The sequence below is a fragment of the Apus apus genome, chromosome 3, assembly GCF_020740795.1.
Source record: "Apus apus isolate bApuApu2 chromosome 3, bApuApu2.pri.cur, whole genome shotgun sequence".
Taxonomy (NCBI): Eukaryota; Metazoa; Chordata; class Aves; order Apodiformes; family Apodidae; genus Apus; species Apus apus.
The window spans coordinates 37354097-37426185 of NC_067284.1; the positions used below are offsets into that span (position 1 = coordinate 37354097).

General features: G+C 41.6%; 2 protein-coding genes across 8 annotated transcripts; both read left to right on the forward strand.

Moving 5' to 3' along the window:
- Nucleotides 1-527: 527 nt before the first annotated feature.
- SOGA3 (SOGA family member 3) lies at nt 528-32187 on the forward strand. Its single transcript, XM_051613830.1, has 6 exons — nt 528-2069; nt 2416-2640; nt 5929-6087; nt 28759-28830; nt 29483-30658; nt 31921-32187. The coding sequence occupies exons 1-6, from the start codon at nt 528-530 to the stop codon at nt 32029-32031; spliced, it is 3285 nt and encodes a 1094-aa protein (XP_051469790.1). The 3' UTR covers nt 32032-32187.
- On the forward strand, nt 32162-55000 carry KIAA0408 (KIAA0408 ortholog). Of its 7 annotated transcripts, XM_051613026.1 has the most exons (7): nt 32220-32259; nt 40000-40106; nt 44114-44355; nt 47032-47373; nt 47714-47793; nt 49050-50400; nt 52083-55000. In XM_051613026.1, exons 3-7 carry the CDS (start codon nt 44221-44223, stop codon nt 52254-52256), a joined length of 2082 nt encoding a protein of 693 aa, XP_051468986.1. In that variant the 5' UTR covers nt 32220-32259; nt 40000-40106; nt 44114-44220; the 3' UTR covers nt 52257-55000. The 7 variants fall into 7 exon arrangements, with proteins under 7 accessions (XP_051468989.1, XP_051468983.1, XP_051468986.1 ...); XM_051613029.1 differs by lacking the exon at nt 40000-40106 and having other exon boundaries at nt 32162-32259; nt 44157-44355; XM_051613023.1 differs by lacking the exon at nt 40000-40106 and having other exon boundaries at nt 32212-32259; nt 44212-44355.
- The last annotated feature ends 17089 nt before the right edge of the window (nt 55001-72089 follow it).

Below are 72089 nucleotides of genomic sequence, written 5' to 3' on the forward strand. Positions count from 1 at the left end.
TATGTTGACTTTGCCCAGTCGTGTTTCTTCCTTTATTCCCTGTTCTAGTAGAGACTGGTTAAACTGTGTTCTAGGAGAGAATCATCAGGCAGTGTTAGGAATGCTGTCATTTCTTTTGCCCACGTTTCCCCTTTAAGGACAGTTGAATAAAGGCTATGTGAAAACTGTTCCTGGCTCATAGCCATTATTTTTCAGTATATATTAAGGAACATTTTTGCAGCATGATAGGGCCTTTAACAGCCCTTTAAAATAAAGTGTTGTGACCATGAAAACTCTAGTTTTGTCACCATGGAGGAAAATTGCCATGTGAGCACCCTTCAGTGAATACCACATCACATCTCATGCTGGTTAAAGGTGTAATTCCTAGCTTCCCCTGTTCTGAAAATCTGCTGGAGTGGTCATGTCTCAGTGCTACATCAGCATAACCAGTAACAAACCTGAAGCCGTCTCAAGACCTGGCAATGCTCCTGGAATTTGCTTCTGGGCAAATTTTTGTTTAGGAGCTGATAGTAGGGCCCCTTTCCTATATGGACTTCAATTCCCGAGTTTTGGAGTCCTCAGCGTGTCTTGGAAGAGTCCCTGGCAAATCTGAAGGGAAATCTGTTGTTGCTTCCACGTGTGCAACCCTTTGTACAGCAGTCTTTCCCCACTCGGTTGTGACAGGCGCCTGGAAGAGGCCTTTGAGGAGGCAGACAGGTGCGGTAGCAATCCAGATTGGTGCTCGGCTTGGTAGCGAGGACGAGAGAGAGGGAAGGTTGTGTGTGCATGGAAACTTAACTGTGATGTGGGGGGGAGGGCTTGGCATCTGGGGGAAAAACGCCCCTAGACGCAACCGGGATGGGAGCCGATCCCAGCCTGAGCCGTGCGGCGTGGACTCCCTCCCGAAAGCCCCTCGCTCCGGATTGGCGCTGGGCTTTAACCTCGCCCGGCTTGTTACCGGCCGCCGCTCTGCCCGCAGGGGCCGCGGGGCCGGGCAGAGGAGCAACCGGGGCACCGCGGCGGCGGGGAGCAGGGCACGGGCACGCTGGCCGCCGGCCTTGCCTGAGAGCCCGTCTCCCCGCCGCCCCGGGGCCGTCCTCCCCGTCCCCCGACAGGCTTTTCCGCTCTTCTACCCCCCAGCTCCCAGGGCGGCGGCGGAGGCGGAGGACACCGCCGGTGATGGACGCCCCCCGGAGATAGCCGCCGCCATGAGCCAGCCGCCTGCAGGGGGCGCCGCCGCCGAGCCCCGCCTCCATCCCGAGGGCAGCAGCGGCCGGAAGCCGCAGCGCGCCTCCTCTCCGGCCAGGGCCCGCGACAACCCGCCGCGCCCGCCGCCCGCCGCCGCGCCCCGCGCCCCGCCCGCCGGCCCCGCCCCCAAGGCCGCCGGGGCGCGGCCGCCGCCGGGACAGGCCGCCCGAGGCGCGCGCGGCCGCGCCGCCGAGAGGGCGGGCGGGCGGGGCGCGGGGCCGGCGGGAGCTGTCCAGCCCGCGGGCGGTGCTGAAGGGCCGCCCGCCGCCGGGAAGGGCGCCGCCGAGGAGCCGCCGCGCGCCGCCGAGGAGGCGCCCCCTGCGGGGGGAGGCGGCGGAGCGGGGAGCGAGCGGGAGGGGCCGGGGGCGCCGCCGCCGCCCAAGCAGTGGCGGGGGAAAGCGGGGCGGTCTCCGCTGAAGGGCGCGGGGGAGGCGGCCCCGGCGCCTCCATCTTCCGCGGGAGCGGGGAAGGGCCGCGGGGCGGCGGGAGGCGGCGGCGGCGGCTACTGGAAGGAGGGATGCCTGCAAAGTGAGCTCATCCAGTTCCACCTCAGGAAGGGGCTGGCAGCGGCCGCCCAGATGCAAACCAAGGGCAGCAACCACAGCGGCAGCGCTTCCTCCGCCTCCTCCGCCTCCGCGGCCGCCGCCCCGGCCGAGCCTCCCCCGGGCGCCTCCGCCTCCTCTCCCGCTGCCATGGCGGCGGCCGGGGCGGAGGGGCTGCGGCAGGGCGAGGCGGACGGCGGCGGCAGGAGCGGCGCCCCCGAGGGCGCGCTGAGCCCGCAGCTGCAGGAGGAGATGCAAGAAGAGATGGAGAAGCTGCGGGAGGAGAACGAGAGCCTCAAGGTGAGGGGCCGGAGCCGGGACGACGGCGGCGGGAGTGGGAGGTGGGGGGGAACGGGGACAGGCGGTGGCTGGGCGGCCTGCCCACCCCCGCGCTGAGACGGGGCTTCCCCACTGCTCCCTTTCCCGACGCTGTCTCTGGAGACTGAGTTAGGATGGCCCTGGTGTGGGGGGCACGGGCAGTGGCAGTTCCCTGCTTCGTTGCAGTGTTTTTAACGAGCTGGGTTGTATTTAGCCTGGTATCCCTGTGGGAAAGAGCTCCGTGTTGGCCACCTTCTCCTGTACGTGCTGACATTTGTGCTTTTGACCCACCTGTTGCATCCCTGGCCCCTTCTGATCCTGATGCCAGAATGAGATAGATGAGCTGAGGACGGAGATGGACGAGATGAGGGACAGTTTCTTTGAGGAGGACGCTTGTCAGCTTCAAGAAATGCGCCACGAGCTGGAGCGAGCCAACAAGAACTGCCGGATCCTTCAGTACCGGCTGCGCAAGGCCGAGCGCAAGAGGCTCCGCTACGCCCAGACCGGGGAGATCGACGGCGAGCTCTTGCGCAGCATGGAGCAGGACCTCAAGGTACGGCGCGAGCTGGTTGCAGTAGGTGGGAGTGCCTCAGACGGAGACACGAGCATGCTCTCAGTCTTCATGACTCAGGCATTTCCATCTGTTCTGTCTTACACTGTGCACCCAGTGCAGCTCGTGAGATAGCAGTGGCCAAGTGTACCTCGGTAACAGAAGAACCTCTGGGCTGTTTTCAGCTTTAGTCCAATCATTTTTTTTGTGAAATTAGTGTGACTCAAATACAAATTAGGATCTAGAGGCTTTGGAGTTTTTATGATAAATGCAAAACATGCCTTACCACTGCAAAATAAAACCAACCTTTCCAAATAGTCTTGTTGATTTTGAGGGGATTACTGCACTTTCTGGTAAAGATTTCAGAGAACTGGGATACTGAATACTTCCAGAGTCACAACACAAAATTTGGAGTCCGTTGGTGTCAGATAAGTGTTGTTGTTATCTTCAGTGAAGGCAGGATTTTCCACATCCACCTGAAACCACAGACACAGCCCATTAAAGTTCAATGCACAATCAACTGTATTTCATCCATAACATCTGAATGAACCACAGGCCATTGTTGAGGAAAAGTTTCCATCCTAGTTTAAAGGTAGTTTTTGATAAAATATCCATCATCTCCCTTCAAGATTGATCCAATTATAGAAGAAAAACAACCTTTCTTGGGCTAGTAGGAGGTTGTTTAGTTTCTGCTTCCATCCACTATGTTTTGCTAAGACACTTACTCAATCAGGACTTCTAGACTTCTTTCACTTGACTGGTCTTCCACCATTTTGCTTGGAAGTGCAGACCTCTGTATAGCAAATGGGAGCTTATTGGGCACACTTCTGCCTGGTTACCTATGGCTCACTGGATTCTGCTGACGAGTCAAAAATGCTAATTTAATACGAGACCAGGAACAAGATATTTTTTTTTTTAAACTTCATTCTGATAAGTATAATGGATTTAGACTCTGTTATTCCTAGGCCTGGTTTACAAACTTGGATCATCTTTTCTGAAAATTTTCCAGCTTGTCATCATTCTTATTAAAATGTAGACTCTGGCTCAAGACATGTTCCAGTAATTTTCTCACCAATGCCATTTAAAATGCCAATATCCTTCTCTCTCTTTCTATTTGATATTCCTTTTCTGTGCATATTCAGGTCCCATGTTTTCTGTTGTGGCCATGACAGTCTTGTAAGTGCAGCTGTCTTTGTGGCTGTTGACAGAACAGTCAACAAGTTTTGCTTCCTGGTCGGAAGCAGAATGACCCCTTTGTTGGGGTTCATATGGATTTGGTGACTGAAGCAAGGGACATTTTGCACACTCAGAACAACGCTCAGGTGAATAGTTGAAACATGCACCTTTGCAGGCAGAATTTGAATGTGAGCCTTCATGTCCCAAGGGAATATTGTGATTCCAGCTTAGAGAGTTTCTTTGTTGGCTCAATGTTACTTTGTAATGAGTGATGCACACCCACGGCCTGGGAGGGAAGTGGTGAGGGCACCTCTGGTGAGGTGTTTGCCAGCAATATAGGAGCTTGCAGCTAAGGCCTTAGGCTGAGCTGAGCAAAAGACTCACTTCAATTAGGATTTCTCCCACGTCTTCCCAATACCATACAAGTGACTGCTTGGAAAGGAATAGTGTTTTTGCAAAGTGTTCTCACAGATGATGAATGTGTTCTGCTTTGGAGTAGGAATGAATGTCTAATGCCAAATTTCTGCCTGATTGAATTCTGGGTGCTAGTTAACCATAATTGTGACTCATGTGCACTTCTCTAGCAGTCCCAAGTTCTTTACTGAAGAAGTTCTATCCAAAATAATGTCCATTTTGCATGGGTAATATATTAGGGGACTTAATCCTTCAGAGATACAGTCATGCATATAGCTGTATTAAAATACATCTTACATAAGCGAGTCCTGTTTCCTATGTGATCTAGAATGCTCTGTAGAATTTCCCTGCATTAAGTGCTACTCTACAAAATTTTGTAGAGTGCAAAAAAATCACTGCTGGTAATGATTTTGCTTTTTGTTGTATTTAGTGATACATGCTGTGTCTATGGACCCAAGACAGAATCTGATAGGATGCTGTTAAAAATGTCCCCTCTCATTTTATATTTACTTTGATTGGACAGCCAGATGAGCAGTTTAATACCGAGTGCAGGAAAAGACATCAAGATATAGCCCTGTGGTGTGATTCTCAGCTCATCCTGCAGTCTCTTTGGAGTATGGTTATAATTGAAATTCCCCTCCACTCTCTCTTTTGGTTGGGCATTATGTGTCTTGAGCATGTGTGTGGTGGGGGAGGTTATTGAATGGTCTTGTTCTACACTGCAGTGTTGTATCTGTAATTCACACACACTGGGTTTCTTGTCAAGGGAGGCTGAGTCACTAGCTGCTGCTGTTTTCTGATAAATCAGACTCTTCTAGACTGCTTGCTTGCAATTGTTATTTTTTTTTCTTTAGAGTTTTAGTATGTCAGAGTTCTTTGACACACAAACATAAAGATCATTCTGGTGAAAGCCACAAAGGATAGCTCTTTGAGGTCCCCTAGATAATGCTAAGAAGGATCAATTATAATTTCCACTGTTCTGAAAAAAAAACCAAACAGGAAATTAGGCTTTTCAAACTGTGTGTCTAATTGACCATTACAACAGTCAGTGTATATTTAAATAACTATATTACAGTTTCTGTATCTTTCACAAAATACAATGTGAGTGGCTTCAATGCCAAAATTGTCATTATTTTACATAAAGAAGAAGAATTAGATCCTGACAGGTGCTTTTAAACTCTGTTCCTGTGAAAACACATTTAAAAAAAAAAAAAGAAAAAAGAAAAAAGAAAAAACCTGTTAATTTTAATTTCAAATACTGGACATCATTTGGGTGAACACAAGATCAGTAAAAATGTTGTTGGTTCATGTTTTATTTTTAAAATTAACCAATAGTAGTAAAATAGCAGATAGTTAGATTTAACTGTCTATTAAGGAGAGAGAAACTAGCGAGGTCAGTCAAAATAAATGTGTCCGTTTGTGGTCCTATACAAGGCACAGTCTGGGTAGGCCTGGAGTAGGTGGGCCCTTCTTTTAGATGTTTCTGCATGTCAAGTATGTTTTGGAAGGAGTCAGCTTGAATTTGGAATCATTAGGAATTCTGTCTGTTGGATGTAGTTCTCTATGTGTTTCCTTTCATGTCTCTTCCAACAAAAAGTTCAGAATTAACCTGTAAATGGTTGCTTAGGCACTAAGCACTGCAGCAGTAATTTTTTAATATTTTTTTTTTAATCTGTCTTTTGAAAATGTCATTTCATTTAGGTTGCAAAAGATGTATCAGTGAGACTTCACCATGAGTTAGAAAATGTGGAAGAAAAACGTACTGTAACAGAAGATGAAAATGAAAAATTAAGACAGCAGCTTATTGAAGTTGAAATTGCCAAACAAGCCCTACAGAATGAACTGGAAAAAATGAAAGAGGTCAGTGTTGCTATTTACTTCTACACAAAGTATTTGAAGTTCTCAAATTCTTACTGCTGATCTAACTGGTTTTCTTCCTATCACTTTTTTTGGTGGCACAGGATATGTCAGGCACAAAAGCAGAAAGTTACCAAGAGTGCTGAAATACAACTTGGTGATGGGGAAGCTGAGAACAAGCTAAAATACTTGGTGTTACCTAGGTGAAACAGAAACCAAACTTGCTTTTTTATACAAGGACAGAAACCTGGAACGGATGGTAACAGAGTTCAGAGGTTTTGAGACATTGTACTTAAGATACATGCAGAAAGAGTGTTGAAGGGAATCAGAGACCAACTTGGCAGATGATGTTCACCACAGGTTTTTACAAAGACCAGTGTTTTTCCCTTGCTAAATACTGTTATGGACTAGGAGGCACACTGATACTAGGGGTCTGGCCACCCCTCATCTTGTTCACTCATTCTCTTTTGGGAGTATTAGCGAGTGAGAGACTCTACCTGGTCTGTCAGTTTAAGTACAGTTTTACATTATCACAGAATCACAGAATGGTCAGGGTTGGAAGGGACCTCGAAAGTTCATTCAGTCCAACCCCCCTGCCAGAGCAGGATCATCTGTCACATAGGATCAAGTCCAGGTGGGTTTTGAATGTCTCCAGCAAAGGAGACTCCACAACCTCTCTGGGCAGCCTGTTCCAGTGCTCTGTCACCCCCACAGTGAAAAAGTTTTTCCTTGTGTTTATGTGGAACCTCTTATGCTCCAGCCTTCACCCATTGCCCCTTGTCCTATCATTGGACATCACTGAGAAGAGCCTGTCTCCATCCTCCTGACTTTCACCCTTTACATACTTATAACCATCAATGAGTTTCTCCCTCAGTCTCCTCCAAGCTCAGGAGACCCAGCTCCCTCAGCCTTTCCTCATAAGGGAGATGTTCCACTCCCTTAATCATCTTTGTGGCTCTGTGCTGGACTCTTTCAAGCAGTTCCCTGTCCTTCCTGAACTGAGGGGCCCAGAACTGGACACAATACTCCAGGTGTGGCCTCACCAAGGCAGAATAGAGGGGGAGGAGAACCTCTCTTGACCTACTAACCACATCCTTTCTAATACACCCCAGGATGCCATTTGCCTTCTTGGCTACAAGGGCACATTGCTGGCTCATGGTCATCCTCCTGTCCACCAGGACCCCCAGGTCCCTTTCTCCTACACTGCTCTCCAGCAGGTCAGCCCCTAACCTGTACTGGTCCATGGGGTTGTTCTTCCCCAAATGCAAAACTCTACACTTGCCCTTGTTGAATTTCATCAAGTTTCTCCCCGCCCAACTCTCCAGCCTGTCTAGCTGAATGGCAGCACAGCCTTCTGGTGTGTCAGCCACTCCTCCCAGTTTAGTGTCATCAGCAAACTTGCTGACAGTGCATTCTGTTCCCTCATCCAGGTCGCTGATGAAAATATTGAACAGCACCGGTCCCAGTACTGACCCCTGAGAGACTCCACTAGGTACAGACCTCCAACTAGACTCTCTCCCATTGACCACAACTCTCTGACTTCTTTCCTTCAGCCAGTTCACAGTCCACCTCGCTACCCAATCATCCAGACCACGTTTCCTCCTTTTAGCTGCGAGGATGCTGGAGTATCAAATGTTTTACTGAAATCAAGATAAACCACATCCACTGCACTACCATGATCTATCCACCTGGTTATGTCCTCATAAAAGGCTATCAGGTTGGTTAAACATGAGTTTCCCATGGTATAACCGTGTTGACTTTTCCTAATGACCCTCTCGTCTTTGTTATGCCTAGAGACAGTGCTGAGGATAAGTTGTTCCATCATCTTTCCAGGGATGGAGGTGAGGCTGACCAGTCTATAGTTACCTGGGTCCTCCTTCTTGTCCTTTTTGAATACTGGTGTGACATTTGCTTTCCTCCAGACCTCAGGCCCCTCTCCTGTTCCCCACAACTTACCAAAGATGTTGGAGAATGGCCTAGCAATGACCTCCCCCAGCTCCCTCAGTGCCCATGGGTGCATCCCTTCAGGACCCATGGATTTATGTATGTCCAGATTGCTTAACTGATCCCTAAATATATCTAATTCATCTTCAGCATTGCTCCATTTGCTATTATATAGATGCAAGGTACTATGCCATTAAGTAAGCAGAAAATTGTGTTACAACAGTAATAGCCTGACAGACAGAGATAACAAAGCATCCAGTAAAAAGAGAAATTGTTGTCTAAGAATTACTTCTCAGAAAAGATTTTAGAAACAGCTTTCCAGTTCAGTGTTTAAAATTGAGTGAATGCCACTGATGTTCACTTTTAGTAATATTCCTTTAGCAGGAATGCCAATGTCTACTTTGATCTTGGATGAAGCAGAAGAGATGTATTTCAGTTGTTAAGAAAGGCAGGAAGTCTTCAGTTGTATGATGTTACAGTATTTTTAGGAGTTGCAAGTACTTATTATAAGTGATGTAGTATTAAAAATATTCATAAGTTTTCTTTACAGGAGCTGAATTTTGAACCTGTTAGTAGAGGGTAAACAGGTGGGTTTTTTCCACCTTGTACTGCTTTTCCAGATAATTTGATAATTGAAAAGGGCATGAAATCTGAGCTTTACTCAGCTTCCCTCTCCTTTGCTTGAGACTTTCTTATGTTTTCACTTTGCTTTCTGCCATCAAGAACAGGTCATTTTCTGGGACCATCTTCTTTATGAGAGCATGATCATTCTGTAATTATTCTTACAACTTGTTGTTAAGCTTGGCTTTATTCCACACTTTCCATTATTCTTGTCCGTTTAGACTCCACTTTCTTGTAGATTCCCATTTCTTGATCTTGTCCTCCTGCCCTGTGATAGGTTATACCACAGTAAGCTTCTTTTGCCTTCCTTCTTCTTACAGATCTTCAGTTTGAAATTAAGTGTAGTGGCAATTTAATAGCTTTCACTCTTTGGTAACTATGTACCTGCAGGAAATTAACCCAATAAATGGGCTTCTTCACCTCTTGTCATCACTAGTCACTTTTGTCCTTATTCTGATTCTTCCTCTCTTGCCCGCTTGAACTATGGTTCACTTTATTGAGCTTAGAATTAAGAGGAGAGTTAATTTCTAAAGACAACAAAGCATTTTTATTTTATAGCATAATAATAGTGCTCAGAGTTTGTAATGACTGATTTCTGTAATTTTATGTCATGAAATGTACTGCAAAAACACAAACCTTTCCATTCTTCTTAAAATCTATTTATGTGTAACTGCTGTGGGGAATTTGTTCTCCTTTTAAAATGAACAGTGAGAGGTAGCAGAGAATTATTACAAGACTTAATAGAAAATGTTGGAGGCAGAAACATAGTTTTTTTGTTAGTGAGTCCCTAGAGCAGGACCAAAGCCAAAGTTTTCTTTGTGTAGATTATATATTGCTTTTAAAAATATGGGACTTGACTAAAGCATGTATAAAAGATAAGTGCTAGCTGAAGTGTTTGTGTAGAGACAAATCTAGAGCTCTTCAGTGAACATTTGGGTGAATATAGACTTGTGAATATTAATATTGATATTGTTTCCATTAATATAGGGAAATAGAGGCTGTTTACTTTCTGTGTTTGGAGCTTATGAAAAACATAATTATGATATATTCCATGACTAATGCAAGTTGCTATAATCATGCATTTTCTATCAGTTTCTCTTACTTGCAGTCTCCCAGTCTGCAGCCATTTCGTTTAGTGTTATTCCTGCAGACATCCACACAGAAACAGTGTGAGGAGTTTTCATCTGCATTGTCGATTCTCAGAATTTATTTGTAGCAACTGCTGCTGATTTCCCCTTAATTATTTATTATATTAATTGTAATACTTTTGGGGAAGCTGAGAACAAGCTAGAGAAATTGTTTCCTGGAAGAAAGACAAACCAACTGTAATTAGATATAATTTTTTCAGATGTAAATATTTGTTAATGACATGCATTGGAGCCTGGCCTTTATAAATTCTGGCTTGCAATGCATATCTGTAATTGCAGGAGGCATCGTGTTTTTCAGAGATAGATGTCTTTATGGATAGAAATGGATTGCTCTCCTGGTGGTCCGAACTGGGCAGATGCAAGACAAGTTGTTTAGCCACATTAGGGTGGTGGTGTAATTTTCTTCTTCTGAGCATAAGTTATTAGCACAACTACAGAGCTTGTGATAAGCATGGCCACACTGCATGTGGACCAGTTAGTTCAGACTGCAGGCAGCGGAGCTTATTCCTCTCTGCATGGGTGTGTGTTCTGCTGGAGAGGTGCCTGGCTTGTCAATCAGTCCATTTTGTATGCTGCATGGAAATGGAAGAAGGCAGCAAGGTCTGGGGAACTGGGCACTGGAGCCCAGGAGGAAGAATCTGAATTCTGTTCCTGACTTTGATACTAAGCTGCTGTGGGACCACAGGAAAGTAATTATGCTTTTCTGCTTACTCTTGCAACCTTTGCCTGCCCTGTTTATGTAACCTGTGGACACAGATTAACTCCCCATACATCTCTGAGTGCTCAGACTGCACAGAAATCAGGAGGGTAGCTGGAAATATCACAACAAAAGCTGCGTAAAAAAAAAAAACAACAGCAATGAAAAAAAACCCCAATGAACAAACTTCCTTCCCCCCAAAGAAACAACTGGAGAGCTGTGAAAACAACTGGTAAGGGATGGTCCTGTTGCTGTCCCCTTGGTCACCAATCACCCATGCCACCTTTCTCTAACAGCCCTTTATCTAAGTCCTTTCTCCTGCCAGTTAACCACAACCACTTATTTCCAGACTTTCTCATGTAACTGTCAGATTCTCCAGGTTCTTTCTCCTGATCTTGATCATATGTCAGTGGTTTGTTTGTTTGTTATTACTGGCTGTCGCTTGTAATAGATCCTTTGCTTGGCTATTTTTCTCTCTTCTTTTTCCTAAGTCCCAGTTTTATCTTTCTCCCTCCCACTCTCTCCTCCCTTCCATCCTTCCAAATCTTTAACAGTGTCCAGTTGCCCCTCTGGATTTTGAGTCTGTTCCAGTTAATTTTCTTCTTATTCTACTCCAAGTATATTATCCATGTTTCTTAGTTACAGCTTCTTCCTTCTGGAAAATTAGTTCTCTTCCCCTGATTCTTCCACCTCCTCATACATATCTGTCAGCTCTCTTGGTTTGTTCCTTTCCTTGTTTCCAAGCCTTAGCTCTTCACTTTTGCATCTGGAATGAGAGCAGTGGGAGATCACTCACTCTACCAGGAAACAGCCACTAAGTCACTGTGACCACTAGGAGAAAAGGTGTCTGGTTCTAATGTCTCACTTCAGCTTTATCTAGACTCACATGGAGCAACAGTTGCAGGACTTCTTAGGCTTACCTTCTGGCCTGAAGGTGGGATGTAATCTGTCATCTGGAGAAAATGTGCAGATTGATAGCTGGGGTGGGAGAGGATGTGTTAGTTTGTAAATTCATGACTTTATATAAACTCCAAGAAATAATTACCTGGCTATGTATAGGAATGGCAATTTCTGAAAGGCCAGTCATAATATGGGTGAATTAGAAAAGTATGAGGTGTATATCTTATACAGACACAAAAATGTTCCAGAGCACAGGCATACTGCTGATTCTCAAAATAACAGTTGCTAAAATAATTTAATATGAGCAAACCACGATCTTCTCTTGTTGGAAAGAGCTGAATAATCTCACTGAATTTGTCCAAAATAATAATTATGTTGATAACTTATCCTGAGACAGTTGAATGGCATAGAAAATCTGCAACACCTAAATTGTGGTGAGGTTGTAATGAACTGGAAACAGGTCTCATAATAGGTGGTGGTTTGCAGCATTTCCAGTAGGCAAGGCAGCCCTATACAACAGCAGCAGTGCATTTTTCGATGCTTTTAGAATCAAAACTTTCTTATCCACTGTTCATCTTGATCACTTCTCTCAGGACCTTAAACTTCTCCATCTCACAGTCAGAGCTGCCAGTGCTACCACTGGCCATCGAGCCCCTGACCAATGCAAGAGGTTCATCAGAGTGATTCCCACAGCTGACTTGTTTATCATCTATCACAAAAGTTGTCATGCATCCATTGCAGAAATTGTGTAACTTCTAATTGTCTGAAAAATGCTTCATCTATTTATTCCCTTTTATTCATCAGATGATGTGCAGAAGATATCCCAAATAATGCCACCTATGTTTCTCTGTCCTCTCATTCTTACTCATAGCTCACAGCTGGCCCATCATCCATTACAAGGCAGCATTACATGCAATTGAACTGCTCATTTGTGTAGATCACAACCCTTCTTCCTCACCTTGAGAGTTTGCATTGATTCATGGCTGTAGTCCAGGCATATGAGCTGTCCCATTGTGTCTCTCTGATCCCAGTGAAGTCACAGCTCTGTAAATGTCCATGCATTTCTAACTGCTGTTTGTTTCCCATGCTGCATGCATGCAAGTTACTGGAGATGGATGCTTGGTTGTGCTGCTTTGAAAGGGAAAGTCTGAGCCTCCTGCATCATACTGGCTTCCAAGCACTTCCTAGTTGCACCTCACATTTTCATTTCTCTTCAGAGTTCAAGCCTCATTTTAAATAGTTGGTAATGGAGGGAGTGGGGACAAGGCAGAGATCAGTAAAATGCTAATACGTCTGCTGATGTAGCTGATCATCTTCACAGCATCAAGGTAGTAAGTGGTACACCTCGATGAGTTACAGTAATATACTGTCTCCTGGCACCAGATGGCAGCAGGGAAGGATTTAGTAAGTCTCTTCCAAGCCTGATTCTGTCCCGGGTCTTTTGGAGGACTCAAATACCAAGTTGATCAGCAACATTTCTACTAAAAGTACTTCTAAGCAGAGGTTTTCCTGATCTGTAGTCTCAGGTTGTTGTCTCACGAAAATTTGATTTGCTTTGGTGAAAAGAACAGGATAATGAGGAGGATTTTCTAAAAAGTGATGAGACACAAGTCTCTGCCTGATTTTATACAGGAAAAAGCAAAAAAGTCCTCTGTCTCCCAGCACAGCTCAGTGATTCTCTAAGCACCACATTCCAGAAGAAGCAGAACCCCCAGTTACTTCTGTCAGACTTATGTGCAATTCTATTACCTTTGGTATCCTGCCCAAATATTTTGTTTCATTAAAACAGTACTCAGCAGGGGTGCTATTCATCATCTGTGAGGGTGTGACTCTGACATCTTTGCTTGGAGCACACTTCAGTTTCACAGTGATCAGAATAAGAAGAGTTTGCTTAAGCTTAGTTCTTTGATTGTGGGAAAAGAATAATAATGAAGAAGTAAATTCATTTGTGTTGCAAAATCTGTTGTAGTAATTCTCTGAAAATGTTATGCCATAAACAGGAAAAAAACTGATGTGAATTTGAGAAGTAGTTTACACTTAAACCTCATAAAATTACATTTTAATTTTGTATCAGCCATCAGCAATTCACATGAGCCATTTACTTCAAGACAGTTTATCAAAACTGAACATAAACAACCTAATGGTCAATAATAATGTAGCTCCAAAACATATACAACAAATAATGAGTGATTTCAAAAGAATAAAACTCCATAAATATCTTACTGTGAGTAAAGATGCCTCAAGGGGATTTTTTTTCAGAGACTCATAGATGCTGCTGTGCTGTTTTGTGGGTTCCTATTGACTTGTCTTAAAATTTGCAAGGATGTGTAAAAGGAGTGGGAGATTTGCTTGCTAATGGGGAAGTAATGAAAGAGCAGCAACTGTAGTGGAACAGAGTGTATCTGGAATATTTTTAGAACAGAAAATAATTTAGCTATCACAAAATACAGTTTGATCAGTGTTTTTTGAATCTGTATAAGTAATTCTTCTACTCTGGTTTGATGGGGGCATGAGGGATCCTTCCTTGTGGCAGAACATTACCTTGATTTCCTTCCTTTCTTTGATGGGTATCAACAGCCTTAGATTTGCCAGTTCTCTTGTCACATTTGTACTGGTACTACATACAGTCTTAAGGATAATCAGAGTCTCTTTGCATTAAGCTCTTGTTTAAAGAAAAAAAAAAAAAAAAAGTAATGACCATCTAAAAAAAAGCCCACAGAAAAGCACACACACAAAAAACCTAACCAGAAGGAAGGCACAGAATAAGCACCAAACTTTAAAACACACAGAAACTGTGTCAGAGAAAGGACATGAGTCCCTACATGCCTGAAGTCGGTACCTGAGGCCCTTTTTTTGCTTGAATCATTCTTCTCAAAGTTGAGAATTCTACAGAATTGCTTCTGTTAGTCAAAAGCTATATTTGTAAAGTAAAGCAAGCTAAGGAAAGGGCCCACACACTGATGAGCAATTGCTAGCACATCCCTTGGATGGTTTTTGTCTGGGTCAGCCACCACTGCTTCAGTGCTTGGGCATGATTTGGGGTATTGTCTGGGTCAGTGCTCATTCCTGATTGACAGTTTGGATATGGTCCTGCTGGTTTGGAAGGAAGCTGTAGGGAAGTTTAGCTGTATTGTCACTTTAGCTGAAAGGAGACTGAATTGTGGAGGGCCAGTTGGCATCAGGTCCTAAGAACAGTCCCTGACCGTTCTATTTACTAGTATAAAAACTAGTCAAAAGGTCTCTGACTTGGTGTGGTGCCAGATGAGAAGGCAAATGAGACAGAGAACAGCAAGTCCAGTCCGTTCCTGCCATGTGAATGCCTTCTGCTGAGAACTACTGGCAATGGGCAATCACCAGCAGTGACAAAGCCAACACAATAGCCCAGTTGTCTGTGGGAGTAATGGACAGGTCAGTAACTGTGGCTCAGGTAGTGGATGGTAACTGGTTACCAGAGAAAATGGTTTGTAATCATGAACTAATTGTGGGGCAGGCTGGAAATGATGTATCTTTGTTGCTGCAAACTTTAGTGTGACTTTCTTGAGATCTGAAGGAGAAAGAAGGCCTTTTGTATCTCATTACCAAAGTAGGTGATCTTGCTTCTTACTTCAATAACATCCTCAAAGTATGATACCATATTAACAAATGGAGAAAACTTTGGGAATTCCAGTATTGCTTGGTTTATATTCAGTCATCTCCTGATAGTTTGTTGGCACTGTGCAGTTTGTAAGCCTGAGAAGTTTACTTATTTTCTAGGAAAAGACAAAGTTTTTAGGACTCTGTAATGGTTCTCAATCACAGAAGACAAGTTTTTATTTTTGCACTTCCTAATTTCATTATTTCTTTACTCAAATGGACATTCAAGTGTCCATATGCATAATTTAGACTTTGAGATACCAACCCGTTTGCTCAAATGAAAGAAAAAGTTTCCAGGCAACTTAGAAGTGTAAAAATGAGCTCCCTGGTTTAGCCAGCTTTTCAAGAGTTGTCATGGTGCCTTTCATAATTGGATCCATAGTTGGACAGCACAAAATCTACATTGGTTCTTCGGTTGTTTTGCTTAAGTTTCTTTTTTAATAATATAAAATGCTTTTTAATCTTCAACTATCATATTTTTTATGCCCATTTTGCAATTTTGGCAAGTCTCTGGATTTTTTTTAAAAACACTGTGTACGTTTTGCTTAGTTTTTTAAAGAAGGAGATTTTATGGTACAGTGGACAAATTCTACCCCTTTGTACAGCCACAAAAGCATGAATGCGAGTATAGAAGTAGGCCAGAATTCTCTAGATTTAGAGAAAATCCAGATGAGTTTGCAAAGCTGCTACCAGCTGGGAAGCTTTACACAGGCAGAACTGAGACATTTTTAAAGTGCTGAACCAGAGGTTTAAATGCATGTTTTTGTATGGAAAAAATACACAACAAATGTCATAATCTTCCTGGAAGTCTCACCATGGCTTTGATGAATAATAGTAATACATTATTTCTGTCCCTTATACCACTGTTTAGTCCACTGCTTCAGTGCTCCAGTGTCTTCAAAGAAACACCTGGAAAAACAGAGCATTTGCCATGTGCTGATACAGGTCAAAGCTGAACTTGTTTCAGATTCAGAGGAAGATTACAAGAGCTTTGTTTCTCTTTACTGCATGTACTCACTGCTGGCTTCAGGGCTGTCTTTCTCATAGCTTTAAATTGAGCTCTTCAGCAACCCCACATGCCACAATTTTCTGTGTTTACATTCTCTGGTGCTGCTAGCTAGTCTACAGCTAAAAGTCCAGGTCGTTCTGTAGCCTGCTGGATTTATTATTTTTCTGCACCTAGAATTTCCCAGTGCATCTTTCAGGTGCTTGTATTCCTGCTAGCTCTTTGGCAGAGCCTCACAGCCTTAGGTAGTTTGTCCTGGCTTTAGAAGAGTAAGCAGAAAGTGGTACAATTGAGGTAAGCACTGTCTTGTGTTTTGGCTGAACTCAGCTGCCAGTGTGAGGGAGAACCTTCTCCTCTCACAGTACAGATGGCTCTTCTGCAGCATGACAAGGGCCCTTGGGGAGTAACCTCAGAGCAGTTTCCAGTGTAAAAACAGGTGAAAGAGAGTGGCAAGGCCTAAAATGGGAACATAGACAGCAGAGCAATATGCGACAAAACTGCCATAGAAATTGCTGTATTTACTAATCGATATATTACTCATTACTTCTTGTTAATGATGGTTCTGAGAACTTGAGTGACTAGCATAATTCCTACAGAATCAGAAAAACCAACCAAAACATGTATAGCTTCTTTTATATGCTGCTATATATGACTAATGAGTAGTTCCTGAAAGAGAGAAAATACTGTTTGATAGCTAGTATGCTAATGGCATGTAGTAGTATGCAAAAATTGTAGTGTGATACTCTGGGCTTTTGGTTGGACTGCTAATCTTGGTCCTTTGCTTTCAAATTTGTTGCTAAGCCATCTTTCCCCCTGCCCCAAAAAAGAGGCAATCCAACTTAAATGTTTTGCTGCAAATGCTTGATAAAGTCTCTTGTGTTTGTCTACAGTGCACTTAAAAATAAAATGAAAAGCGTATGCAGTATGGTGAGGCTATTGGTTGCAGTGTTGTGGATTTTTGAGGGGTCCATCCCAGTGTGCAGGAAATCAAGTAAAGGTGATCCTAGAGAAAATAGAGACACTGTCCAAACATACAGGGATGGGATCAGATTCAGCTCATACTGGAGCTGAATCTGGTGAAGGGCTTCTACAGGTGTGTCAGCAGCAAAATGAAGATGAGGGAAAGTGTGTGCACACTGGTGAATGGTGCAAGGAATCTTTGCATTGTCTTTACTGGTTAGACCAGCTTTCAGAAATCTGAGGCCTCTGACATCATTAGAGAATTCTAGAGCAAGAAAGACATGTGATGAATGGTGACCAAGTTAGGCAACATGGAAACAAACTGGGCATGCACAAGTCCATGGGGCCTGATGGGGTGCACCCATGTGTGCTGGGGGAGATGACTGGTGGTGTTGCATGGCCACTCTTGATTATTTTTGAAAGATCATGGTAACTGGGGGAGATTCCTGAGGATAGGAAGAAAGCAAATGTCACTTCTGACTTCTGGAAGGGCAAGAAGGAGGGTGCAGATAACTACAGGGCCATCAGCCTCACCTCAATCCCTGGGAAGGTGATGGAGAAATAATTCTGGAAGATATTTCCAAACATAACAAAGACGACAAGAAGGTAATTTGGAACAGTTAGCATGGATTTACAAAGAGAAAATCATTCTTGACCAGACTTATCTCTTCTGTGAAGAGATAACTAGCTTTGTGGATAAAAGGAAAGCAATTCATATAATTTATCTTGATTTTTAAGGTGTTTGACACAATTTTTCATAACACGTATAGACGTGCTCTTTGGGACGTGGTTTAGTGGGCATTGTAGTGTTAGGTTGACAGTTGGACTTGATGATGTTAGAGGTCTTTTCCAACCTTAGCGATTCTATGATTTGAACATTCTCATAGTCAAGCTGATGAAGTAGGGTCTAGATAACTGTACAGTAGGGTTGACTGAAAATATACTGATGAACAACCAGTCTCAAACAGTTGTGATCAGCAGCAGAAAGTCCATCTGAAGACTGGTGACAAGTGATGTGCCTGTCAGGGAACAGCAAGCGGCAAGGGTGATCTGCTGTCAGGAACTGAGAGCCCAGAGCCAAACACAGTATCACAGCCTGTAGGGCTGGGTCCCCACCAACCAGGGCCCAGTACCTGAATGAAGTGACCAGAACAGGCCCAGAGAAGGCAGCTGGGATCAATCAAGAGTCCAGATCATCTGACAGGTTTGTGGTGACAAGGCAGGTCTGAGATTAAGCTGGGAAGTCAATTCTCAGGTCTAGTGGTCCTGAGGTAAGTGATGAGGCAAGGGCAAGGCTAAGCCAGGAAATCAGGCCATAGATGATGGTTAAAATCAAGAGGGTCCATGGCTATGTGCAGCTGTGAGAAGGGTACAGCCACCACATAGTTCAAGCCCAGACCTGAGGGGAGCTTCTCAGTCCATGGGCCAGGATGTGGGTGTAAACCTCTGGTGAAGCTCATCAGGTTAATGAAGGCAATAGTGTTGCTGGCATTTGAGGGACCTCAGTAGGCTGGAGAAGTGGGCTGACAGAAGCCTCACAAAGTTCAGCAAAGAGAAGTACAAAGTCCTGCATCTAGGAAGGAACAACCCCAGGCACCAATACAGGCTGGGGGTGAATTGGCTGGGAAGCAGCTTTGCAGAGAAAGATTGGAGGGTCCTGTTGGACACCAAGTTGACCATGAGCCAGCAATGTTCCCTTGCAGCAAAGAGTGATAATGGCATCCTGGACTGCATTAGGAGCAGTGCTACCAGCAGGTCAAGGGAGGTGATCTTTCCCCTCTACTCAGCACTCATGAGGCCACACTTGGAGTGCTGGGTCAAGTCCTTGGCTCCTCATGAAAAGAGACATGGACACACTGGAGAGAGTCCCACAAAGGGCCGTGAAGAGGATTAAGGAATTGGAGGATGTGTCATATGAGGCAAGGCTGAGAGAGCTGGGACTGTTCAGCCTGGAGAGCAGCAAGGGCTGGCTCCTCCCTGTGGGATGGGAAGCTGGGGGTATAACACAGACAGCAGGACCAGGGGTGTTGCCAAGGCCCACTCCCAGGTGGGACATTCAAGGCCACTAAGTAAGGCCTGGTGGGGACCCTCAGGGACCTGACAGGAGAATAGTAAGGGGCTGTGTGTGGGGACTGAATCCTATCAATGTGTACAAATACCAGATAAGGGAGTGTCAAGAAGAATGAGTAAATTTTTTTTCAGTGGTGTCCCGTGGCAAGACAAGAACAAACTTGTTTGTGAAAGTGGATAAAACACTGAGCATGTGCCTATACAGTAAGGTGTCTCCATCCTTGGGAATGTTCAAGAAGCCCCCAGGACATGGCCCTGAGATGCCTGCTTTAGTCGACTCTGTTCTGAGCAGGAAGACTGGACTAGATCTCCAAAGGTCCTTTTCAGCCCCTGGTCTGTGTTTTTTCTCAATTCTGTGGTCTATATTTGTTAATAACAAGCAGAATCTGATTTCTCATCTTGCAGTAAAGCATACTGGAGCTAGAAAAGGTAACTTCTGGAAGGGGACAAAGGAAATGGTTTCCAGATTGTTTCTGTTAATGAGGGTGGGTTCAGAGTGTGTCCAAGCTTTTCTTTTTTCTCAGGAAAAACACAGTGAGTGAATAGGAGGTCAGAGGCAGGTATGTGCTATCAAGCAGGGCTTTTTTCCTGCTGCAGTGATATGCGTGGTGTTTTGTGCAACTGCTTGTGCTCTGGGCAATACAGCTGTATGTGTGTGTGCAAAGCACTAAACCTTCCATCAGGCAGATACCTCACATGCAGCAAGGTGAGTGATGTACAAGCAAAGTACAACAAAGAAAGTATTATATACAGTACAGTGATGAGGAATACTGCCCAACAAATGGCTTCTGTGGCTGAGCTGGACAGAAGTAGAGATTGTATGTGATTGTGCAAGGCAGTTGGCTGACTCTTCACTGAGTTACCAGTGTGCTAGTTGTGCTCTACCTCTGAATTGCCCTGTAAGTACTACACTTCAGGGAACAGAATGGCATGTTTTGAGCCACCTTCTTTTAGACCCTCTCATTTGCACAGTTTTATACCTGTATTCTGTGGTGTATGTCACCACATATTAAACACGGAGTCACTTGACAATGAGAACACCCAGCCATAGGGTGTATTGGCTCTGGGATCAGTTCAGCTGCAATTCTGAATCACATGGCATCAGTACTAGCCAGGAACAAGAACATTAGGCTTTTGATGTTTGTTCAGTACAGCCTGAAGGTTTATTTTTCACTTACTGCAGTGTTCATAATATCAAGAAATGCAACCCCCTGGCATTTTAGATTCAGGTTTTGATAACGCTCCATAGTTAAGAGTTCCAAGCACTGCATTTCTTATTTTGAAGGGCAGTGGATTAAACTTTCAGGTATGCAGGTGTGCTTTTCTGAAGTGTTTGTTTCTGCTGTTTTGACATATTATGATTTTTCCACCCCCATTGCTAGTATTAACAACAGCATATATTGAGATGTATAGAATGAGATCTGTGGGTGTCAATTCTGTTTTGCTTTGTCTGATCCTAGTTGTATGATTGTGTTAATTGACTTTGGCTATCTCAGCAATTAATCCATGTTAGGATAATAACCACACTCTTTGTTGAGGCCACAGATGAGTTCTTGCACTTAGAAGTTACTTGCCACACATCTGTTTCCATCAGTGCTGTGTGTAATGAGAGGCTTCTACACCCTTGTAAAGCATGACTGATGGTGACATACAATTGGCCTAATTACCAAGAGTGTTTTATATTACAGGCTTGGCTGAATTATTTTAATTTTTATAGATGCTAGCAGTTTAGATCTTCCATTACATGATTAATTAGAAGCACTAGTAACAGTTCCCCAGAAAGAGTTTTAAATTGGAACAGTTCCTTGATGATACATATAGATCTCAAACTCAAAGCAGTTGTTGTGCAGTTCTAAGTGTATTGTTGCTGAGTTCCCAGGCTTTGGTCAGGTTTCATGCTGTCAGAAATTATGAGGCCAGGACTGTGTAATATGTTCAACTAGTATGGCCTCCTGAATAACATGGGTCACATCCCCAGCTATTTTATTGAAAATAATGCCTACTTTTCAGAAAAGGGTGATGATCTGTGTTAAAAAATGACAGCTGAGAACAGTCTACCACAACCCTTCCCCATCTGTCCCAGAAACAGTTTAAAATTTGTACTTCCCTTGTAATCTGAATTTGCTGAAAGACTTTTGGTCACAAAATTACACTTGGACATTATTTCAGCTGATTATTCTCTATGACCCTGTAGTGTTTTTCAGAGATGTGGCTTTTCAAGAGATTTTCTTTCTTCTAGGCTGTTTTCCTGTTGTCTTCGCATAGCTTTCACTCCTTGTTCTTACATGTGTATCTTAATATTAAGTCATATTAGAGCAGACATTATTTGATTGCACCAAGGTTTGTATCTTTCAGTATTTAACATTTCTCCAACCTTTGCTCTGTCTAAAGTCTTTATGCAATATTTATTTTATGGTGTTTTTTTTCCAGGCAGCAGCGAAAAATATTAATTAGTGTAGGAATAAGAATGGAATCTTGGGTAATTTCATTAGGACTGCTGTGGCATTAATTTGCAGGTGATATGCTGGTTCAGTGACATTTATGATAAATGCTAAAGAATTGGATGTTTGTTCATGACAGCTAGTTAAAAATGCATCCCAGTGATCAAATATTTATAATGAGCTGAAGACTGTCAAGCTTCATTTCAGAATGAGATTTTCACGTTTCTAGCAAAGGAAACCTATAAATAACAGTTTTAAGTAAACCTCTATATGAAGGTTTGGAGTCAGCCTAAGAGCCAAAGCCCCTTCCCTTGCTGGGAATAAGCATTTGCCTTAAGAAGTTGAGCAAGTTTCATCTAGGGGGAAGAGTCATCATTTAGGAGAATCATGCATGGGGATCAGTCACAAGTCTTCTGAGCCCTTTGTAGTCAGGGAAGCTGCTGGACATTGTGCTCCAGGCAGCGGTGCAATAATCTCTTTCCTTTCATCTCCATTTTTGGATGGTTGAAATACCAAGAAAAGCACTGGGTGCAGGCTTATGGGAGGGCAGACTGGAATTAGAGTGAGAAAGGTAGATGAGGAGATGTAAAAACTGCTAAAATGTCTTTCTTCTATGTTAGCTTCTAGCCTCCATGGTTTATTTTTCCAGAGCACCTTCTTTACATGAGCTGCTCAACAAAATTTAGATTAAAACTTAGATTTCATTTGTGGAGGATCACACTGACATAACTTCAGAGCACTGGGGAGTCTGATCCTCTGTTTTCAATAACCCAAGTTCCAAAATGCCTTTGAAACTTCCCCGTATGTTCTATTACAGAAAATACTTTTCAGCCAATTTGCAAATGAGTGTCTTTACAATAGAACTTTCCCAAGTAAGCACAAACAAAAGAAGCATCAGCTCAAATAATAGAATCATCATAGAATCAGAGAATGGTTTGAGTTGGAAGGGACCTTAAAGATCATCTATTTCCAACCACCTTGCATGGTCAGGGACACCTCCCACTAGATCAGGTTGCTCAGAGCGCCATCCAGCCTGGCCTTGAACGCTTCCAGGGATGGGGCCTCCACGACTTCCCTGGGCTACCTGTTCCAGTGTCTTACCACCTTCATAGTGAAGAATTTCCTCATAACGTTTAACCTAAATCTCCCCTCTTTCAGTTTTGATCCATTGCCCCTTGTCTTCTCACTACAAGCCCTTGCAAAAAGTCCATCCCTGACTTTCCTGTAGGTCCCCTTTAGGTACTGACAGGCTGCTATAAGGTCTCCCTGGAGCCCAACAACCCAAATCTCTCAACATGTCTTCATAGCAGAGGTGCTCCTGCCCTCTGATAATCTTTGTAGACCTCCTCTGGACTTGCTTCAGGACCTCTATGTCCTTCTTGTGTTGGAGGCTCCAGAACTGAACATAGTACTCCAGGTGGGGTCTCATGAGTGGCAAGTGAAAGGGGAGAATCACCTGCTTTACCTGCTGGCCACACTTCTTTCGATGCAGTCCTGGGCACAGTTGGCTTTCTGGGCTGGAAGTGCACATTGCTGGCTCATGTTGAGCTTCTCATCCACCATCATCCCCAAGTTCTTCTTCTCCAGATTGTTTTTGATCCATTCTCCACCCAGACTGTATTAGTGCTTGGGATTGCCTTGACACAGATGCAGGACCTTGCACTTGGCCTTGCTGAACGTTATGCAGTTTGCACGAGCCCACTTCTCAAGCCTGTCAAGGTCCCTCTGGATGGCATCCCTTCCCTACAGTGTGTTGACCTCACCACACAGTTTATCGTCAACAAACTTGCTGGGCAGGAATGCAAAAATCTTAAATTTTTTTGTGAGATGTCCCTGTAACTGGAGGTGTTGACCGAGGGGCAGTCTTGTAGGGAGAGCTGCAGAGCTCCTTTCTCTTCTGTGTGCCTATAAACCTACAAAGATATGAATGTACTTGATGTCATCCTACTCTGTGATTTAAGGTGAAAGACTTCAAGAGCAGTCTGTACATTTAATATAACTCTTCAGCATGAAATTAGCTTGGACACAATTGTAAACATGTGATCAGCCTGCAACTTTGCAGAACTGGCTTCTGTATACATTTCCAGCAAGCAGTGTAGAGGTGCACATTGTGTGCAGAAAATTTCTTATTTTCCTTCTCATTACTTTTCGTTTTCAGACTAACCTTAGTTGGGATATTGTAACTACACTTTAGTTTATATCTATGCATTTTTGTAACCAAGGCAATGAACCTAATCTGGTTACAAGCTTGCACTTTCCTGTTCTCCTGAAAATGTCTTTGAAATCTCTTCTGAGGTACTGTTCTGACAAGACTGAAAAACTCTACATATGATAATAGGTGTAAGAAAGAAAACTCTTTTTAGGTTTGGCAAACCTAATTCATATTTTCCATAACCATGTCTGTGTTATTATTGCTATCGTTATGTTGACATACTGCATGTCCTACTGGCAGTCCCAGATAAAGACTGGCACAGTGCATTGTACCAGGCATTGTGCAAAGCCTGACAAAAAGACTGACTGTCTTCTCCCAAAACAGACAAATAGCTGAGCTGACAAATGAACAGCAACTCTGCAAGCCCTAGGAAATAGCTTTAACTCGCATTACTGTGCAAAATAATAATTTATTCCTCCGCTTCCACTCCAGAATGTTGATGGTGTTCTGAGATTTGCTTTTGCATTTTAGGATTCAGGACCCAAGTGTAAAACTGACTGTGGTTTCTGCATCCATAATGAGGCCAAGCTGGATAGTGCTGGGGAACTAGGCATGTCTAGCTCTTCCATCTTTTGAAAGGTTCAAATGGCAGGAGACCTCTTCCTCTTCACAGAAGTTGCTTCCACTGTTTCATGATATCCTGGTGGATGAAGGAGTGTGTGATCACAGAAAGTAAATGATCTGAGTTTGCCCATCTATTTGACCAGGTCATATGGAGAGCTTTGAAAATACAGCATTTATCTTACACTGCTCAGGATTTTTTTTTTTTCAAATAAGAAAAAGAGGGAAGCAAATGTAATGGAAGCATAAATGTGCTGCTTCATTTTATGTACTGCAAAGGATGCATTTACCTAGTTATACCACATATGATTATTTTCTCTAGCAATGTGGTTTTGGTTCAAAATGCAAAGGGTTTCTACATTCCCTACATTGGTTTTTAGATCATATGCCCCCAGATCAGACTTGAAATAATCAAACCTATGTGTCTTGAATGTATCCATCTTGGTATGTTTTGTTTAGGGCTTCTTTATTAATTGCTGAGAGATTTACTGTAGCTTAGTATCAGACAGTGAGAATTTGAGTTCATTTTACAGCTTTGCTACTCAGTGAAGGGCGATGCTATGTTTTTTGCATTGTGTTATTTTCTGAGTAGATTTCAGATCATTTTATACCTGAGGAGCATTGAGCATCACAGGTGATGTTAGGGCTGCACATTTGGCTTGCAGTTTAGGGCTGGCAAGAGAAGGATTATGCCATCTGGTCTGGAGAAGTGCTTAGCATCTCCAGCAAGACATTGGCTAAACTCCAGTAAAGGTCACCTAAGAATCGATGCTGCTGAACACCACAACAGAATTACCCGTTGCTTGTCATCTAGTGTGCATGTAACACAGACATTATATGAGGCCTTATCTAGACTCTGGAAACTTCCCAGCATTGCCAGAACACACCTGCAGCTCCATGTGTGCTGGCTTCAGTGAATGCGAGAACAGTCAGATCAAACCCAGTTTTACCTCATCTTTCAGAGGTAAGCAGAGATTATACAATGTAATGATACATGTCCCAGTCTTATTATCCCTAGTGCTGTTGAAATATTTCATTAGTACTTGAGCAGTTTAGCAAACTTCCCATTATAGAAACAGTACTATATGCATTTTTTACTTCTTTGCTCCTGCAGATGGGTAACTTGGTTCAAGGTTATTACAACCAGATCAGTTTGTGGTAAGCATTACTGATCAGATAGTGCAAAAGCAGTTTGTTACTTTTACCTTGTCTTTTCTGAAATTCATAATCATTGGCTAGCATGAACTGAATAAGATTTTTTAAATTATATGGAAGAAAAACTATCTGAGCCCAAAAACTGTATTTCACAACAAACTCTCCTAGAATATGAAGGGCAGATTTTTTTGCTATATTTCAATAAAACAGCAGAAGTGGTCCTTAGTGGCACTACACTAAGTTTTGTGGTACCCTATGACATGGGAAGAGGATCAAGAAGCAGAGAATTATATTCAAAGACAATCAAACATTTTTGAACAAACCAATTTTATACATGAGGGTGGCTGAATCACTCACTGTCCTTGTCTAACATTTGATAGCATGTCAAAACAGACAACATGCAGGCAGTTTTAGATAGTGTCCAGTTGCAGACATAATATGTACATTCAGCTGCAAGAGTCTGGGTTGCTATTTTTGGTTTTGCTATACGTTTGTCTGAACTTTTTAGTTTCTCTTTCTGTTTTTCTTTGATACTTCTTTTCATTAGCAGCAAAATAAATCATTTAACCTTGAAAATTAGATTGTAAAAGTGGGCTAGTACAGGGCTTGAGAGAAATGATAGAAAGAGTAGCCCCTGTAAATTGTGAAATATACCTCTGAAGTTATAGCAGGATATACTGCTTGATATGTGACATTATTTATTCTGTAGGAGTACTGCCTCAGTGCCCTAGCATGATGTTATGGGGCATTGTGATTTTGCAGATGTCATATGTCAGCTGAGATGTGCAAGTGAGATCTTAACCTCCAGTGATCAGAAATTGTCTCATGGCATTTTAACAAGAAAATTCCAATTGGGCCTAATCCACTTACCCAAATCATCCTGCTAATTGAATTGTGCATGTTCTTCATTGCTTTCTGCTATAAAATGGTGTTACTAAACAGCATCATTTGTTGGTGGATAATACCAGCTCCATGAATGGTTTGTTGTAATTCAAGCAGAGCAGAGCAGAATAGAAGGTAGTGCCCAGTCACTGCATAGCCACACCTACTGCTGTAATTGAAATGTTGCTATCCTGACTACTAAAAGGAACTACAACTCAAAAGTTATTGACAGAAAGTAGAAAAACAATTATTTATTTATTTATTTATTATTTTATGACAAATCCTTAAAAATATTTTTTGCCCTCTGTGGTTTTTCTTTTTTGTCAGGGGAAACTTTTTTATATATCCCTTTTCAAAAGTTGTAGGGTATACAAGAAGTTACATCTCAGCATTTCATAACCTCATTATATGAAGAGAGATGCTGAGCTCGGCAGGGTGAATAGAAGACATTCAGGTAATCAAGAAGAACTACAGTTTAACCATATCTCAGTGGGTGGCATTGGCAAGAATCTGGTGCAAGGAGAAGTTTGTGGTGCTAACTGATTTGAAAAGGGACTTTTCAAAGCGATAATACATATTGGTATCATCAGTGGTAATACATAGTAGGATGCTGCACCTCTGAAAGTCTAATGCTTTATTAATTTGCCAATTCAAAAAGAAAAACAACAGATGAACCTTCCACATGTACATACCATGTCTGCAGTAGGGTAGCTGATGGATGACTGTGGAGAAGAAGTATTTTGTTTGTAGGCTGGATCCCAAAGTGGTTGTCTTTATTTCAAAGGGTAAAGGGAGTTAATGGAACTATTTTTTATTTCTTTCTGAATTCTTTTAGAACTCTGAGATTCACAGCTACCTGTCTGTCACAGCTAAGATGCTGATGATCTTTGTTTGGTTTTATTGTGCTGTCTGTTGAGAGCATTCAGTGTTTCTGCAGGAGACAAAAAATTTAAATCTATTCCTTTGTGGATTCATCTGTGAATTGCAGTTCTGATTCTGAATCTGAGGTATATTTTCTTAATTCTTGCATAACACTATAGTAAATCTGAGCAAAAAGCCTCATAGGAAATAATCTCTTGTGGTTACTCATTGATACATTAGTAACTTCTATGACATTGATTTTTCCATTGGAGTGAGCAGTCCATGAGCTTAGTATTTGTTATGGGGATGATCTGCAGAAGAAAGAGAAAAATTGGCACCAGCAGGCAATTAGTGCACAGGATCATTATGTTTAGCAAAGTCATCCACTGTACTCTGTTCCTTCAGGATTACGAACATATTTTAATTCCCATTACATGGAACTGGATGGCTTTTAGATACAGCTGGATTCTCCTCTGGCTGGTGCAGGGACATGCATGTTCTCAGTGGCACAAGGGTTCCTTCTACCAGAGAATAGTCTCAGGGGGAGATGGCATTGGTTGTATCATTACCCTGCCTCAAGGCCTACATTTTACCAGGGGAACATAAAAATGGGGAACAGCTGCAGGTGGGATGTTGTGTATTAATATAGAATCTCATTAGTTTTCCTCTTTCCTGCTGTTTCCTTGATGATCTGTATTGAGTGCTGACAGTGGGGTGGCTGCAGTTGTTTTCCACTGCTTCTGCTTGCCTGCTAATGAACTTTCTGCTGTCAGCAATTACAAGATTCTGCTGGACATTCTAACAAGCACCGATCCCAGAATATCCTGCTCTAAAATCAGAAGTTTCTTTTCCACTCACTTTGGTTACATAGCAGATGGGAAGGCACTGAAGAAGCTTGCTCTTATGGTGGTGTATACATGTGTTTGTGTGGTGCTTTTCTTAAGGTAATATGCTATGTTTCTCTCTAGGACTTTGTAGGCCAAGCGGTTTTAAATTGTATTTACTTGCATATGTTCTGAAAACAGAACAAACCTAACAACCAGATCTATGTGTGAATTTGTCTGCAGTGTACACCTACAGAGGTGTGACTGTGATACACTGCAAGCTTGTAGATGTACACTCAAGTCAGCTGAGGGGATTTCAGTGACACTGCTTAATGTAGCTTGTCTACCATAAAGGTTAAGGCCACATGCCTGTCTAGAGGCATCTTCAAGTGCCTTGGTCCTGTTAGGATTAATATCAAATGGGCAAGACTAAAGTTCGGTTTCGTTGCTTGCCTCAGCTTTCCCATTTCTAAGTTGCCACTTGGGATACCTGCTTTCTTACTTCTCCTGTCATGTGCTAAACATTCATTATGCACTAGTCTTAAAATGTCTTTTGAATAAAAAAGGTAATAGACTATTTAAACAAATACTTGTATAACATTGCTGTGTCATTTTTGGGCAGCTGTCTCCCCTCTGTGTTTTCTATCTCGGGAAAATAATTCCTCTGTAGTTGCTTTTGATTTGCTGTATTTTAAGTGAGTGACTGAATTGTGTGCCTCTCTAGTGAGTTATTGAGTGCATCTCATTTTGTTCTTTCAGCAATCACTGAAAAGAAGAGGGAGCAAAGACCTACCAAAATCAGAAAAAAAGGCACAGCAGACACCAACAGAGGTATGTTGTAATAACAGTAGTAGCCTGGATTCTCATGTGGAGGGTTCAGGGACACTATGAAAATTATGTACATGATTTGTAGGCTTGCACTTTGCTTGCATGTTTGCTTTGCTCTTTTTTTTTTCCTATTTGCTGTGAAGCAGAGAGCTCTTACCCCAGACCTGCGGTCAGACTACACTGTCAAGCTCCACCTAAACAAACCATTGGTACTGCAACAGAATCCACCAGCTTTCATGTGCTCTATATATTTTAGGCAAAAAAAAAATGTAAATGGGAGCAGCAGTGGAACTAGATTATAAGCCCTTTGTGTGCCGCTTTCAGGATTTTTGAGCACTATAAGGTGTATTACAGTGTTGCAAGCCAAGCCTAGAAAACAAAGATGTTTTATATGCCCCCCACCCCTACAATGTATTTTCTGGGGACAGTACAAGCTTCAGACACAAGTAAAATAGTCTTTTCCCCTCTTAAAACTTTAAGTGTGTATTCCCTTCTTTTTAATTCATTGGTGAGTGTAAAAACAATTGCAGGAAAATCTCTTAGTATCTAAAGATATGTAGTTGTGATTGTTAATCTTGTAATTTAAGACCATCCACTGGAGGTCTCCTGTTTCACATCAAGTTTCTTCATGTGTTTTTTTTTTCTCTTTTCTAAGGAGGACAATGAAGACCTGAAATGCCAGTTACAGTTTGTCAAAGAAGAGGCAGCCTTGATGAGGAAGAAAATGGCTAAGATTGATAAAGAGAAAGACAGGTTTGAACATGAACTGCAAAAATATAGATCGTTTTATGGGGATTTGGACAGTCCCTTGCCAAAAGGTGAAGCAGGTGGGCCACCTACCACAAGAGAAGCTGAACTGAAGCTTCGATTGAGACTTGTGGAGGAGGAAGCTAATATTCTTGGGAGGAAAATAGTGGAACTAGAAGTAGAAAATAGAGGACTGAAAGCAGAGCTTGATGATTTAAGAGGAGATGATTTCTCAGGTACTGCTAATCCACTCCTGGGAGAACAGAGTGAATCCCTGTCAGAATTACGACAGCATTTGCAACTAGTAGAAGACGAAGCAGAATTGCTGAGGAGAAATTTAGCTGATTTGGAAGAACAGAATAAACGTATAACAGCTGAGCTGAACAAATACAAGTACAAGTCTGGGGCCCATGAGAACTCTAGGCACCATGATAATGCCAAGACAGAAGCGTTACAGGAGGAGCTAAAAGCTGCACGAATGCAGATTAATGAGCTGAGTGGCAAAGTCATGCAACTCCAGTATGAGAACAGAGTCTTAATGTCCAACATGCAACGCTATGACTTGGCCTCTCATCTTGGAATCCGTGGCAGCCCCCGAGACAGTGATGCAGAAAGCGATGCAGGTAAAAAAGAGAGCGATGATGATTCCCGTCCCCCTCACCGCAAAAGGGAAGGCCCCATCGGTGGGGAAAGCGACTCTGAGGAGGTCCGCAACATTCGGTGCCTGACACCCACGAGATCTTTTTATCCGACACCCTCTGGATGGCAGAAAAGCTTCGCTGACAGGCAGCAGATGAAGGACATTCGCTCTGAAGCTGAGCGGCTGGGCAAGACAATAGATCGCTTAATTTCTGACACAAGCACCATCATAACAGAGGCGAGAATTTATGTAGCAAATGGGGACCTCTTTGGACTGATGGATGAGGAAGATGATGGCAGCAGAATACGTGAGCATGAGCTTCTTTACCGGATCAATGCACAGATGAAGGCCTTCAGGAAAGAGCTCCAGGCTTTCATCGACAGACTCGAAGTTCCGAAGTCTTCAGATGATCGAAGTGCAGATGAACCTTTGTCAGTGAGTCAGGTAGACTTTTACTTATTACGGCCTACAGGTAAAAAGGCTCTGCCAAGTGAATTAAGCCTCAGATTTGATGTATGGCACATAAAAATTCTTTCTTCTAGACAGTAGACAAAAATCGCTGTTTCTTAAATGATTTTAAATCCTCACTTGGCCGTATGAAACCTTGTTTGTGAACAGTGAGTAATTTTGGTCTCCTGAAAATTAAAAGAATTGTGCTCTATGAGGTGAAAGATTTCACTCCTTTCTGGCTTTGCAGCTGCATTTGCCAGAGTTGTGCCTTCATCACCAGTAAAGGCAGTGCAGGCAGCATTTCTGACACATAATGAACATGATTGTTTTCTTAGCAGTTGGGTTCCTGATAAATTAATAAAAAGAAAAGCTTATAAATTTTAATCAGGAGGAAACATTAGCTTTCCAAAATTATAGAGAATATGACAAACCACAGAGAAAAATAAACCATGCAAATCTATTTATAGAGTCACAGAGCCACATGGTATTGTGGATATTGGAATTACTGATATATGTTGTCAAAGGCCTAGGGTCACTGCTTGCATGCAGCAATGACTAGCATCTTTTCCATAGTTCATTTTTATGCAGAATGGTTCCAGAAAGGTTTTGGAGAGCAAATTTCTCTTTGACTCAACATTTTTTGCCATGAGAAATTAAAATTAGCTACCCTTATCTTATCATGCAACCCCATCGTTGGCAAATCTTGTTGCTTGTGGTATTAGCCAATGTTTTAGCAAGTCTCTTGCCATGTTAATTTACTTTGTGCTGTTCTGATAGTTTACAGTCAAAGCAGTTGCAAGGTGAAGCTGAAAGCTATTATTTCTTATTCCTATGCTGACTAATTAGTTTTTTGTTTCCTTGTATCAGAAAGTCACAGACGCAGTGAGTTTAAAGCTAATCAATTACTATACATGTATTGCATGAAATCAAACAGAAATTACATTCAGCATGCTCACTTTCTGATCCAGCAATAGCTCTGAGCTTGTAGAACTCCCATTAGCTTAAAGGCAGAGCACTGCATGGGCTTATACAGATTTAAAGCAAAGTAATTAGTGTTTTCTCTAAAAAAATAACAGCAATTATTAAATTGGACATTTCAGGGCATGACGATGCAGAACTCCTTCTGAAGTCAATGGGAGATGGGCACTTGGTTCCTCCACAAGCATAATCTGATTCACTATTTTTTTGTGTGTGAACTTTGGACTTGCTATTCCATTAATGGACTGTTCTCTCTGTCTTTGTATTTACTTTCCCAGATGTTCCAGCCTATCATTTTACTTATTCTCATCCTTGTATTATTTTCATCCCTTTCATACACAACAATATTTAAACTTGTCTTCCTTTTTACACTGTTTTTTGTACTGTAAGCCATTCATCATTTACTGTTCATTGTAGTATTATTTTCAGTTTGTTTATTTTGTCCGTCCTCCAAGATAAGAAGTGCAAGAGACATAGATTCTGTAATAGCCACTGCTGTAAAAACACTGAAGACTACATCTTTGCCAAAAGCAAAACAAAACAAAAAAAAAACTGCAAAAAAACATACCAAAAAGTCTCCCAGTTGAACAGGAAACCCACTCACCATGGTGTTCCAGGTAAGCAAACAGAAAATGGTATTTTTCACTTTATCTGGTTTTATCGTTTTTGAATAAAAATTTCCGGAGTGACTGGAACCCATTTAATATTCATTAATTTGCATCAAATCAGAAGCAAACCAGAAATATGTAGAGTGGTTGTGAGTAGTCTGTTCCTTTTGTCTTCCCACTCCCAGGAAAAGAATTTGTATTCTGGCCACATAGGAGTAGTAAAACCACATCTGATACGTATTCTGCAATTGTATGTCACAGCTTGTATATATTTTGCATGATTATGGTGATCATGTTTTTCAGCACTCTATTATGTGTATTAGACACCATGGAGGGAACAAAATCAGAATGGTCAGTGTATAGAGCACTGAATGTGGAAATGTGGCAAGGAGCTGAATCCCTTGAGAATGAGATGCACAAGGAGGAGGCACCAGAGTAGGTGAGGAGTCTGCTGAAAGATGTAGGTTGGCTGCATTTCTCTGTGCTCTGGAAAAATGGCCATGCTACAGGCTGACTTGAACTGAAGAGAGTAATGCTGATCACCTTGTTTGATGTCAAATACCTTTTCCCAACAACCTAGATTATCAGGTAACATTTTGCAGTCTGTAGTCACCAGGGCTCTGGATTCTCTCTCCACATTTCAAAATAAGTTGTGAATGAACATGGTAACTCTTGTCTTGCTGAGTGACCCCCAACTAACCATGCCGTTGGTAGTGAATGACCATAGGTAAGGGAAGCTTGTGGACACAGGTTTGCACCAATAATTACTAAATATTTCTTTATTGCCTACAAGAGGCTGCACTGAGAGAGCAGATGACTCATGATCTTTCTATCACACTGAACACAGACAGGACAAAGAGCACATCTCCCACTGTGAAATGCTCATCTGAAATGCCTAACAGAACTTAGTTTTCTGTTTTATTCAACCTGTGTTGAAACCACTGAGTCCCACAAATGTGAAATCTCCAAAGGTGACCATTTACAAGTAAGAGTATTAATAATTATTTTGTGTGTGTGTGCAGATGCCATGATAAAAAAATCTAGTAATAAATACTTTTAATAAATAAAGCAGTTGCTTTTAAAGCTGGCAGTTAGGATTCCCTCTGATTTATCATGCTGGCACTCTGTTCACTTAACCCACTCCCCAGTGAGAACAGTTCATCTCCATTCCTGGGTTGTGCTCTGCTACCTGAAATTGTAGAGAGACACCATTTCTAGGGAAACCCCTCAGAGGAAAGCAGAGGTTGGGCAATAAAATTTATAAGAATGAAAAAAATAGTGAACTCACAATATTCAGTATTAAACAAAGCTGTTTTTCACCTTGTTTGTGTACCTCTCCTTCAGCCTACTCTGCAGATGTAGTAACCTTGATCAGTTAAATAATTTAATCTTGTTTTAGTGCAAATAGTTATTCACAGAATCACAGAATGGTTGAGGTTGGAAGGGAACTCGAAAGATCATCTAGTTCAACCCCCCTGCCAGTGCAGGATCACCTAAAGTAGGTCATGCAGGAATGTGTCCAGGCAAGTGTTGAATGTCTTCAGAGAAGGAGACTCCACAACCTCTCTGGGCAGCCTGTTCCAGTGCTCTGTCACTCTCACAGTGAAAAAGTCTTTCCTTATGTTTACATGAAACCTCCTATGCCCCAGCCTGCACCTGTTGCCACTTGTCCTATCACTGGACATCACACTATCCAAGTTAGATAAGGTGAGGGCGTGGACTGTGAAAAGGAAGAACTCCCCACTGTAGGAGAAGAGCAGGTTTGTGACCATCTGAAGAACCTGAAGGTGCACAAGTATCTGGGACCTGATGGGATTCATCCATGGCTCCTGAAGGATCTGGCTGACTAAGTTGCAAAGCCTCTGTCCATCATATTTCAAAAGTCTTGGCAGTCTGGAGAAATTCCCGGTGACTGGAAAAGGAGAAACGTAACTCCCATTTTCAAGAAGGGAGAAAAGGAAGACCTCTGTGCCCGGCAAGATCATAGACCAGATCCTCCTAAAGGCTCTGCTACGGCACGTAGAAAACAAAGAGGTGATTGGTGACAGCCAACATGGCTTCACTGAGGGCAAATCCTGCCTGACTAATTTGGTGACCTTCTACAGTGGGGTCAAAGGAAGAGCAGCCAACATAATCTACCTGGACCTGTGCAAAGCCTGAGGCATTGTCCCACATGATATCTTGGTATCAAATCTGGAATAGTACAGATTTGATGGATGGACCACTTGCTGGGTAGGGAGCTGGCTGGATGCTCGCAGTCAAAAAAGTGATGATCAATGGCTTCATGTCCAGATTGAGATCTGTGATGAGTGGTCGTTCCCCAAGGGTCAGTACTTGGACCAGTGCTATTTATAATTTTGTCAGTGACATGGACAGTGACACTGAGTGCACTTTCAGCAAGCTTGCTGATGTTGCCGAAGTGTCTGCTGAGGTCAACACGCTGGAGGGAAGGGATGCCATCATAAGCAACTTTGACAGGCTTGAGAAGTGGGCTCCTGCAAACTACATGAAGTTCAGCCAGGCCAAATGCAAGGTCCTGCACCTGGGTCAGGGCAATCCCAAGCACCAAAACAGGCTGGGTGGAGAATGGATAGAAAACAGCCCAGAGGAGAAGGACTTGGGGGTGATGGTGGCTGAGAATTTCAACATGAGCTGGCAATGTGAGCTTGCAGCCCAGAAAGCCAACCATGTCCTGGGCTGCATCAAAAGAAGTGTGGCCAGCAGGTCAAAGGAGAGGATTTTCCCCCTTTACTCTGCTCTTGTGAGACCCTACCTGAAGTACTGTGTCCAGTTCTGGAGCCCCCAACATAAGAAGGACATGGAGCTCATGGAGGAAGTCCTACGAGGGCAGGCTGAGAGAGTTGGGGCTGTTCAGCCTGGAGAAGGCTCCAGGGAGACCTCGTAGCAACCTTCCTGAAGGGGGCCTACAGGAAAGCTGGGGAGGGGCTTTTTACAAGAGCTTGTACTGAGAAGACACGAGGTAATGGATCAAAATTGGAAGAGGGGAGATCCAAGCTAGACATTAAGAGGGAATTTCTTTGTGTGAGGATGGTGAGACACTGGAACAGGTGCCCAGGGAAGTTGTGGAAGCCCCATCCCTGGAAGTGTTCAAGGCCAGGTTGGATGTGGCTTTGAGCAACCAGATCTAGTGGGAGCTGTCCCTGCCCATGCAGGGAGTTTGGAACTAGGTGATCTTTAAGGTCCCTTCCAACTCAAACCATTCTCTGATTCTATGATATGTATCATACAATATGAATTGCATGATAACCTTTGCACAGGACTGACAATTATAACCCCATTGATAACTCTGAGTGTTTTTTCTTGCATATAGCTGGAGCTTTCCTCATCCTAATTCTGTCAGGCATCAACAAAGGAAATAAAAGCTGAGACCCTTTGGGACATTCAGGGAGCTATTGCACAAGCTGCAATCTCAAATTAAAGCATACTGAGGCATAGAAAACCATTTTAGAATTTCCCCACAGTCTTTGAATTTGTGATGAGCAAGGAGAATGGTGGGAACCCCTGCAAAGGAGAAATGAGAGGTGATTTTCATGTCCTTCTGCATTCAGTTTGAAGGGACTGATTTGAGCTGCTTATCTGTTTCACCTCAGATATTACAGAGAAATTCACAGCCCTCCATCTTTTGCTATTTTAAAAGCTACTGAGAAAGCTAATAAAATCAGTATGGACATCTATCCATAGCCAGAAGATAGCATCTAGCCAAAGAAATAAGTGTTCTGTGTCTTGGTAAGTTGAAATAAGGGGATCACACAAGGAAATGCAATTATACTTGCCAAGAAAGGATACAGGTTCTTCCCACTCAGTTACTCACCTGCTGGGTAAAGTCCACCTCACAGGTGAGTGAGTAAATGCAGCTGAAGACAGCCACAGCCTTTAGCAGGAGTGCCTGGGAGTTGGGCAGGGCAGAGCCAGGCAGAATACTGCTAGTTCCTTAGATTCTGTCTGCTGCATAGTATCTCATTCTGAAGATCCATAGTAAGAAGAGTAAGATTTTGCTTTTATATGGCAACAAGCTGGATACCCCAGGTTACCTATCAGTTCAAATCTCAGTTATACCAGTAGTAGATTCACAGTTCCCATTTTGGAATGTCCTGGTGAAATATTAAAATACTTGCAAAAATATAATTGAGTTTGAACTCTATGATTGCCTTAATTTTACATTTCCCTGAAAGATAAAAATTCTGTTTCCTATGTTACCAGGGAATTCATTCCATATTCTTTCAGAATGGCAGAGATCTTGCATCATCTATAGATCTAATTCTGACATTTTTACACTTGTGTAAATTGGTGGTAGCACCAATGACTTTTTATGTCATCTAGAAAAGAGTAGCTTTTTTTCCTTTAATGCAAACAGATTTAATTAAATTAAATTTGTTTCATATTTAGAGTCATCTCTGCCATGAAAAAATACCTCTACAAATATTATCTTTACTGTTACTGAAATACCCCCATGATACTAGAACGATCATCTTCTCCAGGATCAGAGATATTTATTTCAGCTGAAAATATTCATGCCTAAATCTCGTCAGAGACAGAGTAAGTGTCTGCTGACACATGTCACCAATGCTTCAGAATCGAAACTAGAAGAGAGCAGGTGCTATAGTACAGAAATATGCCTGGCAGTTGGAAACTAGAAAATTGCCAAAACCATGGCTGTCTAAATATGTGTTATAAAAGGAGATGAACTGCACATGAACTTTGGGAGTTGTTTACAAAAACAAGCAGAGCTTTAGGATATTAGATGCCCTTCCCCTTAGTCACCCCAGCATTTGATAGGTGAGTAGGAGACTTCTAAAGGCATCAGTATCGGGGACGTAATTCCCATTGGCTTACATTTTTGTCTCCGATTTAATGCCAGGGGAAGTGATATTCAACTCAACTTTTGCCATTACACATGCAGTTGCCTCTGGGGAAAATTACAGTGGCTCTATTTAAAGTAAACATCTAAAATATCTGCCACTGATTTCCAATGTAACCTTGGAGAAGTGACATGACATAATGCTTTGTTGGCTCTGTTTCTCCACTCAGTTATATACTCATGCAGAAGTGCACAGTAGTAAGAGGAGACAGAATTTGTATTCCCTTCTGCCATTTCCTGATTTATGTATTCACTCCTGAGATGTATTTGCCAGGGTTATCAAGGTGTAGAGAAGCAGCATAATTTAGGTATCTGATCTTGTGTTCTTCCTTCTTGTTACATGGACACAACAAAAGCTAGGACAGCAGAACTGAAGATGCTCTGAAGTGATACTGAGTGCAGACTATTAACCAGAATACACACTACCTTGGAATCAGATTATAGCCCATGCTGAAACTCATGCTCCTTTTTCTTCAGTCTTGCGTGATGAAATCAAGCAGAGGGCTTCTTCAGCATTTTTGCTGAGGTGATGACTTTTGACACAAGCAGAACTGACACCAGGTATGGACAAAGTACATTTTGCCTGTGCCAGAAACCAGAAGACCAAGTCTGCTGCTTTGTCAGCTGTAGTTGCAGGAGGGACAGTCTCTGTTGAATAACGTTTTTCCTATGAAAGCAGAAGTCACTACTGCTACATTTAAGGGTGTCAGGAGCAATGACAGCTGGGCTTTAGCACTTGCTTCATGTTTCTTTTGTCCCAATTTTGCTCTGCCTTTCCTATATTAGCATGAGTTTAATGTGGCCCTTCGACTTACGAGTAGGGTGCATCTCTTGTCTCCTGATGAGCCCCTCAGTCTCACACATTTCTAATTCCTCACACTGACAGAAATGTTGGATTTTGGCTGAGTGAAAGCTGAAGCCTGGAATTTTGTCAATTGTTTTCTTTAATTTTACTGTTTTACTTCAAAGAGTTCATGTAACAAGACAAGAGACATTGAACTAGCCATATTAAATACACAGGAATAACAGCCTATGCTGCTGGATAGGAGTAAAAAAATATTTCTTCAGAGTCTGTCTTCATTTGCAGTGCTGCAGCTGTGCTGGCTTCAGTGAGGAGGCAGCACTGTGGCACCCAGCCTCCAGCTGTGGGCTCAGTTCTGCTCCAAGGCACTCAGGCTTCTCTCCCAGCCATGTCAGCTGATGTGCTGGGACATAACCTCACAAAAGAAAGTCACAGTGTTGCTTTACAAACAGGGAATTTTTTAATCCTCTGAGTTCAGAGGCTGAGGAGTTTTTTTGGGAGTGTTCAGTCATGTAGCTGGGCATCTTTCTTCACTTTTTAGATAATCTTTGAAATTTTCATGAGTAGCCCAAGTCCCATTATTCATGTTACATGGGAGCAGAATAAGCACCCAAGTTATGTATTCACTAAGACTTAGAGCTAGACCATATAAGGAGAAAAAATGTGTTTTCCCTGAAACCTGCTTTAGTATTTACTATAAAATGCACCCAGAGCTAAAAATCTCTATGCTGTGCATGGATTTTATCACAGATAAAAACTTATTGTTGTCCAGAGGAGTGTGCTGACTAAGCAAAGGATGTGTGTGAATCCTAATATGTCCTTTGTCACACTGATCCTCTTGTCATCAGCTGCTCTGCCTACAAAAATATACATCATTCCTGTTCCCTGAAATACGAATTTTCTGACTCTGGGTGGTCCATAGACAGGTCCAAGTACAAGTAAACAGCAGGGAAGTGGTGTGTATGGGAAGTTTTTGCCCAGGGGTCTCTCTCAGTGTGCCGAATGAAAGCAATTTGACATGTAGTGCAACAGGAGAGATACTCTGGTGGGCAGGGATGCAAGGAGCAAGCTGAGCTCCTCGTGCCTGCAGCTCAGCAGGGGGAGCAGCTAAATTTCACTATGCTGCCTGCAGGGTCTCCCATGGACTTTCACTTGCTGTATAATTTTTGTCACTTACGTTCCCTTCCCTCACCCCCTGCAGACAGTTGCTGAGGGCAACTGTATCAGTGCTTTAAATCCAGATTGAGGGGGTTTGGGGTCTTCCTTTCTAGTCTTATGCCAGGGATGAGTTTCCCTGAGAAAGGGAGATTCTCCATCCAACTTCAAACATTTTGCTTTGCTGAGACATGAAGTATCTTAACAGACTGGAGCATCTGATCCAGAAACCTTATAAAGTAGCAGGAATATTTGGGTATATCCCAAAGAAACCATTATCACCATTCCCAGAATGCAAGACAGTAGGATTACACACTGCCCAATAATTCTGCACTTCATAAGCGATGGCATATTTAGAATACAGAAGAAGAATTTTGGGAGGACTGGTTTGCTTTTAGCACTTCAAGATAGCTGCTAACCAACAAAACTGCTGCTTTAAGCAAACTCCCTTTACAAAGCAGTTTATGAGGATCAAGTTGCAAAGCTCAAAATGATCGTATAAAAAATATAACCCTTAAAACTGGGTCTGGAAGGCAGTGAAGAATCTTCTTTTCCAGCATGGACACTAATAAGAGAAACCTAAAATTGCCTATTGTCATAGCTTTACTATTAACACTAGCTGCTTTGGCAAGCTTTAAAGTCTGGACTGCACTATAAAGCCTAAAAATGTCCTGGTCTTGGAGTTGTTTACACAAAATATAAGGAGATATAAAATTACAGAGCCTGGGGGTTGGAAGAGATGGCTTTAAACCATCCTCCGTGCACTGACGTCACGTGGAAGCCAGCTGCTGGGATGATGCTGAACGGAACTGTTTTTCAGTTTGGAAAAGTTGCGGAGTTATTCAAAGAGAGTTGCAAATGCTGCCCCAGTTGAAAGGTTGTGTCTTGCTCAGCCTTCTTATTTCTTTTAAAGATCAAGATACACAGAACTGGATCATGACTAGCTATGCATTTCATTGCTTTCACTGCTGTTTAGAAATGGACTGAAAAACTTCTAAAGGATTTCTTATTCCATGAAAGGTATGGCTATGGTTTATTTTAAATCAGTGTTTTTGAACAGTTAACATTTAAAAAAAAAAAAAAAAGGAAAGCAAATTCCTAATGTGGCAAACATCTCTCTTTATTTGTATGTAATCTAGTGTTAATTTATGTTATATATGGTCTTTATTCTTAGAGAAAGACTGCCTTAGTTCAGTCAGTTTCTTCAGAGCAGGCACAAATATCAACAGAGCAGAGATGACAGGTAGCATTATGAGCACTTGGCTTTCTTTCTTTCTTTCTTTCTTTCTTTCTTTCTTTCTTTCTTTCTTTCTTTCTTTCTTTCTTTCTTTCTTTCTTTCTTTCTTTCTTTCTTTCTTTCTTTCTCTCTCTCTTTCTCTCTTTCTCTCTCCCTTTCTCTCTTTTTCTCTCTCTTTCTCTCTTTCTCTTTCTTTCTCTTTCTTCTCTCTTTCTCTTTTCTCTCTCTCACTCAGCTGTATTTTCTTGTTATGTATAAAGTGCACAGTATTGTGACACATGACACACTTTTATAATTAAACAAATATATACAATTTTGTTACTGATCCAAAATACAGCACTTAGTTGGAAATATATTTTCTTTTTTTTTCTCCATAAAATCAAGGAAAGATTTGTGTGTCTGAATGGTTGTGAACATTCAATCTAATTAATCTTTCTTGACAATGTCTCAGCTGATGTAACTGCAGATTATTTTCAGAATTGGTAGAGGTTGGTTGCAAACTATTTTGCATTTTTAATATGTGGATAGAAAGGACATGAGTGACACGGGGTAATAATAACATTATATCAAATATTAGCTTATAAACATTTTTTTTGCTTGAGAGGAGGGAGGGCTAAAGGAAAAGATAAGGGAAAATGCAGCTGATATAGACAAAATTGATTATTTGCTTGAATTTGATTTCTGTAATGAGCTTCTGACCTTGTCTGGGACATGCAGAAAGTGCCAATACTGCAAGAAAACAGATATTGTTCCATGCAGCAAATTATAATGTGGCATTTTACATCTCTTTGGGTTGCTTAAGCTTAAGCCACATGAAATACCCATGAGGACATGTTGGTGCTCTATACACACAGAGGGTGTACTACTAGGACTACAAATTGGATTTTTTTGCTGGTAGAGAAAAACACAAGCAAGCCCCATCACCCCCCCTCAAAAAAAAAAAATAATAAAAAGGGGGTCATGGAAATAGAAGTTAAAATTCTCAGGGGAATTTATCCACTGTACAACAGCAACAAAACTGTGTAGTCATCCAGCTGCTACTATCAATAAACATGAGTTTTCTTAGAATTTGTGTCAAGAGGAAATCAGATAAACATAAGAAGCCATACAAACTTGTCTGTGGATGTTAGAGCTACAAGTGACTATCTGTAACTTCTGTAACTAACCTCTTCCAAGGCTTGATTTTTTGATGGTCTCCAAGCTATTTTTATAATCAGAGTCCCATAGGAAACAACTTGGGAATTGTAAAGATAAGTACAAACATGGCAATAGGAGTTTCCAGCACTAAGAAACCACCAGAGGCTTTTTCAATACTATATGTATGCTTGAAAGGAATAGGTATTATATTTCTATTTTCTATATGTGCAAAAAAAATATTACGTATTACTGGTTTGCTTTCTAGTAATATGCTGCTGATTGATGCATGATCATTATTACTAATAGTGTACTAGCAAAATCACCATTAATGCAAGTTGTAGACAGATTATGCCTGCCTGTCTTATTCATGATTTTACAGCTTCTAGTCTTATTTTTTTATTTCTTTCTCACATGTATTTGGAGGATTCTAGTGGAGCAGAGAGTTGACTCTTGTTTATTTCTCAGAGATCTCTTGAAAGGTTATAAAGACAGAAATGTAGCAAATAAAAAAATAGGCAAAAAAAGTAAATGACTGTACTAAAAATTAGGAAAGTGAGAAAGTATTGGCATGGTTTTAAAGTTCATTAGCAATAGATGTCTAGATTGCAACAGATCTTAAATTGAGTGGAATTTTTTTGTAAGTTACTTTTAGTCAACACTTACTGAAGTCTGGCACAAAGCTGAAACGTTGGCCTGGAGAGGTACAGTTCCTACAGCCTGGCTGCCTTCCTGAAGAAGCCATGAGCAAACCAGTGCTTGACTTTAATTGTGAGAATGCTGTGCTGCCTTTCAGCAGCTCATAGCTTCAGGGAGTTTAAATCTGTTTATAGAGTTAAGGGACAGATTGCCATTTCAGACCTGCAAGGCAGGTGTGAATCAAATTTGGAAAGACTTAGCTCTAATACCATGTTACATGGTGACATGGGTACACCATTGACAAACAGGCTGACAGAGATGTCTGAAGAATAAGCAGCTTCTTCTCTAAGCCCTCAGTCCAAAATTGCTTGGGATCAATGGTTTTGCAAACCCCGAGTTAAGACTGGGCCCATGATGGCTGTCACTTGAGAGATCTTGTAGCAGGACTTCCGAGACAGAGATACCTGAATAACACATTGGGCTTCAGCTGAGCTCTGCTGCTTACTTGTTCATGAAGGAAGCTGACTCCAAGTTTGGCATCAGCATCCCAGCCAGCTGAAATAACGCAGACGCTGGTAAGCAGTGATTGCACAGTAGCCACAGCTGAATCAACAGGACTTGTCCAATAAAATACAGGATGGGAAAGGACTTTGTGTGAAGCTCAAGAATGAATTTTCACTATATCGAAGAAAACATGGGTGATAAAATGGGTGGTTCCTGTGAGTTGACAATCATGGACCATCAGGGAAATGAAGAAATTCCAGGAAGGTAACCTGGGTTTACGCTTAGATGACTCTCTGACAATTCATTTGCCTGCCCATAAGCTCAGTTTCTAACAGGAGACCAAAGCAATGCAGAGGCATTTCGTCACTAGAATTAGGTTCTCTGTCCACCTAGGTAACACAACAGCTAGCTTTGAGAGCCAAAGCTAACAAACTCAAGTGTCAGTGTGTGTGTACCAGCCATTATACCAGAGGAGAAATTGTAAGTGGACAAATGAGTGTTACTGCGGCCTTGCTGGCACAGGAAATGTGCTGATGGTAGTGAAGTTTCTATTATAAAGACTAAGAAAGCAGGAGAAACACCAGGCGCATAAAATCTGCAACTGCTTTGCTCCAAAATCAGATCAGCAGATCCAAAATATTTCCCTTCAAATATATGTATTTAGTGGTTCAAATTAAAAAGTTTTTGTCCACAGGCACAAAGATGCTAAAGACTTCTGAAGGGGAAGGAGAAACAGAAACACAAATTTGTTAAATATTATGTGCAAGGTTTTGAACTAAGTTTTAGTTACTCCTGTTAAAGAGTAGTTTCTGGTTTTCCCTGTGCTGGTCTTGGAACTAACATGCATAGATTTAGATTTGTAAATCCACAATACTCTTTATAGTGACCTATAGTCCTTTGTATAGTAAAATGATGGTTACTACTTTATATTTATGTTTGCTACCTGTTGTTACCTTGCCTCTCCTGTTTTCCTTCATGTATTCTAAACCATTCATATAACCATGAGAATTTTCTGCATTATCAAGTGTACAGTCTTCAGTCGCCAAAAGAATGTCACAGCCTTTGTTGTGCTACGTGCATATATGAAAGGACTGTGCGAGCAAACATGATACCTTTACACTTGCAGTTGTCTTTTGAACAAACGTAAAAATAGCTTTCAACCTCAAGGGCACACACTGAAGGATCCCAAGGTCCTGAAGTGCCATTCAATATCAAGCAGACTCAGATTTCATTGAAAACAGGTTTATGGTGTATATTAATGGTAAAGATGTAAAGTGGCCATGGTACAGGGCCCAATGTGGTAGATGTTCCTGAATTCCATTACATGCATGTCCCTCCTCACCTTTCCAGATTGGGCCTCTCTACCCTTGAATTTGTGTCCTAGAGCATTTAGTCCCTCCATATCACAGTCACTCTCCAGATACATAGCATGCAATTGTGTGATGCTGTTTCCTGCAAGCACATTTCAGTTAATTATTTTGGGGGTTTATTTGGTGTTTTTTTTCTCTGAAAGCTCAAATCCATCACAAGTAAGACTTATTCTGAAAAACTTCCAGGAAACATTCAGGGAAGAAAGAAAAAAAGCAGAGCTATCTTCTTACTGTTACACAGACTGTAACCATGGACCTGCGTAAACAACTGGAGAATACTGAGGTGAACTGGAATAAAGAGAAGATGGAATTGCTGGAGAGATTTGACAATGAAAGGAAAGAATGGGAATGTCAATGGAAGGTCATGCAGAAGAAAATAGAAGAGGTACTTTTAAACAAAACTCTGAACACTAACATTTTCACTTGGATATTATCAGTGACTAGGGGCTGATTCAATATTGTTTGGGTTTTTTCTGTATTAGATCCTATTTCTTACCTGTCACTGGAATTTTCTAATAGCTGATGGTAGGATGCAAAGCCTGGGGTTAAGCAGTATTTGCAACTGCTCATTTAATGAATATTCACAAATACAAAGCAGGAGGTTTAAGTGTCACTTTGTGGGAAGTTTGCTATGATATTGTTAGCTGTATATACTACCAGTTTTGCTGATTATGAGCCACACTGCTCATTTTATGCATGTCCTTTTCAAACATAGATATTCTGAACAACTGCATATATGGGGTTTAGGAAAATACCCATTTAGTAACAAAAAATCTAGGTATCCTAACTCTCTGCTAAAAAGGAATTCCATGGCACAAGTGTGCTGGGGAAAAGGTAATACTAAAAAGAACATAATACATTGAATGCTGCATGGTGCAGAATGACTCTGGCTAGAACCTGCTCCATTTATGGATGGCTTTTATTAGAGAAAATGGCTACAGTAAAGAGCATGGAAGTCCTAACACCACTAGTGTTTACACACAGAAACAAACACTCTGCCATTTCTAACACATCTCCTTCCAAAAATAGTTTAGGTAATTATTTATTATTCTTTTATCCCCGAATTGTGACTGCAGCAGAACCCTCTGGTGTTCTAATAAATTGAATCTACCTTGGCAACATACAGAAGCAAATTTTTCACTACTGAGCTTTCCACATTTTTCATTTTAATATACTCACGGAGTAGTTTTGCTTGGTCTCTGCCAACACCATCCTGTGGCTGAGCAACACAGGAATGTGTGGCAGAGATTGCTCACATGAAAGTATAAGAAGGAAAATTATCAAAGCCAAATGAATTGCAGCCATACACCCTCCACTGAACCAGCATAACTCCGTAACGTCAGCTCTCTTATATTTTACTTGCAGTTCTGGCAGACTTCGGTATCATAGCCTTATTATGAAAGCCACATTTTGTATTTTGTGTTAAGACATTTCTGTGCTCTCTTGCCTAATTTTGTCACCAAGGCAAGAGTGCTACAAAAGTTAGTAATGCAGTCTGTGTGTGAAGTTGTATTTCAGTTAGTTAGGTGTATGAGCTGTTTTGGAATGACAGTAATGTGTTGTGAAAAGATATTCTGCCTGTTAGCAGTCCTGACAACGGCAGCAAAGACCATGTTTATATTATTTTTTTTATTAGCATATGCATTAAGAAGGTCTAAAAAATAAAGAACGGAAAGAGAATGAAGCAAATTGCTGGGTACTGCAGGACCAGACAAAACTGCAGATGATACCCCAGGGTTATCCATAAACTTGGGTCCCTTCTTAAGCTGTGTCTGTAGCTGCTCTTGATTTCAGTTGTCTGACATTTCTTCACCAACATGGCTGGAGAAAAGGGGAGGTACTTTTTAAATGCCAGTGTCTGTAGAGGGATTTCCTCATTAAAACTTGTGCTAACTTACCATCTTGTATTTTTATTTGATAATTTTCTTTAGCTCACCAAAACCCAACAATTCTTGGAATCCTCCAGGAAGACCTGTGTGGTTTAAGGGATTATATATTTTATTTAAAAGGCAGTAGCCTTCCTCCTTACTGCTACACTGAGTCCTTTTGAGGCTCTCATTTCTTGGAAATTACAAAGTTCCACCCTCAGGTTCCCTGAGCAGCTGAGCTTTGGGAGTGAAATCTGAAGGCCCAGGATGAGTCCAAAGGTGAACTCTCTGAATGTGAGAATACTTCTAATCCACAGCACTACCCATGAAACGGCCACATGTTCTTCATGCTGGTATTCCTTTTCACTGTCCTTCCAAAAGTTGTTGTGTTGGCCTCATGCACTGAGACAGCAGGGAGATGGCTGTTCAGGTGTGCCTGCTCTGTGCTTGCTTCCTAAGAGCAAGTTAAGAATGAATATTTAAAAAGAGCCGTGGGATTCTTGCCACTGGAAATGATACTGTAAGCAGAAGAGTTTTTTATGATGTTGCTATTTTTTCTAATTAGTATTTTATCACTGCTCCCTAGTTTGGAATTAATACCTTTCAATTTACTAATGAAGCCACTGGTTCTCAGCAGATAGCATGAAAGAAGAGACTGTCAGCACACTGCCAAATAATACCTTTCTGCAGTACTGATTTATCACTGCAGTCAGAGGGAAGAATTTCACTTGTCTGAGAGGCGGAAGAGTCTGCTCTAGTGCCAATGGCACTGTATATGATGAGGCTTCACTTCCCCCCTTAAACTAATATACATTAGCTGGCGGTAACATAGCCAGAGTCCGCTCCCTCCCTCACATCTGATACTACCTGGAAGACGACCAGTCTCTGGCTCAAGGCAGGGCCATTGACCTCATGAGATCTCTTCCAATCCCATCCTGTTGGTGGAAGCCATACATTAAAACCATGGCAAAACATTTGTGAATGGTTACAGCCCTTTCCTCATCCTGTGACAAAAATGGTCTGTGAACTATCACACTGTGTGGCTCAACACTTTTCTACTGACATACATTTAAAATCTTTCTACTTGGTACTACTGAGTGTAGCATTTTTCAAAACAGAAGATGACTGTGTTCTTTAACCATAAAGTTTATCACAGTACCATGATTTAATAGAAGGTTCTGTTGTTTTTTCAGCTTTACCAGGAGGTAAAACTTAGAAGGGAGAGCAATATGAACATCCATGATAGTAAGGTGTTTCAGAACAAGATGCTGCAGCTGTCCATGCATTCCCCTACTTCAGAAGAGAGGAACACAGTGGAGCTGAACTGTCAACACAGTGTGGCAAATGACAAGATGGAAAAAGGGAGTTTGCTCAATAAAACAGGACACGAATGTAGAGAAACGAGAGCCAAGAACAGAAACAATACTATGTTGATGGACAATCTGGCCTTTGAGAACCATGAGGAACCTGAAGACAGCTTCAGCATCAACACTTCCAAGAAAAATGCCAAGAATTATATTGGAGATCTCAACGTAGTAAGTAAAGTATAAGCATGTTTCAGTTTACAAGGGTGAGGAAAATACTGAGGGCTTTGGCTTGTCAGGTTAACTTAAAGAACTGATCTCCCAGATTTTAGCTTTCCAGCAAGGCACTGTCTCTACTTCCTCCTCAGTTTGCTATTAACATGTGTCTTCTCACTGTTAAATATGTTAACAGCATGCTCTTCACCTCTGTTTTTAACCTGCAAGCATTTTTATATCTTGTGCTGCTTTCCTCTGCTGTGAATCTTAAATGCAAATCACTACAAGTTTCGAAATAATTCTGGAGATACCACTTAAAAGGCTTATGTTAAATATTTTTTTTATATTTATAAAGGCTCTTAAAGAACTTGCCAGAGTCAGTGAAGAATTATGCAGCTATCAAGAGGAAATTCGAAAGAAGTCCAACCACAGAAGGTAAAAACATATTTGAACTCTTTATATTAGAGGAAGAAAATTAATAATGGGACTGTGCTCCTCTTCACTTTGAAGGGGGTGTTGCTGTTGAATGTATTAGGAGTTGGGCAGTTCTTCTCTTCCTAGTGTTTCAGTGCTCTGCATAAGGCACTCAAAGGAAATATACTGATATATGATACAGGGGCATATTTTACTATCAAAATGGAGTTTACCTGTAGAACCTACAAAATGAAATTAATATTTATATGAGATGAAATTGTACTTGTTTAGTACAATGGGTTTGTTAGACTGGAAGATTTCTTACATGAAGCCCAGATCTGGCCTTAACTGTGAGGGATGTGTCAGGGACTGACAATCCAAGAGTGCAAAGAAGGCAAGAGAAGGAAGAACAGCCATACATTTGTAATAATGAAAAGATGGTAAGCCAGACCCTGAAAGGCATGGCAAATGAATGCTCCACCATCTGTTAAAAAATTCAGTGATGTTCACTGTCTCCTTTATCAAGCAAAACACCAGTCTTCCTCTTGTGTTGTGCAGAAATTCTCAGGTGAGACTGAATGTGTGGTATGACAGGGTGCACATCAGAAAAGAGACTGAGAAAAGCTGTGTCTCAGCTATGGTGAGACCCTAAGGAAGTCTGCATCTTTGGGACCTCTTCTCAGGTGCTCCTGAAGAACAGAGGGACTTCTTGCACCCCCCCATGCAATCAGTTGGCTGTTACTAATTTGTGATTGTAGCTAAGTTAGTGTTTGTCTGTTTAAAGCAAATAGATTCACAGCTGATGCATAGTTCCTAAATCCGGACTGAGCAAGATGGTTTTTGAACAGATCTCAAAAGACTCATTTGTACTGTCATGTGTAATGTTAGGAAACCTACTAAAGGGATGCATCAAGTCCTAAAGCCTATTTCATTCAGTTCACAATCAGGTAGACTCACTGGAGTCATTAGAACTCACAAGATCCCACTGTCCTTATGCTAGGATAGGTAAGAAAACAAGCAATCATCTATAAAATCTCAGACAAATAATTTTAGTGGCAAGGGAAAGAAATGCAAAGTTCCCTTTGTTGAACTTTCTTCAGAATCTTCATGTATGTCTCAAATACGTTGAGTATATCAGCTCCAGCAAAACAGCTCCCAAATCTTTTTAAGCAGCCAGTGTTAAAATATCTGCTCATGGGGATAATGAATCCTTGCTGAGGTCCACTGAGGACAGCCCTTACAGCTCATCCCTGAAACACCTTTCATTTTATTTCCAGAATGAAGTCACTTCCTTTCCTGGGGGAATTTGAAGAAACAAAAAACACAGTTATTCTGCCTGAGATGAACCATGTGTCCAGCAATGAAGCACAGACTTCAGTTGCTTTTGAAACAGAGGAACACAATAATAGGAAGAATCTGATGAGTCCCACCAAGGATTTGAAGGACATGTCTTATGGTAGTCTTACTGGTGGCAGAGGAACAGACTTCAGACCTTGGCAAAAGAAAGAAGCTCCACCAGTTCCTCCCCGGAGCACTTCTCGGCACCTAACAAACTCACTTTCTGCAGTTGTGCAGCTTTCTGAAGCACCAGTAAGAGATCCAGGCATCCAAAGTAGGAGTGGAAATACACTGATAAATCCTTCCTCTATAAACCAGAAGGAAACTGCAATGGCCTGTGCAAATGGAGGGCAGCCTGTAAAAGCTCCTGTGATAGTGACTGCTGCAATACCTGTGACCAAAAATGAGTGCAATGTACAAACAAGCTTCTGCCACAACACGTGGGCGTATGATGTGAGCAAACTTGGAAAAGACAACAAGAGTGAACCTTTCCCGCTGTCAGCCCAGAAGAGTTGTTCAGATGGAAACATGGCCCAAAGTAACAAGATGCACCAGAACCAAAATCCCAAGTCTCACAGCATCCCTTATTACAGTAATGACTTTTATGCCCCAACTACCCTGCAGAGTGATCTTAGAGATTTTAGGTATACTTTGGGAAAGACCCAAAGAAATGAAACTTTAGCAGCAAAGATTGATGAGTTTAACAGGACTGTGTTTCACACAGATAAACATAACAATGCTTTGCAGGAAAACCAGGTGCCTAGAACAGCAACAGAAGATCCCAAACCGTGCAGCTCACTGTGTGACTCTGCTATTAACAGGCCAGAAACTGTAAATACATCTTGTGTTTCACATCCCAAATTCTCTGCAGTGAAGGAACAAGAAACCAGCAACCCCAGCAAAGCTGCCAGGATGGCAGGGCAACAAAAGCAAACAAATGGACTTCCAAATACTAGTGGTTATAGGCACATGCTTCACGAGCATGACTGGAGACCAAGTAATTTATCCGGTCGCCCGCGTTCAGCTGACTCAAGGTCGAACTATGGTGTTGTTGAGAAGCTTTTGAAAAACTATGAACAATCAACAGCGACTTCTCCATGTAATGCAAAATGCTGCAAAGATAAGTGGACACAGGCAAATTCTGAATTCACCGATGGGAGTTGTGAGACACTGAGTCAGTATTTAGAAATGCTCCAGATTGAGCAAGGAAAGCAAGAATTTCCAAGGAATTCGGCCAGGCATATTGGGCAGCAACTCAAGCAAGGAAAAGAGAGACAGAAGTTACCAGAGGTAAGGTTCATGAGAATGACAAGAACAAAATCATACAGTTTCACACCGAGCTTCAGATTCTAAAATTAAGCAGACTAATGTGATAATGTAAATAATTATGTAAAGACAGACACTTTAGACTGTAATCTGGATGAATCAGGAGTATTTCCTCTGAAGATAACAGTTATGGGAGGACAGAAGCATGTAAGTAAGAATGACCAGTAGAGATGACATGTGCCAGATTCTGATCTCTGCTGCTGTTGTGTATTAACGGCAGTGCAGTTATTAAAGAATTGAACTAGTGAGAACTGCAATCAGTTTTTAACTCCTTCCTTTCTTTAGCTGACAAGTTAGTTCATAAGCCTTCCCAAAAGGCTTAAATACACTTGGCCTTGTCAAAATCCTAGAGGGCTTAGATAGCATTCTTCAGCATTCTTCAAGCTGTTTTGTTCAGGATTTCCTTGGAACTGCCTAAGAAATTAGTATTGTAGCTCCATAAAGTTTACACTAATGAAGTGTCCTCCCCTTACTCATGTGTCAGTTCCATGCTTCTCCTATATATTCAAGCAGAGGCTCACAGAAACAGAGGAGTATGGCATGACTAATTTATATTTGGCTGAATTTTATTTGCAGAAGTTTAGAAGTACTGCCTTTGCCAACATACTTTCTTAATGAAAAGAGAAAGAGATGGTTTTGAAAATACACTATAAATTGCAGGTTCTGTAAAAGGCCACAAAGAAAGCAAAATCATTTTTCCTGAAGAGCTCCTTGGCCAATGAACACAACGAGATATGCCCCTTAATGTAATAAAGAGAAAGAAAACGTGTTTGGAGCTGAGCAATTTAAATGGATTCAGACTGTCAGCTGGTCTGCTTTAAACTGTCACAAATTCAGACTTCAGTGGAGCTATGTGGAATTAAACAGCTGAGAATTCAAGCATGCAGATTTTCTTCCGCATGTCTCTCTGACAGCCTTGCTGTGATGCAATATCTTGCTTAGCAGACACATCTTTACTTCAGCACAGAAAAAGAAATAAACAGGAAGCTTCTGATTTCTTTTTTTTGTCCAATGAAATTTTGATAGGAAAACAAAATGGCGTGTATGTAGGGATGAAGTACTGATTAGATGTTAATTATTTCAAATAAATATCACTGTAGCTACGATCAAAGCCTGTTGGTTTTCCTGTGTATATAAGGCTCTGCAGGTAGGCATGACACTGCATGAATACATAACCATCCTGAATTAGTTACCAAGTGTAAACAGCTTCACAGTGCACTAATGGAAACAAAGGTCCCAGCAAGATGTGAATGCTGAAATAGGATATATCAAAAAATACCTGAAAATGTTCCAGTCATATAAGATGGTATTCTGAGTTCTGCATTTAGAACAATATACATTGTTCATTGGCCAAGAAACTTCCAAAAAATGAAAAAAATAAGAAGTGAATGTCAGTTTTGTCTCTCACTGACAGTTTATACTTTTCCTTGTGTCTGACACTTGTCTCCAAATATTTTAAACTGCAACTGATGTGAGAATCCCAACACATAGATATAGATGTTCTTTTGCATTCTGCGCATTACTGAGCTCCTTTTAATAGCTTCAGACCACCTGTTCTGAGGTCACCCCAAGTGTCTTGCTGCATTCCCACTGCATTCCACAAAAGCCATAACTTGTTAAAGCAAGGAATTGCCTTTGTGTTCTAGATATCTGTGCCAGCTAAATGTTCAAGTGGGAAGGGTTTCTCCCGGCCTGCACGGCCAGCAAATCGACGCTTACCTTCCAGATGGGCATCCAGATCACCATCAGCACCGCCCACTGTGAGAAGAACAGCGTACAACTGCTCTGTCTCTTTTCGGTCAGAGACCTCAGTAGTCTGAACCCAGAGCTGGGTTGGATGGTGTTGTGAAAGCTCTACACCTCATCATAACTGTGTTCGGTATGTGTTATAGTGACCAGTTCTACACTGTTGTATCTTGTCCAAGAGTGACCCCCATCACATGCCGGACAAAGCATTTTGAATCTTAGGTCATCATCACCATGGTCTTCAGTGTTTTTATTGAGACAAAGCAACTATACCCCGGGTTTTCTCTGTTTGTTTGTTTGGTTTTTTTTATAATAGCTCACAAGGGATTTCTTTTGAATGGCATCTTCCTTAGTTTGCCAATCAGTTTTGAGTTGAAAAAATGTACAGTGCTGTATATTCTGACTCTTTGCAAGCAGCAGGACTTAAAGCTGTATGCATGATCATGTGTTTATAGGTGCATGTGTTGGACTAGGAAGTATACAGGTCTGTATTTAGAAGAGGCAAACTGTGCTAGTGTTGACAATGAAATTACAACCTATATGCCTACATATATATACTTTGTGTTTATTTCAAAAAGTTTGAAATATACAGTCCTGATGACATTTATATTTTGTATATCTTTTACATAGGTTCACAGGTGTAGTATTTAATGTACAAAAACTAAATATGCATTTTTGTGACTGATTGCAGAGATAATGCCTTGCACAATATGTATCTGAAGCAGACTAGCTCGACTGATTTGTCAGTCATGCTTCATGGCATCCTCGTTCAGTTTCCTAACCTTTATGATGCTAGGTCAAAATGCCCAAACTTATTTTTTCTGAATTAAAATATTATATGATTTGTAATACGTTAGCCTTTTTCAGCACCAGGTACATTCCTCAAATGTTCCAGTCGCTTTAAAAAGCTTAAATGTGCCATTATATATATAGCATACTGTAAACACTTTGGTAGTTTCAACCAGTGTAACATACGATTTATGAAGGGAAGAAAAGGCTGTATATGCTCAATTCTGTAAAACTTATTTTTCCTTCTAGCATTATACTTTGAGGTTTAGCAAAGTGAGATAACAATGGACTTGTTTACTTTCACTCAAGGCAAGAGAACAAGGACTGTTGTTGTTCCCAGCACTGCAGCCACACTCCTTTTTTACTCTTCCAGACCAGAGTGCCTGAGCCACTTGCTAATTTACTGCTCCTGGACTGACTCGTGGCAGTCGGTTATGATGTTTACTTGCACTCTGGCAACAAGCTGCATCTAGTGTGGAAATACTGCACTGAGGTATGATCACAATGGTGCCCGAAATCCTAGACACATGGCATTGGAAGTATGTGTTTGCCATCACTTGACTCAGTATTGTGGGCCATCTGAATGACGTGCACAGAGCCTGGCTTGTTCCTTCCCATAGTGTGAAAGAAATATGGATGCTACTGAGACTCTTGCTGAACTTTCAGGAAGACAGTGCCCTTCATCCTGGAATTTTTGCACCCTTTTCTAGGCTGTTCCTGGATGCATAGTGGGCTAATGATGACAAATGTCACATTTAAACAACACGTCTAGGTTAAAAGGAGTAAAGAGGCACTTCTTCAACATCAGCCTGCTCTTGTCTTGCAACTTTTCTTCTTCTGGAGACACATAGCGTGTTCAAAGGAATTTCAAAAATCATCCCAGAATCCCTTAATGTGCATATCTTCCTATGTGAACGTAAAAAGGATTTCAGAGAGAGTGTAGGCTTTTGTCCTCGTTCATTGTATGTGTGGCAATATAGGGAAAATGAGTTGTGCTTAATTTGATAGTGATCTATTGTCCTACTCCAGTCATGTTGAGAATCCACACATTGTTCCTTCCTTTTAAAGCCTCACTCTTCTGTTCTCTACACAACTTTGGTTTTACAGAGAGAAAACGGGAGGCCATGTGTCCTGAGCAATGGCAGTGTCAGTACAGGCGTGCCAGTATTGGCACAGGCAGGCATTAGAGCCAGAAATCCCACCTTACTGTGGCTGCCTGCATGGCAAAATCATACTCAGATTAATTTGCCCAATGTAGACTTCTGGTCATTTCTAGGTGTGAGTGGTGGTGAAAGCCAACAACAATATATGAAGGCTTCAAACAGATCAACAGTTCTTCAACATTTACTCAGATGTTATTGTGAAGTTATTAATGGTATCACTGGAAAAGATACAAGAACAGACATTCTTACAGAAGATCTTGAGGAAAATTGATAACAATTTGGAAAGAGACAAAAATCTGTGTGCTTGAGTGAAAAAACAAGAGCACTACAAATTTTCTGGTTTGCCCTAATTTACAGATTGCACTTCACTAACTTCTTTAGAACTAAAAAAATTAGAGATGATTGATAAGGGATTTGGAACATGGCTTAAGATTCTAGCTAACTGTGGAAATTAGCAAACCAAAACGCCTTGCAAATTGACCTTTCAAATGCCTGTATAGCTGAGCAGCTTTAAATGCCTAAGGCTGAGGAAAGGGTAATATGAGAGAACTGTAAAAAAATAGTTCTTAATTTCAGTCAGTGTCAACTGCAATAAAACTTCTTTAAATTACCTTCATGATAAATTTAAGCAGTTTTGTTACAAAAGATGGTGGTGCATTTTTGTTTGAAGCATTTTAACTGTGAAAGTGTTTCCCTAGATTAGTCCGTGAAGATCTTTTAGTTCCCTTCAGTTTCTTTGATCGCCTTTGACATATATCATGTTGTTGAATAAGAGAGAAAGGATCAAATACCTACAACATTCCCTGATGTATGTAATTTTAACAAACAGAAGGTTTTGAAATAAACTAATAGGTCAAGGACAAGTCCATTTTGTCAAGATTTTCTGTGTTCGTCTAATTAAAGACAGTGGTTCTGATGCCCAAAAGTATCAAAACTGGCGATTTTGATCTGTAGGTAGCTAGTTGCATGCAACAATTCTATAAAATGCCCAATGACACTATTTATAAGTCCTCTTCCATTGCACCTGTAACAGGGCCAATGCCCTGTGATTAATTTTTTAGTTCCCAGAACTCTGATTACTGGAGCACAGTAATGGCTTTATTACACTTATTTCTATAGGGTGAAGAGCTCTGTCAGACTTTCAGGTTCCCTCAAGTTACCTCTGACAAGGAAATATAGTTACCTTGGAAGATCTGGAGCAAGAGGCTGTCTATGCACACACACACAACCCACATGCAAGAACCACAAATGATTGGAGTATAACCTGACCTTTGTATTAATTATTAATTATTAGTGTCAGCTATGGAAGCGGTGAGTTTTGTAAGGCAGTTTTTAAAATAAGTTGTTAATACTATTTCTCAATATGCTGTCTGAAGTCTTAATGCAGCTACAGGTTCTGCTTCCTTGTGCTCTGAACAAGTCTAAGACTCTCTTTTTTGCATGTTTATGGCCTTTAGTACTAAAATAAAAGCAGCAGGGAGTTTTCAAAATCTTTGCACACAGGGAATCAGCTGCCCCTTGAAATGGGATGTCACTAGGAATCAGCTGACTGGTAACAGAAAGCATCATTCTCCCCCATGATGGGCGATGGATCCATAATCTTTCCCTGAGACCTTTTTAGGGAGAAGTGTGATGGGGCAGAAACACATAGAGAAGAGTCAGTTAGACCTTATCTACATATGCAACATAGCAGGCCACCTGAAGGCTGAAAAACTGGCCTGACAGAGCCTCTGCTAGAGGCAGAAGGAGTAGGGGAAGAAAATTTCCTTAAAAACCTCTGGATATCATTCCTCAAACTCAGAGAACATTTCTACTAAATGTTTTATCTTTCCAGTGTTAGTGATAGACTTTTTATGTATCTTTAAAATGTTGCTGAAATAATGAACTTGTTCTCCAGCAGCAACACAGTTATCTTTCACTGTTACATATACTGTAAGAGTGTTAGCTCTTATATATTATATTGGCAATCAGTGCAATATAATTTTCCGTAGCATTCAGAGCACCGATTTATTTCTCCAGTTGTCTATTTAAAAAATTGTTTCTGTAAATAGGGATTTTGTATCCAAATGGCTTCAAAAACATTTTAGCAAATATCTACAGCAACCCAGCAGGCAGGCCATTTCCCTGTGAGTTATGTTATTTCTGGACCAAGCCTAAATTACCTAACATGCAAGAACATACGCGATTCTCACAGTGCTGCTATGCAAAGGAATTTTTTGGCTTTGAGATCTGTAATATACAGGTCTAGCCATTATACTCCTGATATTCTCTGTTGGATTAATCTGTAATGATGTCTTTGGTTGTGTACATGCTCTTTAAACTGGATGACAGAAGGCATTTGCACTAAATGCACCACATCAAAGACCGTTGTTGGCTCTGGCTTTTCCACCCCTCCTCGATTTCCAGTGGATGTATATTTTTATGTGGTTTATTGCCCTTAGTCTATATGTATATGCCATACCATAGGACTATTTGTACTGCAGTCAAAAAAATTTTTGGACAGCCTGTTCTAAGAAGTGCTGATATTACTGTTGCCATTCACAAATATATTAGATCTTGATCTGCTGTTTTGCATCACTGAAAATGCACTTTCTTCAACTGTTAGTGGCATACATTATACAAAACTTGTGCTCTCGTTTTTTGAAATGCCAATTCATCTGCTTTTGAGGTTTGCTTCTACCCATCTCCCTTGTACCTTTTGGGTTTTGCACAGTATTTGTGTATGCAGAGACATGTTTCTGATATGTTTGGTTCATTCAGTTGCTGTGTGGCTGTGGGAACTCATACCTAAAGGTGCCTTGCTATCTGTGTTACTCTAAAAAGAATTGTATCTGAATTTCCATGGGATAAGAGAGACAGAATCCTCAGTATGATCAAAGTGAAAGTGTGCAAATAAAAATCACAAAGAAAACAGAGGAATCAAAAGAGGAGGGTGCAACACTTGTAGTAAATGCTGTGGCTAGTTCTTTGCTTCTAATAGAAGATGCCTCTGTGCTGCCTACTTCACACCACCTGAAACTGCCAGTTATGTCCTGTCTTTTTTTAATCAGCATCTTTGCATATACATTTTTGCTGCTCAGTGAGCCTTCAATAGCAAGAGGTGCAGAAGGGCTGATGTTAGTATTGTCAGGCTAACACCAGTCCTTCCTCTTCCCATATTTGATGGTATGGTTGTTATTGAAGAATGCTTACATTTCATTTGTTCGTCCTCTCTGTGGCAGCAGTTGGTTTTGCCAGCAGGTCCATGATAGTGCTCACAGCATGAACACTGAAGGCACAACTATGGTGTCTTCCACCCCAGCACTACACAAGAGCACATTCGGCCGTGCTGCTGCAATGGGGAGATTCCTGGAAGATGAATGTGAACCAACCTTGTGCTTCAGTACAACAGGACCCAGATTGTAACTCAGTTCCTCTGGTTGTGCCAAGCAATAAGACTAGTTTACCTGCAATTTCATTCCTCAGTATGGGATGTTTTTTACCACACTGGGACAAAAATACTATCTTATGGTCTTTTCTGGTGGGATGGGTGGTTTTTATAACACTGGGACAAAAATTACAGTCTTTATGGTCTTTTGCAGAGAGATGCCCTTCTCTAGGGACATCTGGGGAGAAAAGAAGTAGGATCTGTTTTAGGATGAAACATCTCCTGAATTGGAATCAGATCCATTTCATGTAGTGCTAAATCCTTAGTACTTTTGAGGAGAAAGACATTGGGAGGAGGAGGGGGGCAGGTAGTGAGTGCAATATACCAGTTAGTGTTTATTCCTATAATTGTCATCGTATCTATCCAGGGGCTGCTGCTTTTTGCCTTTTCCCTAGTAACTGCAGTCTAAAATGTTTGTGTTTTAAGGGTACAGAGTTTGATTCCTTCCAGTGGTGCATGTTTGTGTGTGTTTGGCCAAGATTCACTGAAAATGACACTATTGGGAGAAGTCCTTACAACTTACACTTTTAAATCAGATTATCTAATGTGTGAGCCCAAAATACACTTTTCTGTTCCGTGAGATGTTTCCCTTTACTATGGAGTAGATGTGATTCCAATATGAATTGAAGGGAAGAGGGCAGGCACTGCACAGATATGTGTAATGAGGAATGTAATACAGATAAACAAGTTGTTCTTGCTGATATTAATGGATGAGCTAAAATCCCTTCACTAGTCACCCCAATAAAGCCAAAGGTTCTTAATATTCAATCTCAGTGGATGCATAGACTTGTAATAACTAGCTAACATGTGACAAGAATCTTAATCCTAAGGAGTCTGGTTTACATTGCAAAAATGTATACAGGGAGTTATTCTGAAACCAAAATCCCTATTTAGAGAAGTAGCTGGCTACCAAAGGAGGTAAGATGTTCACAAGCTGGCTTGTACACTGTCACATCTCCTTTTTGTGTATATATAGATATATGACACATCTTAGCAACTTCCCCTCCAGGAAGTCCCACAGTGCCCAATGCAGCTGTTTTTGCTGTAAGACACCATTTACTGCATATGTGACTAACACAGTCAACTACATAGTACATACAGATAAGTCATGTTTAATATATGGAAACTGACTCCTCCCAAAGAATGGTACCAAAATGCTTTACATTAAAACCACCATGTAACTTAATGGGATCCAGCAGTTTCTGAAAGCCTATTTTCATATAAGCAAATGCAACCAAATCTTTTAATGGAAAGAATGTGCTTATGCATGTCACCTTTTCCATCCAAATGTTGTAAGCCTACCTTACAGTTCTCTCTGCCTTACAGGATATGAGACTCTTGACACCTTAAGGTTAAACAGAAAATCACAGTATTGTTCATGTAGAGAGGCTGACCCTCCATTTGTCCTGTCTGTAGTTTTATTCCTTCCTTCCCTCGTCTTCCAGCAGAAGATTAAGATACAACTGCCCAAGCAGAAGATAAATAGACCTGGTAAAATGGCTGCCTGGAAGCTTTTCTTCACTTTCCAGCTCCTCTTCTGCAGGCCTCCAGACCTGCAAAACACATGACATTTCCATGGACCAGCTCTGAGAAGCCAGAGGAAGATGCCTTTTGTGGTCTTCCTGCAACAAGTACTAAAGCAGCCAGTCTGGGGATGAATAGTTTTTAGGTTTGTTGGTTTGTTTGTTTGTGTTTTGTTTGTTTTGGGGTTTTTTGTTGGTTTGGTTTGGTTTTGGTTTGGGTTTTTTTCTTTGGTAGTGTGGAGAAAGCTTTTGACTCTTCTGTGGGGAAGCCTGTCTCTGCAATTTTCATTAATTTTTACAGCACTATTTCAGAGCAGTTTGGACAGAAACTGGAAAATTCCTCATTCTCTACTGTCAGCCAAAAGCTGAACTAGATGTACTAAGGGCCAAGAGGAATTTAAAACTGATCTGTAGTCAGCCCACCGAGGTTTTTAGAACTGAAATATCTCTTTAAGCTTGACTCTGGGAAATAAACCAACTTGTTTCTGTTGTAGTGAATGGAAAGTAGATGAGGAAAGTAATTTGCAACATTGAGAAAAGAAGATAACAGCGGTCTGGTGATTTAAGGAGCACTATGCCTCATATGAGTAGTTATGAGTTATGTGTTAGGTATTATTTTTTTCCTAGAGGGTCATTCAGTGCCACCCCACATGTCTTTTGTTCTAGACTTTGTGTCTTTCATAGGAGGTATACTTTAAATATGTCTGAGAGAACCAGGCTGATGTCATGATAGACACGACCTCTGCGATCCGCTACATTTGAGAAAATCAAAGCTCACTAATACAGATCTCCTGCTTCTTCTTTTTTTTTTTTTTTTTTTTTATGTCTGTGCACACACAAATATGTACACATCACATGCATATATACACTGATCAGTTTATTTACTGCTTCCTTGATTTTGTGCTCTCGTTCCACTGTTTGGAAACAGCAACAGTGGGGCCTGTACACCGTTACAGTCTTAGCTAAACTGGAACAAACAATGTTACACTGGACTTGGGAACCCAACCAAAATCCTAATGAGAGACATTTTAGGGTAGGGAGTTGAACTAAGTAATTTATCATTCATTTCAGCTGAAGTAGTCCTAATCCTTTCTCATGCTGTTCTGTTCAAACCTTATAGGTTTGCAGCTGTCTTTACAGGGCTAGTTTGAGTATATGCGTATTTTTCCCTACCTACATTTTTTCTGTGATTTGGAGAAGGAGCAGCTGTAGAAAAAGGTTTTTGAATAAGGTTGAAGATTTCCCAAATCCAGGATGATTGAATTAAGTTCATTCACTTGGCACACAGGGGTCAAATGTAAACTGTGTCTGACTGGAATTTATCACAAGTTGGAGAGGAAATGAGTCTTCAAATTCAAACCTTTGGTTTAGTCTAATTGTTGCTTGAACCTCCCTAAAATCCAAATGCAAATCTCAAAATTATCTGGCAATGCTGGTACCTCCCACAGAGTTTGAATTTTGAACGACTGCAGAGAGAAACTTTAGATTTTACATGCATGGAGAAGTATTATTGGTGTGCAGAGACTATAATGAATCTCAAAACACTTAATGCACTTAATTTCACACTGGTGAAATATTAGCAGGAAATATATGCAAGACCAACTGTGTAAAAGCCACAAACCCAAGCACCCACAGGAAAAAGAACAAAACCAACAGACACCAAAAAAACCCACAGAAAAAAGTCTAAGCTCCAGCCACACCTGGAACATCTCTACTGAAACAGATGCCTACACGTGCTTTGCTGCACAAGCTTCAGCATTGATCCCATAGGTGGACATGGAATACAAGTGGTCTCTTCTTCTTGTACGGGGGGGCATTAGGGGGACTTTCCTATGTACATAGCTGGATTCCCAGGTTTGCATTTACCTTCCTGGAAGAGCAGTAACTGACAGAGATGAATTGAAATCAGTCTTGTGCAACAAGTGGATGCTTACTGGTTGGGTACAGTCTTTAGTTACTTTAATAGATGAACAAGGAAAGTATTCTTCAGAGATTTGGTCACTTTGATAACTGTGCCAATCTTATTCTAGCCAGTGAACAGCACAGCAAATGGGTAAATATTTATGTAAATCTATATTCACAATCTTATAAGGGTCTTTTTTTCAAAATGGATATATATTCTACTGAGGTTCATCCTTGTGTGTACCTTTCTGATCTAACAGCTTCATGTTTACCATTAGTTTCCTGTTCTTACTCATCTGTAGGAGCTTCATACGGAGAACAGAAACAGCAACAAGATGGATCATGGGACTGAGACTTTGGAGATCTGTGCTTAGATTTTTGTCTACCAGGACATTCCTTAGCTGATCTTGCCCAAACCACTGGGTGAGATTCTAAAATAGGGACCTGGTGCTTGCTTATTTCTACAGAAGCAAGTGAGGTTTGCTTTTATTCCCTCTTGTGCAAAATAATGATTATAATAATACTTTCTTTGGCTGACTGGTCTGTTTGGATTATGTTAGTCAATCTGCAGACATAGCTGAGAGACAACAGGAACTCCCTTCCGGTGTGAAGGAATAGTAACAAATCCAAAATCCACTGAAATCATTAGAAGTCTTTTCTATCTTGGATCATGCCCTGTGTGTTTAAGATCAATTTTCAGCTAACGTTTCCTATAATTGAATTTGTGATACTTCTAAGGAAAGGAGGAAAGAAAGGAGGGCCTGAACAGATCCAAAGAGAATTCCTTTCTTCCATTAACAAGTATCTCCCAATTGCACTTTAGCAAAATTTGCTGAGTGTTAGTCCTAGTTCTGGGAAAATGTTGTGGCTATCCCAAAGGCCAGTTGACAGTCTTGCAAGCTGACATCAAAAGAACTTTTTATTATCAAGGCAGTGGATAAAGTTATTAAAATATTGCGGAATTTACCTTATAAGGCATACTGAATTCAAACCCAGGCTGTCAGTGTGATTAAAAATCTGCAATACTTTATTCTCCTGCCCTCGATTAAGGTCTTGGATCCATACAGCTTGTACATTTAATTGCACTCTTCTCAGTTAAAAACACATCTTTAATCAAGTGCTGGGCAGCCACAGCTAGCACAATCAGATGTTCTAAGGAAAGAAAGAAGTTGTAGGTATTGCCAGCAGAGCTCACACAAAGAATGCTAAAAAGGCAGGCAAGCTGATGGCTGGAAAAGTTTCTCTTCTCCTTAATCACCCCTCCCCTCTCCTGCTGACATTTTCTAGCTCAGTAGAAGCTGCCAAATCGCAGATGGTTGTGGGGCCTGTGTGAATCAGAATAAAACAAGGAAGCTAGTATTTGTAGGAAAGATTGGAACAGCAACAAATAAGACTGACCTGATTATTCAAGCATGGTCGGACACAATGCCAAACTGCATCTTCTGATGTTTATTGTTATCTGATTTATATATCAGTATATGCTGCAGAATGCAGTAAAAAGTGCTGAATCATCTTTTTTTCTCCCCTGGTGTGAATCTAGTAGGATTTTGGTGCTCTGAACCTGCTGGCTTCTGAATTTTGCTACACTAAATACCCCAAACACACTTTACAGGGGCAGCAATACTGAATAAGATGTTTGCTTACATAGTCATACATATAGATGTTTTGTTACCAAGATTTTTAATTGTTAGGCAACCATGTGATATTGCCTGCTGGCACTTGTAGTTTCATCATTGTATCAGCGGATGAAAGTAAAAGATCAACTGACAACAGTTGGTTCCTAGATTCACTTTGAGGTCTCTTTTGCTACCCTTTCTTATGCTTTGTTATTGAAGTTCCATGCTGGAGAAAAAGTATAGGTATAGGTTCAGTTGCTGAAGTTTAAAGAACACAGGAAGAGGAGGGAAAGGCTGAGTGGCAGGAAAGACTCATCAAGCATTGCTTCTGCCTGCCTGACCCTCTGACATTAGAAAAACCTTCTCCAGGAGCATGTCTGCTGCTGCAGCACAAGCCCAGCTAGACCTTGGTGGCAGTCAGCAGTATTGTGTACTTTGGGGGAAGGAGAGAAAAAAAGCCCAACAACCAAATAACAAAAAAAACCCAGCAACAAACCAAACAAAAACCCCCAATGAAATAAGAACATGAGTTAATCTGTTCCAAATGTAACGTTTGTCCTATTTTTGGTCACAAGAATATATGTCTGTGCACACTGATGGATTGACCCTTTCATATGTTTTGGATGCAGTGCAATGCCATTTTTCCTACTTTGGAGCTGGAGAGCAGAGCACAGAGAAACTCATGTTTTAAAAGCATTGAACTGTGGAATTCCAAAGACTTCTCATGGGAGTCAGGTTTCCAAACCAAGTTTCAGTATCTGGCCAGCTATTGTCTTTCCTCCCTCCCTGACCAAATTAAGATCGCAGGGTAAAGAGGGAAATTGAACCCACACCTCTCACATCCACCCCTGTAGCTATTAAGTTTGGGATTTGGGCCCTGATTACTTGTACTGTTAGATCTGTGGAGGCTGCTTTAAGCTGTAAGCATATATACCTTGCATTCTACCTTAAGAGGTGCCTGATTGAATGGCAACGTATGTTAGCTGTGCATATGGTGAAAATGTACATTTCTTTAACCTGATTTTCTTTCATTCCTCACCCTATTCTTATGAGAGAGAAAATGAATTCTGTGATTCTGTGATTTTGTGAATGCAGCTTCCTGATTTACTTTGCCTGGGTCATTTTTGTGTGCTGTTAATCATGTTTCTTGATATTCAGACTTCTTATTCAAGAAAATGGTCCCAAGACCAAGAGAATGGTCCCAAACTTTTCAAAGCATCCTCCAAGGGGAATTTTGCTTTACTTCTAACTGTGGTTTGGAATTGCCTCCAATACCATTCTGTCCTCTCAAAACAGGCAGGAGCAAACAGTGTGTTTTGGATAACAAACTCCCTGGATTATCAAATGACAGAGTTTATTTCATACTGCTCTCCTTCCCCTTCTTTTTGTATTCTGATATATATATCAGCTCTTTTCACCACTGCTGCAAATTGTGCAGAGGTTTTTTTGTGGTTCTCTATGCTGACACCAAGTTATTTTCTAACATGGATTACAGATGGCCTGGGGCACATCCACACAGTGAAGTGGAGCTGGGGCACACACTGACCTGAGAGATGCTAAACCGCTAAATGTCACTTTGCAGTTGTCTCTAAGTCACTTCAACACAGCTTAGCCATGGAATTAGCACCTAGGTCCCAGTTAGTGAGCCTTGCAGTTCATGTGGCACCTCTGAAAGATGATTTTCAAGAAGCTTCAGATGTTCACTTGCAGGCAGTGAAATTACCATGTCTATTTGTTACTCATATGGTTAGAAAACATGCATAAAAAGGAATCATCTTTCCTTTTAGAAACTTGTCATTTTGTTTTGTATAGCAATGGTCTGCAAATGCTAATGAGAGACCGAAAACCATCACACAGACTAAATAACATGGTCTGCAGCCAAATTTAACTTGCACTGAAGTCTATGAAAATTTTGCCAATGACTAGGGGAAATAAAGTTCCTCAGGGTTGGACAAACAGTAAAACTATATAGGGAAAAACCTAGCCGAAAGCTGCACTTGAACTATGTACGTAAAAGTTAGTTATCATAGAATCATGGAATGCCTTGAGTTGGAAGGGACCTTAAAGATCAAGTTCCATCCTCTCTGAATGGGCAGGGCCACTAGATCAGGTTGCTCAGGGCCCCATCCAACCTGGTCTTGAACACTTCCAGGGATGGGGCTTCCACAGCTTCCCTGGGCAACCTGTTCCAGAGTCTCACCACTCTCACACTAAAGAATTTTCTCCTAAAATCTGGTGCAAATCTCTTCCTTTTCTGGTCCATTACCTCTTGTCCTCTCACTAAAAGTCCATGTTATGCTTATAAGTTCACTGGCTGGGCTTGTTGCTCAGGAGCAGCCCCTGGAGTAACCATGGGGCTCAGCTCACCCTGCTGATACCACTTGCCAGTAGGACCTCCCCAGAACTTGGTTCCAGGGAGAGCCAGATGATGCTCCCAAGTGTGAGCCCTTTGCTGTGGCAGGTTCCCTGCCAAACCTCTCTGCTGTGCAAAAAATCCCTAGGTCCCATTGCCTCTGGCAGTGGCAGGCCACAGGTGGAAAAGAGTCAGTCCTGGATCCTGCCTAAAAATAATCTCCCTAGCTCTTCCTAGAAGAGCCACCTGATATGGGGAAAATGATGGTTGAAAGAAGCTGAAGTTCAAGCCAAAAACAGTGATGCAAGTTCAGCCTGCACAGGCATAAAATAAGTTAGCCCATGCTCTGAAATGCTGTTCTGAATTTTTTTCTGGTGCAGTTTAATTAAGTTGCTCCTTTTTGTGTTTGGCAAAATACAGACTTGTCTCCCTTTAAAGAAGACGAAAATTCAAGCATGAAAATGCAGTACTCAGAACCCTGTTGCTCAGTCCTGTTTAGTGCGGCTGATCCCTGGCTTAATTAAAGAAGTGTTTGAGTGGATAATTTTGTTTGAGTAAGTGAACTGTTCTTTTAGAATACCAGAGAGTATTTAGTGTTCTGCCAAGCTAGCATTCAGAAAAATATGCCCTTTAAATAGGGTAAACAAAGTAAAGGTAGGAGTGTAATCACAATAGCTGGGTAATTGTTTTAAAACACCAGACTGCTAAGAGACATGCATTTTAATGTGAGAAGCACAAATCTAGTTGAGTACTTTTTTGGAGGCACCAGGGGAGATTTGGACTGCATTGTACCAGACACATACAGACACACATTGATCAGAACTTGTGGACATGAAGAGGATACAGCATTAAATGGTCCAGATGGAGAAAAACAACAGCAGCAAATATTTAAGACATTTTACTGCAACGTGAGATAAATCTTCCACATGAACTCGGTCTCACCAATTCCAAAAGATCAGTAATGCCTCATTTCTGAATGACTAGGTCATAGCAGAGGTACTAACTATGGTCTGATATTGAAAGGATCAGGTGTGGCCACCTCCCAACGTCATGTGTTTACATATTCACCCTGGTGATGCTGTTTAAACAGCTGTGTCCCTATGGGCCTCGGTACTGCCTGGGAAACTGGATATCTTTGCCAGCAATGGAGGAGGATGTCACCAATTGCCCATAATAGTTTAGGACAGGTGATCCTTACGTGTCTTGTTAGATCCCCAAAGCCCTGGGCAAGCAGTGATTTAGTAATGCAAATTCACATTTCATGTCAGAATAACCCTTGGATATCTGTAGTAACTTGGTACCTGTGTTTACTTTGGGTACTTGATTATCACCAAGACTTTACAAAGGGGGTAAAAAAACTTTTGGCAACGTGTACATCCCAATAACACGCAATTCATCTGGAAGTCGGGCTCCAGACATTCGCAGCTCCCCAGGACAGTCACAGTCTGTAGTCTCAAGGATCAAGAGGCACAGATTAAGAGAAAGCCAAATTCATCTTCCTCAAAGACAAAGCTATTTTGGGATCCAGCCTGCCAGTAATGTACTCATGGATATTATCAGGTCCTGGCTACTGAGGTCTGTAAGTCACTGACAGCAGTGAGTTTCCTCTCACCAAAGGGTAACTGAGTCCAAGAGACAGATGAATCTGTTTGGTTTACCTCTGAGGTGACCTTATATTTTGGTCTTGACAGCTATCTATTTCTCTCAGTCAGAGACAATAAAATATAATTTGAGTCAGCTTGTTGTTATTGATTAGAATCTAATGTACTAGATAGCATCCTTTTCCATATGCTCTATTTATAGTGTCTGCATCATGGAACAGTCATTACAGCTTTTCCATCCTCATTGCACAATCATGAACAAAGCATTAAACACACATTCCTTTCAGCACACTAACTCAGGCCTGTCAAAAATGGCAGGAACTAAAGACAGACAGAGAATTTAGCATCTAACATTTCTCTAAGAATCTATCCAAGTAGAGTGAAAACTGGGCAAAAAGGGGTGTGATTGAGCAAGGGCCATTAGCTTTCTCTATATGGAGTGTGCTACACTTTGAAGACATGATATGTATGTTTGCTCAGCCAAAAACCTTTACAGGGCAGATGGCAGATGGAGTCTTTTCTCTCTGTGAAAGTGGCTCTGTGCCCAGCTCTGCAGCTTTCCCTCCATGAACCTGCAGTCCCAGGAGAGCCTTTCTCAAAGAGGCTTGCAGTGGAAAGCAAAGATTGTGTTCTGCCAGACCCAATTCACTTTAAACTGTAGCCAGCTGAATGAGGTACATATTAACAGGCACATAAGCAGGAAAGTACCTCTAGGTCAATGCAGCGCAATTACCTGTACAACTGGAGGGAAGCTAATGTGCTGACAAATACTATTCTTGCCCCTTGTTTCAATGCCATGGAGGGTTTGACTTTGAGACTGGCTTCTTCAGAGCTGCAGGGTGGTGATAGTGTAGTATCACATGAAGCCTTTGATTTAGAGTCTGCTTTCTGCAGAGGACACAGAAAGTTGCAGCCTCAAGAACGAGGTATATATAAGCTGAGACTGACCCTGTGGCAGCCTGATGCATTCCCAGGGAAAACAGCAACTTGCAGTGCTCGTGAACAAGTCCATTTCATCTGACATTCGGAGTAACCACACAGAGCCTCAGAGGTGAGGTCAGCAGATGCTTGCTATCTTACAGAACCTTTCTTTGTGACAATCAGACACCCAACTGAGCAGAACATATAGGCACATGATTAACTACTTGTTAACATGCAAGTTAAGCATGTGCCCAAGTACTTCACTAAAATGGAGGAAAATAATGGAAAAGCTGATAGCAAAGGGAAGGTTCAACTGAGAAAGAAGAAGCGAAGCATGTTACTGGAAACACTTGTGACAATCCTTTCAGTTTCCTGTACTTCAATATAGTCTTTATTTTGTCCCTGCCTACACACGAACACAGCAATGCAGAGCTAAGCTGGAGTAATTCACCCTAGAGGAAGTCTGCATTTCAGTGTAAATTACTTCAGGAGTGTAATTTGTTGTCATTTTTAGTAGTAATGGTCTGCTTTTCTGGCAGAGAAAGTGAGTAGCATTTGAAAGTAGGCAGCAAACTGTGGTGGAAGAAGATCTAGTTTTTTGCTAGCTAAAACCAAATACAGATTGCTCCAGACTGTGCATCATTCTGCTACAGCAGATCCTGGACCTCAGAGTACCACAGAGCAATGTGCACCTGCTATAAATAGCCATCAAGAGCTGCTTGAGAGTCTTCTGAAGGTACTAAGTATTTTTTTCAGGTCCAGGTCTTTCATTTGTCCTTCATGGTATGGCACAACAGGAAATTTTATTGCTATGATATATTAACTTGGGTATTTTGGGCCTGGCTGTCATTTAGAGTAAAATAGGCAGTAAAAGCACCAATAAAGTTGATACAGAATTCATGTCTACTTCAAGGTCTTTCACACTTTCTGCATTGTTTAAAATATGACAAAGGCAGGCACATTCCTCAGTGACATGCTTGTTGTGCTCTGTGTTGCCCACAGCCCCAGTGGCTCCTGTGAACTGGACCATGGAGCAATGCTCCTGTCTCCTCCCTGCAGGAGCTTTCATCCCATGCTTTCAGTGATCATGGTCCCTCATAAGCTTCTAGCTGTTAAGGAGTCACAAGAGTGAAAGCAAAATACATATCCAGAGGAAAGAATGTCTGTCATTACCAATGCACAGGGCAAAGTGCAGGAGAGAGTGCACGAGTGGGTAAAGCCAACAGGACCATCTCACACCAGATTCCTGTGGGTCCTCAGAGAACACGTGGGTCCCATTCCTCACTACATGTAGCCCATGAAGTTATGCTGAACAGTCTGCAGATCCACATGAAAGACTAGCATCTGTTGCATCTGCAGGGAGTAGTTTGATGCCAGTAGTACCTTGTGGTCTGTGTAAAGGTAGGCACTATTTTTTTTCTATGTTGTGTGGGATAGGAGTTTGATCCTAAGCACTGTATTGTGTCAAGAGGTGGCCTACAGCTGCATGGGAGTGTGCTAAACACTCAAATTGCTACACAGCAAGGGCAAGATTTGCACAAACTTTCACAGGGCTACAAGCCAAAGGACATGTACAATCTCCAAGGGATGACAAGACCTCTCATTGTTTCATATGGTCCAGAGCTGGGTTGACTGCATGGTTGTTAACTCAGACAAGCCAAAGCTGTCAAACCCAGAAGCGCCTGCTGGCCTGCTGCTTGACACAGAGGACACTGTCCAACAAGAGAAGAATTGTTTGTAAGCTGCTCCTCATGAACCTCCTTGTATTGCTTGAAGTCATGCGGAAAGGGCAAATCCATCCTTGGAGGATTTTGGTCCTGCTGCTGTTTCCCTGGCACCTGACAGACTGATGGGCATCAGAGCATGCAGTGGTTGAATGAAAGAGAAGGTCAACACACAAAAGGAAGCCAAAAGATCAAGCGCTGTTCCAGGCATGGTTGCTGATATATAAAATATAGTCCAATTGGCATGCAAATCTTAGTAGCTGCCAAACATATCCCGTGAAGAGCTCAGGGTGGTCTCCAGTGCTGGACCACTGAAAGGAAAAAATGCACTAATGGCAACAAGATGGGGAAGCCTTGCCAAGTCAGGACAAAAATAATGTGTGTACCAGTTTCCATGCCTGTGAAGACAGCTCTGTTATGTCTATGAGAAAGGTCTTACACATGGACATGGTCATGCAGACATCCACACACACTCAGCTCAGGCATGTATGGTGCAAGATGGCTTGAGCTCGTGTTACCCTGTGATGTCATCGACGTCAGAAGTTGCTGCTGTCCCAGCCTGCAGTGTGAGCTGCTGCCCAATGGGACTTTACTCCCAGCTTCAAATTCCCAGCTCTAAAGTTTATGTTCTCTCCTGCTAGGCAGGGTCTGAGGAGGGGACCAGCTGAAAACCAATCCAGAAAAAAGACTCATGTCTGAGACATTCCCTGACTCAGTTTGCCATGTGTCCCCACTTCTGCTGGTGACAGTGCCAAGGAGGCCTCAGACATGCACAGCAGGGCCAGTCTTCTCCCTTCTGATGACAGTGTGAAATCAGATCTGTGCAGCTGCACATGAAACCCCCCACTGGTTCACACTGGCCAGACTTGGAGGAGCATTTGAGGGTTTGTTTCAAGGAGACGGTTTGTTTATCTGGACTGTCCTTTTAGACTAAAATAGAAATAAGCATTGACCATGAAGAATTTTATCCCCCTAGGTACTTAGATTAATTTAGGCTGCTTAAGAGCCCAGCTGCTGGCTAACCTGGCTTCTCCCTGTTTTCCCCCTTACTGGCCCCTTCCCAGCTGTGTCTTGCCCCCTTGCTGTAATGGCTCAGGGGTTTCTGGAACACCACACTGAGCAGTTTGGCATGTTAAATCCTCAGCACATAAACCCATCAAAAGGAAATTAATTCTTCCCCAGCAGCCCTGGGCACTGACACATGTTCTGCACACCCTCTGACAACCACCAGACACAGCGGTGGAAGCATGAGGGTAGGAGCAGCAACAGTGGCAGTCAGCAGGTAAAACAGTGTAGGTTTCCCCTACAACAGCCCTAGAAGAGAACAGTCACTTTTTGGTCTGAAACAGGGCATTTCCTGACCTGTTTTGTGAACAGCAAATCTAGTGAGAGGCAAGTTAAAGTCTAGCCTTTGATCTACTATTGCTTTGCAGTTAGTTTTGAGTTAGACAATTGCAATTTAAAACTGCAGTGGATTTATTTTCTTGGCTTTCTTTCTCTTGGTGGCCAGCACACAAACAGTGTTGAAATAAGGGATGTCTTGTCCAGCTGGAGCAGTTGATTGATATTCAGGATCATTTCCATCAGGAGAAATAATAAATTATATTAATTACATGTCCTTTAACCTACAAAGCCAAAAACCTTGATCTCCCGAGCACAGCTGGATGGAGTGAGCACTTCCCATGCTCGGCACCCCTAGCCTGACACACCAGGGAGCTCTGTGCCCATGAAGTCCAGTTTCTGTGGCCTCCCTGAAAGACCCATGATGCTTTCTTTTTTGTTTTTACTGTCAATACATATTTGTCTTTAGTTCATATGCTCATCCCAGATTTGTGACTCAGCAAACTTACTGTGCATACTTCACTGGTTGCTCCTCTTGGTTCTATGAGGTTTTGCTAATGGCAAATGGTGGCTGCTCCCATTGGGTCAGGAGAAATGCACACCACATCTCCAGTTTGCAGTCACATCTCTCATATAGCCTTGTGTTAGGGCAGGCAAAACTGTCAGGACTTGTGCACTCTAGAAGACAGATCTTCAAGAGATTGGTTTCCTCATGTCTTTTCTCTGTGTAAGTACCCTACAGTGGGAGGGGGAGCAGCCCTGTACAGCCTTCTCTCCCTCTCAGATACAAAGCGGCAATTCACTCTGATGCAACAAACCTGTTGATCATCTACATGAGGCTTAGTCCTGCAAGTATCTCATGTCTGCACAAGGCAACACTGAGATTAGTACTTTTATTTTTATTTGTCTATTTTTTTCTGCTCTTCATTTTTTATGTTCTGGTTCTCTCTTTCATTTGTTCATGCTTAGTCCAATTATTTTCCCTTTACATTACACTTTGTTTTATTCAGTTATGTTTTTGTCTACCAGGAAAGCATTGTTTCCAGTTGCTCTTTTCCCTAATTCTGTGTGCAGCCCTACATACCCTTCTCCCCATACAACCATCCGTTTGCCACTGGGTTGACCCAGACTGGTCATCCAGTTTCTGGAAGCTTTTTTGTACTGCAGTGAAACACTCTGTACTGACTTGGAATGTCAGTATGTGCACAGACTTGAGATTACCAGTAATGGGCACTCAGAGTCCAGGGACCTTGCCTGAAACTCAAACCAACTTTGAGCCAATGGCTTTGGGTAATAATGTATATCAAGAATTAAAATTATATTGGAAATCTAGAATCATATACATTTCCAATATTTTCCATTTTTTTTTTTTCTGTTCTCTTCTAGGAAGATATAGATCTATGAAATAATGATCACTTCTGGCCCTCCAAAGATTGCAAATTGATATCATGGGGTGTGTTGAGTGCATTATCTAGGAGCACTCTGACTGTGTGCGCACACGTGTCTACAAGTGTGACAGTATGTGACAGTGTGATTTCACCAAAGAT

Coding starts and splice junctions, on each gene's coding strand:
- SOGA3 (XM_051613830.1), top strand. CDS start 528: ATGGACTTCAATTCCCGAGTTTTGGAGTCCTCAGCGTGTCTTGGAAGA. Junction 6,088..28,758: donor AACTGGAAAAAATGAAAGAG/GTCAGTGTTGCT, acceptor TTGTTCTTTCAG/CAATCACTGAAAAGAAGAGG. Junction 30,659..31,920: donor AACCTTTGTCAGTGAGTCAG/GTAGACTTTTAC, acceptor TTACTTTCCCAG/ATGTTCCAGCCTATCATTTT.
- KIAA0408 (XM_051613023.1), top strand. Junction 44,356..47,031: donor TGCAGAAGAAAATAGAAGAG/GTACTTTTAAAC, acceptor TTGTTTTTTCAG/CTTTACCAGGAGGTAAAACT. Junction 50,401..52,082: donor AGAGACAGAAGTTACCAGAG/GTAAGGTTCATG, acceptor TTTGTGTTCTAG/ATATCTGTGCCAGCTAAATG.